The sequence below is a fragment of the Poecile atricapillus genome, chromosome 4 (genome assembly GCF_030490865.1).
Source record: "Poecile atricapillus isolate bPoeAtr1 chromosome 4, bPoeAtr1.hap1, whole genome shotgun sequence".
Classification (NCBI taxonomy): Eukaryota; Metazoa; Chordata; class Aves; order Passeriformes; family Paridae; genus Poecile; species Poecile atricapillus.
The window spans coordinates 9,416,212-9,488,300 of record NC_081252.1 but is presented as its reverse complement, the minus strand read 5'-3'; the positions used below and the strand labels follow the sequence as shown (position 1 = coordinate 9,488,300).

General features: G+C 40.8%; 1 long non-coding RNA gene across 1 annotated transcript; it reads right to left on the bottom strand.

Annotated features, from left to right (window-relative positions):
• Positions 1-32,174: 32,174 nt before the first annotated feature.
• LOC131578910 (uncharacterized) lies at positions 32,175-37,095 on the bottom strand. Its single transcript, XR_009277606.1, has 3 exons — positions 37,012-37,095; positions 33,343-33,476; positions 32,175-32,832 (listed from the first exon to the last, which is right to left on the bottom strand). It is a non-coding gene; the product is annotated as an uncharacterized LOC131578910 (long non-coding RNA).
• Positions 37,096-72,089: the final 34,994 nt, after the last annotated feature.

The following is a 72,089-nucleotide window of genomic DNA, read 5'->3' as shown; positions in this document are numbered from 1 at the left end:
GAGGAGGGGTTTTGTCTGAAGATGGAGTTTATCAAACGGGGTTTGCTCTCACATCCCTCTGTCTTCATGTTTTTGTTGTAGCTGTCTTTTTCCCTCGGGGTTTTCCATTGACTGAATTGTCTAAACACTTTGACCATGATTGCCAAATTATACTTTCCTTCAGAGATCATAGTCCAGATAAAGGAGTTGAGTGGCTGCCTGCAGAGAGGAGAGATACGCAGCACACTGAGTTCCTAGCGCTTTCATTTATCAGTGAGAGTATCTTAATTATTAACCCCGTGACAAAGAGGGGTTTCTCCTGTGGCCCTGGGGACAGATGGAGGGATTGGCAGGAGGGAGGCTGCACCCTCCCTTTGTCACAGCACAGGCAGGGCCGGGGTGCTTTTGACAGCTGAGGGTGCACATGGCACATCCCTGGATTTGGGGGCAGCTTCCCATCAGCCTGGCACCTTGTAAGGGGAGGAAAGGGCAAGGAAGCGTGGCTGCTTGGCCTTTCCTTCTCTCACTCTGCTTTCAGTGCCAAAGAACTGTTTCCACCTACATCTCTAAAGGTGACTTTCATCAAAAGAGAAAAAAAAAAAAAAAAAAAAAGTGGCAGCTTTACAGGTATGTAAACACCTTGTTTTACAAACAGCAGAATAAAAGCCTGACTTGACCCGACAGCTTCTCTTTAACAAAAATATTCCCTGCCTATAATGAATCTCCTGTCACTGATTCCTGGTTCCAGAAACAAACCATGCTGTTCCAAGAATGTGTTGCACAAGTGAATTCATAACAAAGTAATCACGGAGAAAGCAGGTTCCTTATAGCAAAGCTGTTATAAAGCATCGCAGACATGGGTATTTTAATCTCCCAAAGTGTCTCTGTCAGTACTTCCCTTCCTCAGAGCAATTTGGACCAGAATGACAGCAACAATAATTGGAGGATGAGTCACTGGCTGTATTGTAGGTGAGACATCATCATGGAGGGAAGGCCAAGAGACAAACCTTTAAAAACAGGCTTGTTTTTATGCTGCTGCTGTCTCTCAGCCTGGCAGTCCTGGGAAGGGCAGCACAGGTGCCCCCAGACTCAGGGCTCATCACAGCTGTCACTTTATTCTGAAGTTACCAGTTTCACCTCCAGACTGTCACTGATCCCTGTCGCACAAGATCTTGGACTGAATATAGAAATGTCCACGAGAAAATTCAGTCCCTGAAAGCCAGATTTGCTCTGTGTTTGAACCAGCAGAAGAGAGGCAGTGAGGAAACCCAAATTCCTAAATTTGCTCTTGAGATCAGGATCCAGCTCTAGACAAAAATGACCATCAGGGTTTAGAAGAGCAGGAGTGTGACACCAAGTTTAGAGCTTGAATCAGGGAAGCTGGTTTAATTTTCATTCTTTGCAAATGTTAGCACTGACAGAGCAATATCTGAAGTCAGAAAGCTTTGAAATGAGATTTCGGGGAGAAAATGAGGGAGGCAAAGATGCAAAAGAAAGGGCAACAAGAAGGGCAGAGGAAGGGCAGAACTGCCTTTTGCAGCTGCTGCTTGGGCTTGGGTGACAACTGTGGGTTCAGAAGTCCTGGCAAAATTACTTTTGCTATCCATGACATTTGAGCTGCTTATTTTGGCACACTGAGGCAGGAGAAGAGGCTGGAAGGAGTGGGGGTCCTGCCTTCATCCCTGCTGAACCATGCCTGAAGCTGGCCCTGGGGATGGAGGATGAGTATGGTGTCATGCAGACCAGCTTGTCCTCTAAACCATGCACGTGTCACTGCTCTGATTTATTAGCCCACGTTCATTAAGCGATTTGCTGATTAAAGCAGAGAGGAAGATAGCCTGTGTTTCCTACCACTCGTCCCTGTGCAGAAAGATAACATCACTTACTTTTTCGTCTCGGAAAAAAACCCAAAACCTTGAAATTCACATTTTTCCCAGGGTGGGAATGTGGAAAGGGAATGTTATCCTTCAGAGGAGGCGCAGGGAGCTGCATGTACCTGGCACGTTTAGGGATGCACTCACCAGCTCCGGGGGCTGGGGCCCGGGAGGCAGCAAGTGAAGGGTAACATGATCCATCTTTTGTGCGAGGTGAAGGAGTTGCGGAGCCGGGCAGAGGCACGGGAGGGCTGAGCCAGCCAGGAGCGTGCACCGACTAGCACCGAGGCAGGGAAAACAGCTCTTGGAACCGCTTCCATAAATTTTCTTTTCCTTGAAGCATCCGACAGAAAAAGAGAGAGGGGAAGAGAGGGAAAGGGGGAGGGAGGCAGATGGAAGTGTGAACCGTAAAACCTTGCAAAAGCAGGGCTGGGCACTCACTCCACGCTCCGGCACAGCGGCTGAAAGGCTGGAGAGGCTCGGCCGCCCCTTCCGGAGCTGGCCCATGGCTCGGGGCTGGTCCTGGAGAGGTCTGAGTGAAGGAGCAGATAAATGAATGGAGCCCGAGGAGAGGGCCAGCAGGCAGGGAGACGTGGGGAGCAGGGTGGGCAGGAACCAGGAATCCCCCAGCAGCAAAGCCCAGCACCTCGGAGCGAGGCTGACACCGAATTCCCGGCCCTGGGCACGGCTTTGTCCCCTCTCCGGGACTCTGAGCATCCCCCCAAGGGTCCGGCAAAACACATCCAGCTCCCATCAGTGCCAGGCGTGTTCCGAGCAGCCGTACAGGGGGCTGAGAAATGACTCCCCTGCTGGGGTCCTGAAACTTGCTAAAGTGCTCTCTGCAAAAGAGACTTCTGTCCTCTCACACCTTCCCCTTAATGCCAGGTTTCTGCACTGAGGAAGTATTTCTTAGTGCTAAGGAAAACGTGAATGGGAAGAAAGTCAATATAAACACAGCCTCAATCATCAGCTATTTCCTTTTTTAGTTCTCAGCCCTTTAAACAACAATGAAATATAAGCAGAAGTTACTCCTTTCCAACCTCTATTAGTAATGGCTGGACCATTAACTGTTTCCCTCTCCATCACCGTGACAACTTGTGGTTAGTTCCCTGGCAGCTCCCAGGCCAGTTCAAACACAGGTTGCCTGTTTCAGAAGAGTGTGTACTGAGCACAGGGGGCAAAGTGACTTCCCCAGCATCACAAAAAAAAAAAAAAAAAAGCCTGATCAAAACCCCTTTTGAAGCAATGAAACAGTTGCACTGACTTCATCTGGGGATTTGGAGAAGACCCTGAGCCAGAGTGTGGAGCAGCAAAACCACAGCTGGTGATGCCCTCAGCATGTCTCCTGAATTAAATCATCCTTTTCTTTCACTTTGGAGGGGGAAAGGGACAGCAGGAGTCATGAAGGCAAAGAATAAGACTGGCTAAACATATAAAAGTGTTAAAGTGCTCTATAATGTTTCTAAGAAGTGCTCAGTGAAAATATTTCCTATCTAATAAATGTATGACTAAGAATAATATTGAGACAGCCGTAACTCCTTCCAGCAAAGGCTTTGAATGCAAAACAGATCAGAATGCTCCTGGACAGGGAAAAGCAATTGGTTCTTACTGTAGTCACCAGGGTGACTTCTCAGCTCACTCCTTGCTGTCATTCCAGATGGGAAAGTGGGACAGAAGGACATGTTGTTACTGCTACCACAGCAGTAAAGATAAGTAAAGACTTATCTGTGCTTGCTTTCAGAGCCTTCCAAAGCAACCCATTCCTTTATTTTCTGCACTGACTCTGGTGGCTGTCGGGAAACCACAGAGATCCCTGCAATGGGAATTGTCACCAAAAGCCAAAGATACCTTGATAGGTATCCAAAATATAACATTTTTAGGGATGAATGTCTCTAGAAACGCAAGGGTATGGACAGAACTGAATGAGGCAGTGACTTTGTGACATAATGGGGAGAGGATTTGGTAGGATCCTGGCAGCTGGGACTCCAGACCAGTCGTACTGTTGGGTCACCCTGGGAAAGTCACTTTCTTCAAGTCTGTGCAAAACAAGAACTGTCTTCTGCTTTTCAGACCGAAACGGCAGGATGAATTATTATGGTTGCTCTTCTGGTCCTCTCCAGTTATTTTTCTCAGTCAGCTCAGCTCTTTTATCAGGGTAGCAGTCCTCTGACACCTGAGAGGCTGGACAAGCTTAATCAGGGGTCATTTATGAAACGGGATTAAATTTTACTTGTAGTTTAACAAGAATCCAACTGTGTTATCCCCTGAATTGTTGAAATGTCAGTCTCTTAAAAACTTACATGGCCAAAACAAACCTTAGGCTGTTGCTAAGGAAAATAATACAATATTATAATAATTCTTACAGCCATGTGTTGTAACAATTCTCTGATGGAGACATTGTTTGCTTTTCAGATTTTTCTCAGGTTTGTATGGATGGTATTTGATTTGATTGCTTTTCACCACATATCATGACACCATTCTTTCCTTAATTTTCAAAAACACGGGGAAGGATATTTTTCTGAGGCTGCAGAAAATCCTGGAAGTGAGGCGTGCCCATAGAACAGGGACAGCTAAGAACTTACCAAGATCTTTGGGAAAAGTTTGAATTCCTTCACTCCTACAGCTCTCTCACACTCTCACCCTGTAAGACAGGAAATCTGTAGGATAAATAGACTGCTTCTGCATATAACTGGAGGACCACTTTTATCAAAGACTTAAAAAAATTGGGCATTTGATATTACACTGTGGCACTGTAGGAAATGCAGAGAACTTGTTGACTTCTGTTGCTTCTCCATCTCTGGAGATGAGCAGGAGATGCAGTTTCTCATCGGCTGGGGAAGTTCCTATCTTTAATTACATTTCTGTTGGGACTATTTTTTTCTAATTTTGTACTCCTTCTTGAAAGTTTTGGCATGTGGGTTAGACAGTTCTTTAGATTTTTGTCAGATGTTATTACCTTCTCTGTGAAGTATGTATATGGCTTTGTGCTCTGCATAACCCAGGCTTGTGTAAAGATAAAATATTTAAAAATACACAGTTGGGTTCTCTTTACCTTGGCCTTCTCGAGTGTAGAAAAGAACCACTCGTGCTTGTGTCGAGGGAAAGTGTTTCTTTATGGGTTAGTGAAATAAGCTATTCAAAACCACTAAATCCTTCCAAAATACCCTTTCAGAGCTGTCAGAGTGAGAGACCTCGAACCACAGTGTCAACAGCACACTGTTCATGCTGCCAGAGTTGGAGGGAAGCAGGAGTTTGACACTGAGCCCATTTAGAAATGACACAACATTCTATTAGTCAATTAATGGATACCATTAATTGATGGATCGTCTCAGGAGGGAACCTTCTTTTTCTTGTCCTTTCCGAAGTGCTCACCCTTCCAGCAGCAGGTCAGCACGCCTTGTGTGCCTTTAGCCCAAAGCAAATATTACGCAAATACAAATGGAAAAATGCTTGAATTTTATTTCCTGCGTTTTGCTCCTGGTTGAAAGACAGCAAAGCGGGTTCTGGAGGCTCTGACACAAAGCCAAAAATATCTATTTGCAAACATAAGAATTGCAAGTAATTCCCCCTATATTTCAAATACTGTTTTTCAGATTTCGGGTGATATTGTCCTTAAACAAATCTGATTTCTACACCCAAGTTGAATTGCCTTTGACACTTAACATGTTGAAACCCACCTCTTGGCTGTCCAGCACTGCATGTGGCAGTGTCAGAAATCAAACAGCAAGAGTATCTTCAAAGACAGAAAATATCTAAGACTGACATCTCAGAACAAAGTCTTGAGCTTTGGCTGTGATGGGAACGTGATAGTTTATTTTTAAACAGAGACACATATACACACGCCTAAGAAGGTCTTTAAGTTGGAAATCACTCGTATTTGTGCACTTCAAGAACTCCAGAAGAAGTTCCACAGCATTGAAAACCCCACCTTGCTCCTACCTGGGACCAGATTTTTTTCTTGGTGTGTGACAAGGCAGGTTTTCAGGCTTTATTTCCTTGCTTATGTAACTCAGTCTTACAAATTTAAAGTTTACACTGCTTTTTTTTTATTCTTTGCTAGATTTAGGTTTTGAAGAAAAGCTTGACAGGTGATGATTATATATTCTATTATTGACCTTTTGATCACCTGAGCAATATATATAGTTCTTTTTAAACTACACAGCTCATTGCATCTATTTTGCATACAATAGCCCATTTCACAAAATAGTTCAGCACCTTGGGTAAGCAGCAGCTTTTCCCAATTAGTCATTTCAGAATTGTAACATTAATTAAAGGCAAAGGCAGAAGCCTGGTTTGGTTCTGTGCAGCCATGCAGATTTGCAGCTTACATTGCAGGATTTCAGTCATGGAAACCCCCAGAAAAGGGAGGTGGTTGGGATGGGAAGGAGAGCAATACTTGTGTCATCAGTGGCTTTCCTCTGTGCTTTCAGAGGAAAAATTATTTTTATCCATGTCAGTACCTATTTTCTTTATTAATTTTCCCTATGCTTTAAATCTCTCTGAAAATCTTTGGTATGTTATTGTGGGAAGGGATGAAGTGGATGCTTTCAAAATTCTAAGAACTATGTGGTACATGGAACATGGAACCACAGTGCACTGACTTCTGCATCCAAGGCTGGGCTTGATGATCTCTTTTCCAACCTTAATGATTCTGTGATTCTACGACTTGCTTTAATCCATGGCATAGAAAATTGGAATTGAAAAGACACGCTCAGGTCTTCCCAGTGCTGCTGATTTTTTAGTGTCACTGCTGCATGAGGCACGGTGCTGCCAAAAGAAACATTTTTCCATGGATAATTTTCATTCTCTTGACTTCAGCGCAATCCAAAGGGATCGGTGGAATAGTGTTTTGTTATTTATTGGTGCCACAAACATGAAATGTGCCACTACAGAGGAGAACAAACCAAACTGAACAGATGAGTGCCTGCACACAAGCAAAATGAGCTTCCCCTAAGTCTATAAAATCTATAACAGACTTTTGAGACTTAATAGTTAAGTTGATGGAGGACAGCCAAGACTACCAGTGCCGTGAATTAGGGGAAAAGCTGCAAGTAGAGCTCGAGGCCTATGAAATCCATGTACCATTTAGAGGGCAGAAGTAAAGGCTGTGATGAAAGCTATGCTGCCAGCAAAACAGGCCCCTGTTTAGTGCATAGCCTTTAGAAAGCAGCTTGGTGCAGGCAGATAAAAACCCACCTCTATCCTAGCCTAGAAAGTGAGACAGAAAAATGACGCTGCCTTGAACCTTGTGGCCTTCTGTCAGAAGGTGAAAAAAATTTCTTTCTGCCATTTTTCAGAATTTCCATCCTCTTCCTAGCAGAACATCTCTTTCATGCTTGTTCAACTTGGCTTATCCAATAGCTCCTTTTCATGCTGAGGAGCATGTGTTAAGATCCCCAGAGGATTTCTGCCTGTTTTTTTAGCCTGAGCCTGTAACTTTTCTTTCCATTAATATTCCTTGGATGTACCTGTTGTGCCCCTGCTTTAGATGTGTCAGTGAGCACTGCTGGGTTTAAACCACAGTGGTTTCAACACACACTGGTGATTTGAGCCTCAGCAAAGAGTGTTCCCTTAGGTGGAAATCTTTAGGTGAAAAATCATTCTGAAGAGAAGCATTAAGATTTCCCTGTGCCAAACGGTGATTATGAGAGACTCAGGAGATGCAATAATGACAGCAACTTCAGTGCTCTGCACTGATTTCCTGGAGACCCTAGAAAGGGTGTGTGAAATCTCCCATCTGCCACTGCTGGTGGTGAAATAAGCAGCCAGAAGAGAGGGAAGAATGTGGAAGAAATATGAGCTCTGATGTGGGCTCGGGGCAAAGCAGCAGAGCCAGGCCAGCATGGGCAACCTGTGCCCGTGGTTCTCGCTCACAGCAGCTCCTTGTTGTGATTAACAGGGAATGGCTCTGTTGCAGAGTGGTCTGTGAGGACTGGGGAAGCAACATGAGACAGCTTGGTTTCTGCAGAGCAGCCTGATATATTCCATATGCTGCAGGAGCAGTTTTTTACTTCATCCCTCTTTATCTAGGCAGCTTCGGTGGAGAAACATCGCAAGCGAGGAAACAGGAGGCAGAGAGAAAAGTCAGCAACCATCGTCTGGTTTCTACCAGGGCTGAACACTATTTGCTTTGGCTTCCAGACGTGGCAATTTAGCAACAGGAAATGTCAGCTCATTAGAGCCATCGCATGGCATCGCATGATGATAGCAGCGGTTCCCGCTGGCGAGGCTCCAGCCGTCACACTCCGCGGGGAAACGGCACGGTTTGATGGGAAGGGCTCGATTTCGCTCTCAAGGCAGGACAGTTTAGTGGGCTAGTTGACTTGGCAGGCTGTTAACAGAATTAATTTGATTGCCTTGGCAGCGCTAGGAGGATGCATGAAGGAAACCTTCAGGCTCCGTTGCCAGTATTTAATACCAAATGATTATCATATACCATTGAACTGGTGCTGGATGAAGCGGGTGTGAGGGCTTGCAACAACTTTACCAAAAATAGTAAGTGCCATTTGAAGTTGGCAAACGCCTGCTCGAGAGAAAACAAGCTTTCCAGTTAAAGCCAGTCAGAACTTCACCCCGCAGGCCTGTTACTTGTCATGTTCCTGGGCTGTGTCATTTTTCATCCGCGCTCCGGCTGTGAAAGTACTGCTTTGTATTATCCGCCACTGAATTATATTAAAAGCCACAGCTGTCTGCTGTTGATGGAGGCTGTTTCCACTGGAGGATGGATACCTGCACTAATGACAGCTGGATTTGCTGTTGGACAACTTGTAGTCTTGGCATCCAGCTTGTTATTTCGCCTGAAAATGCACTGGGAGGGGTGTTGCACGCGGAGCTGTGCTTTTTACGTACGTAAACCTCTCATATTTTTTTGGAATGAAAGAAAAAACCACTTGGCACATGATTCATTTGTATAAATACCTTTTCTTTAGGTACTTAATGCAATGCAAAGGGTGATGGAGAAGAAGCTGTAGGATTTAGCTGGCCCTTCAGAGCCAGGTCTCTCACTCCAAGTGACTAATGGTAAAACGAGCATTCTTCATCCAAAGAGCTGAAAACATTTAAAAGCATTCAGAAGAAACCGGTTGCCTCTCCAAATTTAAAGCTGGAACTCAGTTTCCACAATCAGGCCGATATTGGCTCCACATCCAAACTCAACACAAAATGGAATATCTATCTGGAAGCTGGCACACGACCCATGTCTGAGGAAGGGGTTTTCTGATAGATTTGGGATGGAGTGCGATAAAAGGGTCCTGATTTTGGACACTGAAAGGGTCCCATTGCTCCTCCCTCTCCCTTTCTCTCACTGTATGACACACACACATAGCTGCTAGATTGTCTGTTGCAAGTGATGGCAAAAAAAAACAAAGAGGGAGAAAGGGAGAGGGGGGGAAAAAAGTGTTTAAAGCATCAATATTTTCTGAAATTATCAAAAATTTTTAATTAAAGCACCAATCTTCTACAGAATCTGTTAACAACTTTATTTGAGGTATAGCAAAGACAAAAGCCTGGAAGAGAAATTTCAAAAATTTTTGCTATCTATGGAAAGCGATTTAACTGGAGTCATAGACAAGTTTACAACAGACTTTAAAACTTCCTTGTTGCTTATTGGTTGTTGATTGGGTTTTCTTCAACAATAATTAATTCCATGATTTCCTACCTTTTATGATCTCCACTGGACCTGAACAGTTGCATTTATATTTCAGTGTTCACATTTTCTTCCTGCAGTGTATGCAGGTGTAGGTACATAGCTCTACATGCACATGGGAGCATGGAAAGCTCAGAAATTCCTAATGGAAAATATCACCAAGCTAATATTTTAATGGAAATTTCTGCAGACTAAATAGATTTTTCATACAGATAGATCAGCTGTCCTGAACAACAGCGAAGACAGTTCTTTACCCAAGACCAGTTTATGACTGCTGCAGCCCATAACAGGTGGCTTGTCTGCATGAGATCATACATCAGGGACATCCAAAAGTTTCCTGGTACCTCACACTCAATCCAAGTGATCTGCTTTTATAATTCATTATGTGATTAAAGGAACAGTAGCATGAGCAGCACTTTGCTCACCTGCTCTTCCTTCTGCAGGGGTCAGTGGGATGGGGAAATAGATGGAAAATGAGAATATCTGGATTTTGGGGAGGTGTGCTCTGCCAGCCCCCCCCAGCAGCCACCAGGCAGCCTTGATGTCCACTGTGTCCTCAGATGAACAGGGCAGAGTTCCCTGTTGGTGCAAAAGGAATGGGAAGAGAAATCTGATCTCTGCAGCAGTGGCTTTTTGTGCTGGTTTCCAGTGGCTCTAAGAGAAAGGGACCATGACCTGATCAAACAGCTGTGACCCTGAATGCCTGGGGAGGTGGGAAGAAAGGAGGGATAACAGCTCTGGCAGCTGGAACAAAATGGGAGGGAAGGGGCATGAAAGGGCTGAGGGTTGCTGCTGGCAGCTGCTCCAGGTGGTTGGGCACAGATTCCCCCCCGAGTTCAAACAGGGCACTGAAGCCTGTCCCAGAGATCAGCTCCCCAGGGAGCAGCTGGCATCGTCCTCATCCTGATGGCTTTGGGCTGGACACCTTCAGGTGGGATGGGATGGGATGGGATGGGATAGGATGGGATGGGATGGGATGGGATGGGATGGGATGGGATGGGATGGGATGGGATGGGATGGGATGGGATGGGATGGGATGGGATGGGATGGGATGGGATGGGATGGGATGGGATGGGATGGGATGGGAGATAGAAAAGGGTTGGTAGGAAATAGAATGTACCCTGTGAGGAAGGTCAGCCAGAGGAGGGGGATGGGCAGCAAGCTCTGAAGAGAAAAAACATCACAGAAAAGGAGGCAGAAGGAATTAAACCTAAAAGTGGTCCAGTTTTCCTGCAGTTTAATGAGGACACATTGAGGGTAACTGTGCACCAATAACTACAGTGAATAATGCCATTCTCATGATTCTGCTTAAAGAACTTAAGATTTCATTTAAAACATCTATCTATCTATCTATCTATCTATCTATCTATCTATCTATCTATCTATCTATCTATCTATCTATCTATCTATCTATCTGCCTATTCTATTTATTAATAAGCAGCATTCTGGTTCCCAATGGAATTTCACAGCCAGATGTTTTCTTCTGAATATCTTTGGTAGGTGGAACTTGAATCTCTCAGGATGTGCCCAAAGCTCAGAACACAACAAGCCTGGTAACTCAACAATGACAATATTAACCACGAGTTGATCCTAAGATGGCTTGGAAACATCCAGTTTCAGAGCCTGCACCTGGCCTTGGTGATGCCTGCAGTTCCTTTGTGGTTTTGCATTCATATTTCCCTAGTTTCTTTGTGCTGCTTTCTCACACTCACATGAGAACCCCACATGAGCAGGGGAGCAGGCTGAATAATTAATGGTGTAAAGGAAACAGTGACTGTGAGGGAAGCTCTCTCAGCAGCACAAAGGGGGGAAAAACTGAGTTGTAATCAAAGAAATTACAGTTCATGTAAAGAGGTGGAAATGTTCAGAAAAATACAACTGGTTTAGGACTGTCTTTTACATTCTTGTTTCATCTGTTGGCTATGGTGTGGCTCTGTGACTTTAAATTAAATTAGGTGTTTCAGAGAAACACTGGATTTACTATGTGGGCACAGTGCACAGAGTATCACTGGCTGTTAAGGCTTGTCTTCTACAACTTGAAAATGTATAGACCAGGAGTGTGTCATTTTATCCTCATTAACACAATTAGGTCTGACAAGAGTTACTGGGTTTGCTCATTATTGATATTCAACATGTTGATTCAACACAAGTGCATTGCTATCTTTCACAATGTAACAAGAAGTTAAATATCCATCAGTTTGGAAAATAAGTACCAGGTTTGTTGGAAAGTCCACATTCACTTGGAACTCACACACTTTCAGTCTTTGGTGTTTTCAGCAGGGACTTGATGTACTTGTAACCTGAGTTCTGACCATTGTCAGTGTGAAAAGCCAACAGGGACACGTTGTTCCATGTATTTTCAAATGTATTCCAAAGGCAAGCAGTGTTGCCAGGGAAATACACATTTTTCACTGTGGCCACAACTGCCCTAAGGTGTTCCTTTGTGTTCAGCCTGGCGGAATCTTCTCAGGAGGATTTTTTTGGATATGTGATGGCAAAAAAGTTTTATCAGAGGTAATAGAACTGCTTGGAAAACAGGACAACAGTGAGAGGTTTGAGGCAAAAGGAACATACCCTTTCCAAGAGCATCCCTGAAACCACTGAAACCTCTCCGACACTAAACCACAGTCCTTAATGGCCTGAGCATAATAACAACAACAGCAATAATAATAACAATAATTATAATAATTAATAATTCAAGGGAGCTGTACTAATAATAATTTTGCAGCTGATCTGTGCTTGTTTCCTTTTGTGGTGCTGGCTGGAGGCAGCACACAGCTGGAGTGCCCTGCACGGTGCAGGGTCTTTCCGGCCTGCACCATTATTTCCAGATCAGCAGCTTTCTTTTGACTTGCCCTAAACTCTGCCCTATTCAGAGGAATAATGCCTGCAGGGGAGATACCTCCAGTCGAGCTCTTAGTCCCTTTGTGATGGTTTTCCCAGATCCTTTTTCATTACTTCTTTTGTTTGTTTGTTTGGGTTGTTGGGGTTTTTTTTGGGGGGGGGGCGGGAGTTGGTATTTTTTGGGTTTGGGTTTTGTTTTTTTTTTGTTGCGGGAGAGTTTGTTTGGGTTTTTGTTGTTGTTGTTGTTTTTTGGTGGGTTTTTTTTTAGGACCATAAGGGTAGCAGAGAGATTTGTGTGAGAGTCTTGATTAAAGCCCAGCTGCTCCATACAATCTGGATATCAAAACATAAGGACATTTTTAAGTAAGTTCTGCTATCTTCAGTAGTGATGCAGCATTATTCCTCTTTCCAGGTGTTAAAAAGCCGCCAGCACTGACAGCTTCTCACAGCACAGGAGTATTTCATGGGGAAGGAACATGTGCTTGCACATGTGTTGCCCTTTGCCACATGGAGGCCTTAAAAGTTCATTAGAAAACATGGATGTTGCTGGTGTCACAAAGGCACTGCCACAGTACAGCATTTCGTGTGGTTTTGCATTGTTTCACCCAAAACAGGGCTAAAGTGAACATAGAAAATTAGGTCTTCCTTTCTGAGGTTATTTGGGGTGATTTTGGAAGTCTCTCTTAGGGCCTTTACCAGGCTTGTGAGGACAAATCATTGAATTGCCTTGTTTTGCCTTGTTAGCTGCCCCACAATGAAGGGACTGGCCCTATGTAGACACCTGGAGAGGGAGGAATGGGCTTCCTTTTCCGTTTTCTTTGGTTTTTTTAGATAAAGGGTTTTTCCCAAAAGAGAAATTTGCATTCTAGAGGCAATACTGTGCTTTTTCTAAGCTTACCTTCTCTGCCACTTTGGACATGACAGCTACTGAATGACTCACCAGCCAAATCAGCCACCAGCAGCAAATCCATCATGGGGCTTCCTGGGAGTTGCCTCATTACCACTCATTACCACTGAGAGCCAATATTTTTATGTTTTCCTGACACTTTTTCAGCCACATCCAAGCCGGTTTTACGCGCAAAGCTTTAGGTTGAGACATTTTTTTCCCCACCGAATTTGTTTAAAAAGCGGGGAAAAGAATCTTTAAGCCCCATCTATTAAGGGTTTTCTCCACAGAGAGAAGATCACGTTGCAAAGCATCCAAAGGAACACGGTGTACTTCAACAGATTACGTTGTGTTCACTGCCATCAAGAGCTCTCTGGCTCCCCAGCTGTCCCAGACACGTTACCAAATTTTGAGTTGCAGTGAAATCATTGTGTTTGTTGGATTATCTGCTGGAGCAAATAACCCGAGAACCCACAAACTCAGCTCAGGAGTCATCCTGTAACCTGAGGCAAGTTCCTTACCACCTCTTCACCTCCAACTCCCCAGATAAACTGAAGAAAAATCAAAGAAAATCAATATCCTTCCCCACCCTTCCCTTTTGCCAAATCCTTTCAAATATTCAGGCAAAAGGTGGTAGGCAAGTGAAAACTGCCCTGCACTGGGAAATATTTCCATTTCTGGTTTGCAGAGGAAAGCAACAATTTTACCCCCTCACTTTGAAGAGCGGGAGAGAAGTGATGATGCTTGAACTAGAAAGAGATTTGTTTTATTTTCTTAATTGCAGTTCTTTTGAAAAATGATCCTCAGCCTGCCGGTGAGGCGTTAATTAGTGTGAGGATGTGGTGCACCATATAATAAAGGCTGCTGTTGAGGAATGTGAATGAAGTAGGGATTGTTCCTGAGGTGCTGATGTGTAAACAAGATTGCTGCAGAGGTGGGCCACAGGTAAGCTTGACTTTGCGTTTTTTTACAAGCTGCTGCCTTGCTCTTTGTGTTCATTTGTAGACATTTTCCACAGTGGGAAGGTGAGGAAGAGAAAAATCTCTCCCTTGTGACCACCACTCCTGAGTTGTCAGACACAGCAGTCATTAGGATAAGGAGATGCTCAGGGCAACAGAGCTAAAAAATCGCTACATCATGAACAATCACCATTTTAAAAGGCTAATTAAGATCCTCTAATTTTATTTGACACTCTGATTGTCTGATTGTACGTGGTAGTGGGTAACTTTGGTCCCAGGTTGACAAAAACTTCATCGGTCAGTAGACACACATTGACATTTTAGTTCTGCATCTTACATTTCTGCAGATTTCATCTTGATCATTTTTGTTTTTCAGACAGAAACAGTGCCCCATTCAGGGAGAAGAATGGATTATCTCTCTGGTCCACAAGTATTTAAGATTTTCTTAGTCTATTACAGAGGCTTCTGGCTTCACATTTAAGACTTTTCCCTGTGGACTTATGGAGGGGAACTTTGCTGCCATATATTGATAATATTGATGATAACATTGATAATAGGGTGGCACTTGTGGCCTACCCCCTCAATGACTCTCTCCTGCAGCCAGTCTTGACTTACAATTCAATGGGAAAATGTGCTGGTGACATGCTTAAGAAATCCTGGAAGAAAATGCATCCCTTGTTCCCAAACTGTGCAGTGTTTGATATGGCTGTCACTGTCTGGAGTTCAATACTCACAGATGGACTGGGGAGGGTGAATCTGAGGCAGAGTATGCAAACAGCAGTGACTTGCTTGCAGGCAAGTTCAGCCATATTCTCCTGGGGAATTCAGTGCTCACTAAAGAATTTTTCTGCCTTTGCTTTTGTATTATACAAGAGGACAAGCCCCAGGCATGTTGGGTTTGTGGATCCAGCGTAGGAACCTGCTCTTCAGCAGGTGTGTTTTGTTCAGATGCTGGAAAGGGAATCCTCCAGGTGTGAGGAGGTTGCTATCCCAAGTTACCTGAGAAGTGTTGAGTATTCCATGAACCTTTCCCAGTGCATGAGCTCAGTCTCACCAACCCCCCACCAGATGTGTCCTCTTCTTTAGAACACAAATCTGACAATGAGCAGTGAAAGAGGAATATCTTCTCTACTAGAAGAAAACTAGGCAAAAAATATATTGGAATGGCTGGGATTGCTTACACTCATTACTCAGAGCCAGAGGAAGGAGCTGAGGGTCAAAGGAAGGACAATGGGTCCAATCCAGGGTGTGTGGAGGCAACTTTGGGTTGTCAGCTGGCCAAGGTTAGTGTCACCGTGCTGTCAGCACTCCTCTTCCAGTCCACTGGGAAGCGTCCAGAGGAGCACAGCTGGGTGAGGAACATTCCAGAGCCCCAGCAAACAGCAATGCTCCTGCAGCTGCGGTCACTGGGAGAGGCCCTGCAGCTTCCCTGCAGGTGCTTTACGGTCCCCAGCTGTTGTGGGGACACCCCCTGGCCCCCTGAGGAACATCTGGCTGGGAATACCGAGCTGGAGCAGACCAGTCTGGTGCCATTTGGGGCTTTGTGACCTAGAATACAAGGTAGTCAGAGGGTTTTCCAGCAGAGAAGAGATGCTTTTCCAGTGTGATATACCAGCAGATGAGGGAAAAGGGAGATGATCAACCAAGCCTCTTGAGAGAAGAATATTTCACCTGGAAAAAGCAGTTGTGAAAAATGTATCGTTGCATTGTGACCAAAATGTTTTCTCAGAGAAAACATTGTGGTTTCTTCTTTGGGAGGAGGAAAAGGAAGAATATAATTTTGACATACTGAGGTGCTCTGCAGTGGCTTGTGTCTTCTGGAGGTTGCTTTTTTTCTTTCTAGAAATATTTCTGAATTCCTGTGCCATTGCATTTTTAACTCCATGATCCAAAGGGAGAATAACTGGGAATTTCTATATATATGTAAAAAACCACAAAACATGCTAGATAGCAATATTATTTACTGATTTCTCTATATCTCTCTATATAAATTTTCTATAACCCTGCTGGCTAAAAGTTTCATAAGGTAATAATTTTTTCAACTGCACTGTTTATATGGTGTGGAGATATGCTTTTTTGGCAGTCCCAATATTCCAGGCTTGTCATATATTTCATGTGGAAAAGCAGAATTTTCCCAGATGAGAAATAGCGGAATTTTGTGATTTTATTTTTATATTTACCTTGATAGGGCCAAAGCAAAATCTTATTGATTGTAAACCACTGGGGAACCATTTGATCAGCATTGAGCAGAGTACAGAACTACTTTTTTTTTCCCCCAGTCTTCAAAGAATTATTATCTATTTTAGAAAATTAATAAAAGTCTTCAAAAGAGACCTTGGGTAAGAGAGCCTTTTGTTTCCAAAGTTTTCTCCACTTCCCACACACATTCAGCCCACTTCTGGATCTATATTTAAGGCAGAGAGAGCTCCAGGCTGTTTGTACAATGAAAATGGTGGGAGGCAATCTTTCATTCACTCACACAATTGTGCCCTTAGAATATAAGCTATGAACACAACTAATATGATAATTAAATAATTTGAAAAGGTACCAGATAAAATAAACAGTTCCACATCAGCTCAGCAATAAGAGCAATCTGACTTTCACAAAGTGCATTCTATCTCAAAGGCTCCCAGAGCTGCCATTACTTTGCACATGTCCAGCCAGAGATCAGAGCCTGGTGAGAGGTGACAGGGAGCACAGCCAGCGTGCCATGCACTGAAACCTGCTCAGGAAGGGGAGCTGAAGGCCAGATTTGGAGTAGGAAGTGCATGACTGTGGTTATGCATGGAAAAGGTTGCCCAGAGAAGCTGTGAATGAAAGATTTCATGAGAAAACTCTGTTGTGATCAGCCAACACAACATCCACACATCGCCTCTCCAGTGGCTCGGGTTGTAACAGCCCAGGAGTTCTGAGAAGCAGCACTGATAATCAGAGAACCAGAGACTGGGTTGGGTTGGAACTTTGAAAAATCATGTAATTCCACCCCCCTGCCATGGGCAGGGACACCTTCCCCTAGACCAGGTTGATCAAAACCTCATCCAAGTGTATTTTGAACACTTCCAGGGATGGCACATCCACACCTTCTGTGGGAAGTTTGCATTGGTGCCTCACCACCCTCACAGGGAAGCATTCCAGAAACTTCCCAGAACCAGCTCTGGCAAACAACACCGTACTATTCCTGCTCCCTTAGCTGGGGTTTTTCTGGATCTCCCAGGCACCAGATACGCACGCAAACCAACATTTCCACTGGTGTGGGTTTTTTTTTGAAGTAACTCTGGTGGAGAACAAATCACTTCTGCCTGTTGCATCCACAACAGTGTGGGTGAAGATGAGCACAGCAGCGTAACTGAGTCTCCTCATTACCCTGCTGTAACTGTATCTTAGAGGTAGACAATAGCCCCAGGCCTAGATTTTCTAAAAATTTATGTGTATCAAAAGGGATCTTGTACAGGCAGAAAGCAGCAAGTTGATTTTTCCAAGAGTAGCTTTGCCATTTTAAGCAGTTGTTGGCTTAATAAGTGAAATAGCTCAGGGCTGTGTGCATGCCACAATGATTGCATTCTGTAAGAAAACACTGTGCCTGTGGGTCTCCAAGGTTCAGAGCCAAGACTAGTCATACTTGTGGTCTTTAAGTCACAACCCCAAGCTATTCTCACCACCGTAGATAAGGGATAGCTGATCATAAGAATAACACCGATTCCAAAATAACTAACCACAGCAAAATTAAAATGACCTAGTAGAGCAATACAAAGAGAGTGTGATTGACAAGATAGTTGTTCTTTGAAATGTACTGCAGGCACTAAATAGCATCTTATGCCCATAAGGTATTTTCTATCTTAAAGTCAAGAATAATGATCTGGCATCTGTCCTTCCTGAGTGAAGATTCAGTTCTCAAGGCTCCGGCAGCTCCCTCCCAAAAGCCTCTGGAAATGATTACAGGGGTGTGCTCACGGCTCGTAATTATACCATGGGGTGCTTCTCCTCTTGTTTTCCAAGAGGACTTCTCTAATATAAGCAGCTGTGCAGGGAAGTTCTGTCTCTTACACTTGTGCTTAGATGGATTTAAGTCACATTTGTATATCCTTGGAGTGGGCAGCCAGGCAAGGAAATGCAACATCAGCAGGGCCAATTCCTAGTTTATCTTTGCCCCCATTAAAATCCAAGTGGCATTTCTGCTCATTTCTACCAAAGCAGCTGCGGGGCACTGTTATCACTGCCTTGTAATCACTCTAATATTTCCATTTCCTCTGTTTGTGGCACGTTGCAAATATAACCATGTAGGACTGTGGACTCTGACGTTCCATGAACCTGATACCAGCAGGGAAAAGTTCCCCAGGTCTGCAGCAGCAAGATTTGCCCATAGCACTTTGGCAGCCCATCCCAGCACCTGAACTGCTCGACCATTCTCACCTCACTGGAGCAACAAGAATCAAGAAATGCTAATAAGCCAACAGAGATTTGCCTCTTTTCTTTTCTTTTCTCTTTTTTTTTTTTTTTCCTTCCCAGTACAGACTGGAATGCAGTCTGGTGAACAGAAAGCTCTTGGAACATGTCAGATGGATTTGAGGGAAGCAAAATGCTCCTTCTTTCAAAATTGGTATGTTTTCTGATGTTGTCATGGAGCTTTGTGTTGGTTTGTTTTGTTGTGTTTTTAAAGTGAAAAGGAGAATTGTAACTTCCTTTACACCAGTGCATTAGCATAATACGTTCCTGCCTTCAGGTACTGTATGTCATTGTTGTGAGTACATTTTGACATCTCTCACACTTCCAGCACTCCAAAGATCCATGACAGAGCTGAATGAAAACTTTTTTCTTTTTTTTTGGACTTGGCAGGAGCAGTAAGAACACATAAAACCTGCCAGCTGTCAAGGATGTAAATGGTGATTTTGTTTCACTTTTTTAATGAATTAAAGCAGGATTGAAATCTGTCCAAAGACAGCATGTTGGGCCTTGCAAGGAAAGAAAAAAAATGAAAGGGAGGGATTTTTTTTTTTTCTCTTTTGGCACTTATGCTCATGGAGTGTTTATTCTTGGTAGCACAGTATAGGACAGAGCTACTCTCCTGGGAGAGCCTTGTCTGTGGCAGGAACTGGTTTTAAGAGAGAAAGCATTTGAGGGATTGAAAAAAAATCTTAATTCTGCCTTATTTCAATAGAGGCACCCCAAACTGCAGCACTCGTCACTGCTTTGGAGAAGGGCGGCAGCAAATCAGTGGCAGAAGTCATTTTATGTTCCATTTAAAGGATGAAGCCAAACTAAAATCTGATGTATTTTTCTTATAAATCATGGTTTTTCTGCCATCTTTTTAGGGTGGGGACAGGTGTGCCTTTAATCTGTCAGGCTGGCATTTGAAGCATCATGTACTCTGAGGGGACTGTGGTTACTCCCTCTGGTCCCTCCTGTCCATGCACGTGTGTTTTCCTCTTCAGAGGTGAAGATATGGTGAAGAATTTTCCAGGTGCTTTGCTTTTTAAGCCCTAATTTCTGCTTTTCAGGTGATCTCCCATTCCAGAACCAGCCAATTTCAGGTTACGTTTCCAAGCTGTGAAGGGGTTATCAGTTATGAAAGCTATCTCAGCACCTTGAAAATTGAATTGCAGATGTCTTAAATAGCACTGGCAGAGAGAAATGAAGCCTGTTCTTTAGGAAAATGGAGTGCCTCACTTCAAAACAAGTTCATATTGACTGATGTTCCTGGACCAAAGACCATCCTGGAAGCACAGCTCAGCTCTGGATTTGGGTCAAGCCAGGCACAAGCTCATCTCCAGTAACGTGGGCTGAGCTGGTCCTGTGTACAGCATGGAAGAGATTCCATGTGCCTGGCAAGAGGTGCATGGAGCACATTGGGTCTTGCAGGGATTTACAAACAGGATTCAACTTGGGCTTTGTGAACAGACCTATTAATCCAATGTGGCTTCTCAGGCAAGCCAGCCTCAGGCTGTGCTTCAGCCAGGTGATTTAGACGAAGTAGTAGGGAAGATATTTGTTCAGACAAAACAAAAGCGAGTACTAGCTTCTTCCAAAAAAAGTCAAGATGGACCCAAATTTCTGAAGAAAATGTATAACTCCCTTTTCCTCCCCTCGCCTTTCCTCCAGCCTCCTAAACCTCTGGCACCTACCCACTTCAGCTGGAACAGAATGACTCTTCTCAGGTTTCCAGCCTCTCTTCAAGTAGGAAGTATAGAAAATCTCACAGGAAAGCCTTTTCTTATGAGCTTTCCAGGCAGATTTTTCTGAATAAAGACAGTCTGACACATTTCAGCTATTTATTAAGTCTTCCATTCCCCAGCTTGAATATAAGTATTGAGGCACAACATGTAATTACAGGATGACATTCTGCTAAACCCTACAACCACTTCAGTAAACTTTGTAGGATTGTAGGAAATATAGTGACAGTTTGGACCCTTCTGTCCTCTTTTTATCAAGAGAAATCATCATTTACAGCAGCATATCATGTAATTCCAGCACTTACTTATCAGAGTGGGAAAGGGTGACCTGATGAAATGGGGCAGCTCAGCATTAAACATGACATTGCAAAATTTTCCTCACTTTGGGGCAGTTGTGCATGTTCTGCAAAGACACAGAGGAGGTTCCCTCCCCCACGTCTGGATCCTGCTGTTACTCAGCATCTTCTTCCTCTGTCTCTGAAATGGGGAAAGCTTAATCAGAGAAATTTCCAACTTCCTCCTCCTTGCTGGAAATGAAAGCACAGGAGATGAAAGGAAAGGAATCCCTGCTGCCTTTCCAGGTCACGCTTTGCTCTCCGTCATGTGGGTCTGGGCTCTCTTCCCCACACTGTGAGACCTCCCCTAGCAGGCTCATCTACCTCCACCAGTGGCCCCAAAGCCAAGGGAGTTGGGTCCCCAGCATGAACAGCCATTGATAAAGGGATGAACAAGGCAATTTAACCACTTCAATCTCACTATGGGTGGACACAGGGGGAAAGAGAGGAATGGCTGAGGGGGGGGAAGAGCCAACTGACCACCCCTGACCCTCCTGCCCCCCAAGGCTCAGCACATTTCATGCCACCAACACACAACCCTGAGGTAAATCTTGTGCAGGAGAGAAGTCAACAGCGATTATTTACTCTCTTGATGAAGTGGTAATTTGTGCTGTATTATGAAAAGTTTTAGGTTTCCTGATGTATGGGAGGCCAAGAGCCCCCAAATTAGGATGCTTGGGTTGGCACCTTCAATGGAAGAAAGGTGCCTGGTGTTTAGCCTCACTTTCTTTGATGGGGCCGCAGCGCTTAACCACGCTTAATCCTTTTTAATGAACACTTTGCTGATGCAAATCAGCCCACAGATGTCTATTTAAAGGAAAACACTGAAAAATCTGTTGTGAGACTCTCTGTAATACAGAGTTGGCCAAACTAAAGAGTGCCACATAAAGGTGAGCAAAAAATAATGTAAGTTAAAAACTCACTTCGGGGAAGATGGTTCAGAGGAGAATGTTTTCCCAAGTGGTGAATTTTTCATATCATAGTCATGAAAAGAAAAATAATTCAGTTCTACTCTTGTCTCCAGAAATAGTTCAGAAGAGAGAAATAGAAGCACTGTTTTCAAACAGGACTTTCCTGTCCTTTAAACCTACTTTCTTTCGAAAGGCAGGAAAGAGCACAAAGTAACAGTGGCTGTTTTGCCAGTTGGAAAACATTTAGAAAGTGTGAGAATGTGAAGGGGGAAGAAAAATCACATCCTTAAGCTTTGTCACTGTTTGTCAGCTGGAAAAATATTGGAAAGCAGAAAAATGTTTCTTTTTTCATACATCCTTAGTTTGGAGAATGGTTTCATAGGAAAGCCATTGTCTGTCTCCCAGGAAAGATATTCCAGTGAGAAAAATCAAGAGTTTTTCAGCACTCTCTAACCACGTGCCTTGTTTTCATTTCTACCCACTGACTGATAAACTGGCCATTTGTCAGGCTGGATATTTACTCCTCCAATGTGTTATTACAAAATATGTGGCCAGGTAGATCCTTCTGAGCATTATCATTTTCCATTTTTTTTTCTGTAAGTGGATTTTTAAAAAGAATTCTAAATATGCACTCACATACAAACAGGAGGTGGTCAACTCTTTCTTGGGACCCTGTTCATTCAGGAAACATTTCAAACATTTTCAAGAGCAGGATAATGAGGAGCACATACGAATTTACAGCTTGAGTCATTACTCAATTACTTTTCAAGTTCAATTTGCCATATCTAATTATTCTTATTTTACTATATTTAATACAGTTTTTGGAGGGTGTAATCAATCAAAAGTGTCACATTGCATAAAAATTTGACGTCCCTGAAGTGGTGACCTTCCAGCTTTGCTTGATCACCCTTCCCACCCTCACTGGTAGTTGTTTTAATCAAACAGCATTTGGGGTAGTCGAGACAGCCAAGTGATCCAAACTCACCCTTTTGCCCAAGCCATCATTTGCAAATCACTGCACAAGGTGCATGCTTTCCTCTCTTACTCTACCAGAGGCTATTGCTTAAAAGATCCAGTTCCTGTAAAAACAATCACAGGTCAAGGCTGAGAGAGTGATGGAAAGGCCCATTTCAGTCATGTGTTTTTTGGCACGGAACCACGGCGAGTGCATAATCTGTATAAATGTTAGCTTTCTAAATAAACAGAACCTCTGGTTGCACAAAGGCACAGAATAAAGTTGAAACTTGTTTCTTTCATTAAGCAGCCTTTCAAAACTGGGGCTTGTTTTGTTCTAGACACCCATCAATCCTGACAGGTCGCAATAAACAAACAGCAACAATGGCAATGGAGCCAACCGAGCTGCCCTGCACACTTTACTTTGTTTCCTTTCCTCAAGTATGGAAGTATTTTGTCCACTATCCAAATATAGAGATGTTGCAATGGAAATGGGAGTTTTTGGGGCTTGTATCATGCAGTGGTGGGTATCAGTAGAGCGGTGCCACCAAGCAACCCCATGGGCAAAGCTTGAATTCCATCCATGATTCCTGGGGGATGGTGGTGGGGTAAACTTCCCACTCTGGACCTGTGAGAGTTTCATGGGAAAACTCAGCTGCTGGCAGTAGTCACCCCTCAATACCCTGTCCAGACTTGACCCATTTCCAAGCTGCAATATTCTAAGCAGGAATTCTTTTGCTTAGTGTTGCTATTGCAATTTCACCATGCTGTCACAGATGTAAACAAGAATTTGGGGTTTTTTTCAATCTAAAAAGGGCAGCAGGAGCAATCTGTTTATGCACTTTAAATAGCCTGGAAAGTAAAGAGGAAAAAAGAATTTTGATCCACCTCAAGCAATTATATATATTAATAAAAAGCTCTCTAAATATTTAGTGCACTGAAGTATTTTTGAAAGAGATTGAGAAGTAGTGTTTTGAATACACTCTGCTATAAATGCCCTAAAAATCCATCATTCCCCAGCCATCTGTTTAGGAAGGCAAAGCTCTGCAGATGAAAAGGCCCAGAGGTAGACATCATTTGTCCATGTTAAAATGCTGTTTGCCTGTGGGCTCTGTTCCACCTCCTCCCACCGTCTTCTGGATGCTCATAGGTGCCCTTGTGCCAGGCAGGCCAACATCTATAGGACAAAGTTTTGCATCTTACTTTCTAAAATTTAAATCAGCATAAATTTAATCAGCATATCCTTTCACTGGACAATATGTAACATGCTACCTTTCTGGGAAAACAGAATGTGGAAAACAAGTACATATTTTGACTGAGAATGAACACTTCACATCACAGATAATGCAGGGATTACAGAAGATGTGATTTCTGTGCACTGACAATACAGACATGCTGTTTCTGGAGAAGGAGGAATTTGGGGTTTAATGTAGGTGGGGTTTAAGTCACTCAGCAGTTTGTCTGAGGCAAAAGTACAATACATGGCTTTTATTTAAAAAAAAAAAAGAAGGCACTATGATGATTTACTGCCTGTCACACAGCACTAAAACAACACATGGTTACAGAGGTCATTTTAAAATTAGGTTCTTCTCTGACTGGTCTGCACAGTGGTGGCAGGACCATGAATCTTATCTCAGGAGTGTATATTCATTTTCTTCCCATTGAGTAAAGGCATCAGATAAAAAAAACAGCAAAACAAAAAAGCAAAACCAAAAAAAACCACCCAAAAAAAAACCGAAACAGAACCAAACACCAAAAACTCAAACAAACCAAACAAAATTAACCCACCTTGTTCGCTCAAAAATCTTTCCAAATGGCTACAGTAAATTTCCCAGCACTTGAGCATGATTGACATGTGGGAGTCATGTTCTGGCACAAATATATCCTGATGAAGTTATGCCTTCAGTGGTCACAAAAGGTCATCCTTTATGTCTTTGCTCCTTTGTAAATAAGGTCTTAGGTAGCTCCCCTCCCACTTCATGTCTACACAAGATTTCATCCTTTATTAACAATTTGGTGGCTTTCATTGTGTGGTGGCTCTTTTGTTGTTGTTGTTGACTGCCACCTCAGCTTTGCCAAAGTGTGTCTTGATTTGCAACTGTGAAAGGAGGTCTCAGGCTGGGGCAGAGTGTGACCCATCACCTCTCCTTGTCACACCCAAGATGTGCAGAAAGGAAGGGATCAGGATTAGCAGATCCAGCCTGTTGCTCTGCTCCCATTCAGAGCTCAGAGACAGCAAATTTGTGGTGTGCACTGATCACTGATTTTAGCACTACCAAGCCCAAAATCCCCTCTCAGTTCTCCCTGATAGAAGCAGCAATCAAAGAGCTCGCCTGTCTCACCCAGTAAAGAGGACAGAAGAGATGCAAAATCTTCCCTTTCCTACAAAATGGGAGTTTTGCCTGCTTCCAGAGGTAGAGAAATGCAACACTGGGTTCCCACAAAGTGCCTTAAGCCTGCTAAGAAAAGTAAAACAAAGCACAGTGAACTACACCTTTGCTGAGCAGCTAAGACAGCAGAGTTGAGCATTTTATAGCTCAAGTCTGTGTCATTCACTTGGCAAACAAAGCTTTCATGTATTAATTAAAATCCCTGAAAACTGTATTGTATGCAAGATCTCACTGTTTGAGTGTCTTTTAAGGGGCCACCTGATCTTGGTATCAATTAGACTGCTGAATAACCTACTGTCTTGATAGTGTGTCTTCACTCTTCCTCGTTTTGAAAAAGAAATTTTCTGAAATGCCAAAAATCTCTAAAGGCATTTCTGACATTTCAGAAAATATGCTGAGGCTCTTGTCAGCATGGAAAAATGCCTGAATACCATCAATAAAACATTATTAAACATAATTTTCTCTGAATTATGTAATATTTTCCATTTTTTGAAGTACAAAAGATATGTAGATGAAAACACCCGATTCTATAGATGACTTGAAAGTTCAGAATTGCCCTGGAGACCTTTGTGTCAGCCAAAGCAGATGCTGTAATAAAATTACACATACAAATACTTTAACAGGTTGTTCCTAAAACTAGAATCCTGTTTATTGGAAACTCCCTACCTTTGGCAATTCTCTTTAGTTGCTATAATAAATACTCTGCTTTCTGCAAAGCATAAGAGAAGCTCTGAAAGTGTTTGTGAGCTTTTTGCATTGTCTTCCAACAGCCCCTAAACCAAACAGTGCTCATAAATCTGTCCTTTATCCTTGTTTAGTTATTAAATGTTTCTGTTGGATCTGCTTCCCAGACATTTGAACTTTTCAGCTGGCACTTTAGTAATTTGTGACAACTCAAAAGTGAGCTACATCCACTTTGTTAAGGGGTTTCAACAACCTTTAAACTCTCATGATCTGTTGGCATTGCGACTCTCTGGAAACCCCCAAAATCTGACTTAAAACAGCCGAACTTTTCTTATGCAACACATTAGCATTTTCCAGCTTTTTGGATGCCTTGACTCTGCCTTGATCTTGTTTAGAAGCGGAATTATATATGGAGAATATGTATTATGTTTCATCTATGAACCTTACAGACAAATATAGAGATAAAGAGTCATTGCATACAATATGAAATACACTCAAAGTATATGCACATACATTGGAAGGGGGGGAAAGTGTGGAATAAAAATGACAAGACAAGTGGCCAAGCACACTTGAGAAACCACAATTTAAAACTGATTTGAAATGTATTCTTTAATTTTCTTGGGCTTTTGTAGGTCACACTGATATTTACACCAATTTGAAAGAGGAGCTGTGTATTTTCAGGTTAAAATCTCCGCTTGTCTATAATGTTTTCCTTCATGCCATTATTCCTCCCTGACAGGTGAGGGGAGGTTTTGACACTGTTAATATAACACAGGGTGTTAATCTTATAATCGCCCTGTCAGCACTTCGTGTCAGGGTGTTAATGGCCACCTTTCAGCCACTCAGGCTCTCCTGCCAATAAAAACACTGCCGGTTCCCATCCAACCAGCAGCTCTGCAGCACTCTGCCCTTTCCCCTAAGAATAAATACAAAATTTCACTAGCCATGTGCCTGTAGAAGATGCTCCTCTCTGTTTATTTCCTCTTCCTTCTCTGCACCCGTTGGCACACAAAGCAACTTTGACACTGAGGACTTTTAATGCACTTTGCAGGCTTCATGTTATTTTAAAATATGCCAATTAGTTTGTTTTTTTTTAAATAAACAAAACACCTTGGACAGGATGAAATGAGTTGGTTTGGTTTTTTTTTAACACTGAGAAGCACAATTATTTGTCACAGCACTTCGCTATGTAAATGTAGCCCAATGCTGTATTTCTGTAATTTCTCAGTGGCTGTGACGAGTCTGTATTTTTCTCTCTGCACAGGAGAGGGGCTTTTCCAGCTTCCTGGCAGAAGGACTTGCACAATTCCAGATGACTTACTTTATATGCCTAGAGGAGCTTTATTACACAAAGGGAGGCAAAGAGAGGAAGAGGGAGAGAGCACACACTCAGAATAATAAACAAAGAAGAATAAACATTCCGTAGGGATTCCAGATGCTGCTCCATCCCTCTGCAAGGCCTGTCTGCCTCCCCACACCTTAATGAATATTAAATACGAGTTAACATTCAGCAAGGCATGGGGAGGCCAGAGCTGTGGTGAAACCTCACAGTGCAGCCAGTTTGCTGCTCTCACTATCTGATGTTTGGATTTTTACTTAATTTCTTATAGATTTCCTTTAATCAACGCAACGTGGCTGATTGGCCCGGGCTGGTTCCAGCATCATGTGCTGTCCATCTGGATTTTATACTCCTTGCGTTTTCCCAGCTGAAAAGAAACAGACACACTTCCCAACTCATTAGAACCCAGTCCCCAAAAAAGTAATAATTTGTTCCTAGACAAAAAATTTGCCTCTCATGTGGGATTTTAATGCAGACCAAAAAAAAAAAAAAAAATTTTAAAAAAAGAGCAAAACATAAACAATCATTAGTTTCCATGTCATACCCAGCCAAAGATACAGTCAAAATTATTTTTGTATTAAAAAATCAGGATTTACTTAGTCTTTGCTCGTTGTATTTTATAGTAAGCACAAATGCTGGAACTCCTATTATCTTGGATGCACAGAGACGTTCATTATATCACTACATAAAAAATTGTGGGTTTTTTCCCCAGTCTTTCCATAGCATTTCACATGCTTTGCAACAGCAAAACAAATGTGAAAGGTCAGACACTCAGAACAGAAGAAGATACCCCTTATCTTGTTGCAATCAGGCATTAATATAGGAAATAAATATCATTTTTGCAAAGAAAATGATATTGAATTGGATGATTGGATTATTTAGAACTGGTTTCTAAATGTAAGGGGGTGTAAGAGGATATTATCATTGACTCCAAGAAAAGTCCAATCAGCCAAGCAGCCTTCACCTCATCCAAGCCAACACAGCCCTTGCCAGTTCTTTTAACAACTTATTTAACATTTGGTTATTAATGCAGTCTGGTTGTCCCGGAACCTGTCTTGGTTCTGCAAAGTTACTCATTGCTGATATTCTAAATAACTGTGGAATTGCACCTAAATCAAAGAGAAGGTTTAAAGAGCACTTTATTATGCATTTTATACTTTAAAATGCATGCACTACCCGGGGGACATAGAAAGTATTTAAAAGAGGCAGTCTGTCTCTAATAAAAATGATTGACTAGTTTATGCCACACTGATTCCCTTTTTATTTTACCTGTTACCAGGAACTCAAAAATACCTGTCCTCGGTGGAAGGGAGGAATGTCACCATCAGCAACCAGACCACTGGGTCAGCGGTTTGGCTGGTGGACAGAGATTCAAACCTGCACGTGGATGGAATGGTGTGTGAAAGCAATGTGAGTGAGGGGAAAGAAAGGGAAAGAAAAGCCCTTCCACCTGCAAATCCCAGAGGATCCTAAACTGGTCACTGCCTGCCAGGCAATTTCACATCCCAGTCATTAGCTGTGCAGGAATTTCAGAGTTTCATGTGCTGGTGAGGCTGAGTGAGTCACTGTAGTTCAAAACAAAGAGGTCCAAGATTCCTGTCCAAACAGCTGTGCTTCATATTTGAATTTTAGCCTTGTGCACTGTAAAAAAACCTCAGGCCCAGTGCTCCCTAAGGAAGTCTTGCTTAAGTTTTGCTCTCACTTGGTGGAGCATAGAGAAAGCAAAAGGTCCAGATTTCAGCTGACCTTGGAACACTGAGGGTAGATGGTCAAGTCCCCCTTATATATCTGTGTATATTTAACTGCTGTGAACAGTAATGGGACAAACATCTGCAGAGTGAGGAGCAGCTACAACCCTAAAGAAAGCAAATTAGAAGGAGCCAAGAACAATCAAACTGGGCTACATTTTAGAATTTTGCCAATGCAATAGCTGTTCCAGAATTACTTTATAGGTTAAGCCAACTTCTCCATCTGCATTGGGATTTCATCTTCCCACCAGAACTTAGCTACCTACCAGCTTTTTGGTGCTTTAGCTTCAATAAGCAAAGCAAGAACTCCAAGAACTCTTAACGCAAAATGGAAGCAGCTGCAGGGTGGTAAAGGAAACCTCTTGGGAATGTTGTGACAGGCACAGTGCTTACAGACTGCAGAGATGTGAGAAGGAAGGAATGCTCTTCAGTTTTGTGATCTCTTCTGCCTGGTGGGAAAGTGGTTTTGGAAGAGCGAGAAATTCATATGAACTTGATTTGGTATTTCTGAGGACAGAAGTTCTTTATTGACAGCCAGGGTGGTGCTAACATCAATGTTCCCCCTTGCATTTCATTGCTGGTGTACACAGAATACTTCTTGGGAAGAGACAACTTCCCTTCTTGTCTTTAAAACATTGGCTGTTCCTGAGCTTTTGACTAGGAGTTATTTTGGATTAATTTTTTGGAGATGCTAAGATTCTGTCAGTAAAATTTGGACTGAGACCACTGAAGCAATTTTCACAAGCTTGGATATAGACTTGGATATAGCTGGATAAGACTGGATATAGCAGTCACCTGGTCTTACTTTTCAGTTGCCACCAGCCTGCCTTTGCTAAATGGAGGGCTGGAGCCTTCAGCATCAGCTGAGAGAGTCAGCCACAGGATGATTAATAGAGAGTGCACAGTCAATTCCCTCATGACTCTACAAAAACTGTAGGCAGACCTTCAGCAGTCCATCAATAATATTTTGAGCCATCCAGGCTCCTCAGATTCCCCAAAGTGATTGTCAGGTCAGTGTGAGAAACACAGGGGCCAGAGCGGAATACGTGCACTTGACTGAGTTACTGCTGTGAGTCCTGTGAGCTGCAGGAATCTATTCCATGAAAGACTTTCCAGGAAGGCAGGAGAAAGCTGTCTTCTGTTTCTCTGACAGAAAGGTGATGGTAAAGAGGAAGATAATTCAACCCAATAAAGACCTACAGAAATAGAAATAAACAAAAGGAAAATTGGCTGTTTCTTAGAGACCCTGTGACTGGTCACATACTTCCAAAACCATATGAAAGCTGCTGCATTTATGTATGAGCTTAACAGAGAGGAAGAACCCACCATAAAAGAGGCAACAGAGCAACTGTGTGACCTCAATAAAGCCAGCCAAGTGTCTGCTTTATCTCCAGTAGTGTGGCAGGAGATATGAGCAGGTTTACAGGCTACGTATTGTCTCCCTGGGAAAATGGGGATCCTAACTACTGTTATATTTGGAAAAGATATGCAGATGCTTCTTAGTCACTTAAATTTCCCTGATTTTATCAAGTTATCTGCTCCAGACCTTAGGTGGAAATGCTGGTCACAGCTAGTTCTGTTTCAGTATCTAGGTAGCCATAGGAAGCGAATCAAAGAGCAAGCACCAGAAGTGTGGCCTCCGTATTTCAGGCAGGTACTGGCTGGCATTGCTTGTGATACAGCCTCCCTCTGGTAGGAAACATGTATAAAAGTAAATTATTTGATTGCAAAAAACCTTTGTGGAGATAATTTAAAACAAAGCAGTACCCAGCATCCAGGATGCTGAAAGTTCTCAAAGGAACAGCAGTTCAGTAGGCATAAATGGACACACACAGTCCTTGGTGCTGTTCCTAAAGGCTTTTAAAATTCATTTGCTTCTTTAGGAGAATATTGTCTTCTGAGCTACTATAACTTGGAGAAGGGGGAACTAGTTCCAACTTTGTCAAGCTCTGTAAAAATGAAAAGGTCAGTCATTCCCTCTTCTTCCTACTCATCTTCCCACTCTTCTTCCTGACATTCTGTCATTCTTCTGTTGTACTGGTTTGGTCATGCTCATGAAACAAATCATAACAAGGTAATACTCATCATTTTTGAGCTATTTGGAATGATTTCTGCTGTTTGGTTTCCCCACATAAACACTTTGTTATGTGGAACTGATCATTTTAAGTCATGTTGAAGTTTGAAACTTGTTGAATGCATGGTTGTGATGATGCTGTTAATTCCAACATTAATAAATGTGTGTGCATGTAGAGAAGCAGAAATGTCTTTGTTTATCCACTGTCAATGAGAACAGAACTTAACTCACCTGAATTTTTGTGAATTCTCATATTTAATTCATTCAATTATATGATCACACAGCTTTTAAAAAATATTCACTCTCTTCTGGCTCTAGCTATCACCATCTGTTATTCCTCTAAAATTGGCTTTTATATGCTGAATAAATGACCTTCTGTTTTCCTTATTCATATGCCATGTTATGAAAAATCTATAAACACAAGGCTTCTCACTAATTATTAAATTTCCACCATTTATTATATGGAAATATTAATTTTATTTATTCCAACAGCTTTTTTTCCCTCTTAATTCAAGATAGTCCACACCTTTGAACAGCAGCTGCCTGGACAGATAAGCAATAGATTAAACTTCCTTTTGGTAGAACAGGAAGAATATCTTTAAATTATTTAAAGTGCTGTCACTTCAGAGAAATTGATTTTCCCATTATGAGCTTGCTCAGTGTCTCAAACAATGTCACAAGCAATTTTGATCAGAACAACTGCATGATCTGAATAATAAAACAGAACTCGCACAGAGTGCAATATCACAGCAGTTACTAGAACACCCTTTCAAAGTCACTGATGCATCCTGAATTGTATCAGTGATAAACTGGTCTTTTGAAGGAGTCCAAAACTTTACCCAGTGCAGAGAAGCTGGTCAGTGTGGAGAAAAGAGTGACCATGGAAAACTTGCAGAGAAATAGGTTCCTGCCTGGTTTCCTTCCATCTTTACGAACAAGACTAGTTTCCAAATGCAGCTGAACTGAGATTTCAGGCCTGGTTTTACTCTGTGTGACCAACAGAAGGGAAACTCTCTCAGCACTGGAAAAATAATGATGGTCCTGTTATTCTAAAGGATATAACCACTGGCCCGGGAAGAGTAGCAGTTTCAGAGTGACCAGCAGTATGTGTATACTGGCACTTTGCTTTTCCTGTTTACTATATTTACATAAATATTCACTGAGTGTTGATTTGTAAAACTTCAGCTGGCACTTCCTCTTCACCCTAAAATTTTATCAGCTTCAGTGAGTGCATTACAGGATGCCAGTTCAGGCTTTAGGTCCGGAATCATGCATTGCGTATTTTTTTCTATCTGAATGAAAGCCTGCTAGCACACTTCCCGATCCAATACCAGGCCTCTGGTGAATATTTATATTGGAAGTCAAAATCTAAAAAGACAAGGCTGTTTTGGAAATTCTGGTCTTAGTGACACAACGATTCATCACTTCTGTGCAGTTTTGGAGCTCTCAAAACAAATATCGCACAATGAAGTCTGAATCAAAGCAAGTAGCCAAAGTTAGTGGTGGTGTTTTCCTTCCTACAGTTTCTGCCAGTCTCAGTGAAGGATGTTTATTACAGACTTTTACAAATTATATGTTAACATAAACCCAAATTAAGTCCTTGTCTGGAACAAACTCTTGTACTACTAGTATGAAGTTGTCTAAAAATACAGCTTGGAAAAGGGTATGACTTGAAATAAATAGAGTAACTTCAAGGGTAATTTGGGTTGCTATGCCTTCAACACACAACTGAGAAATCTGTGATTGCTGAGCAGATTGGGTTTCTGGCTGTTCTTTAATGTGTTTATATTTTCTGAAACAGCCCTTGGAAATACTGTTAGGACTGTGTTGAGGATTAAGTTTATTAGTGCTGCTTGTTTCTTGGTAGGAGATGGATAAGGCCATTATGAGTCCATCATTTTATAACGCTTACAAATCACACGCCCAGAAAAGTGCCTCTAGTACCAGATAAACAGAAGATCAGTCCCACCCTCTGGAACAACTTCCATATTTACTGTTGCTTGAAAGTCCTCCTGAAGCATCTTCTCTGACCTTTCAGTCACCCTAAGGAAAAACATGAGCATGTGAATGCAAAACATGATATATCCCTGACAATTTCCATGCTCTGTCTCTCCTCACAGCTAAGACATTGAAGAAATTTAGAAAAATAAAACAAAGTAATTTACATTTTACTGAAGGGAATAGGTTATGGAACTATGTCAAACAGAACACTGCAGCAGAATAAAGCCTGCCAGTAAATTTAACTCTTTCTAGAGTTTTATTGCTCACTGTAATTAGTAACATCTTTAGTTAGAACACCATTTGGATATCATTAAAATAAATGCAAACGATCTTGGCCCATCCTTAAGGATCTTTTTCAGACAAACTCTTTTTGTCACTCAGCTCACTAATGCATCATTTTTATCATAGAGTATCACATTACATACATTCAACAGCTTAGCAATGTCCAATGTCCTGTGGAGGTGAAAATAAAATTGCACAGATTCATCACTGCTCCGAAAATGGCTCGAAACAAATGCTTGTGAACTGTATCTTCACTTAGCAAAGACTTACCAGCCAGTGTGTTCTCAACAGCCAGTCTCTAAGCTCATGCTGTGAACCTGAACCTTCTGGAACCCAAGGCATCCTCAGATGGAGCTTTGCCTTCACTTGGGTACTTGGGTTGCAACATCTCTATGTTTTTATTGCTGTGGAGCAACAAGAGGGACTCAAACTGAAATTAAGTCTGACCCTGAATAATTTAAAGCATTAATTCAAATTAATCTATTTTGTCACTGAAATGGGCTACAAGCATTCACCAGGATGAACACCTTCTCAAATTGCCCCTCTAGACCCACCAATGGACATCTGACTGCATGTTCACTAAGGCTATTGGCTAATTACCTCTTCCAAAGCCAAGAACTTCAGCTGTTGGGTTCTTTTCATATCACTTCTGCAGAAGTTCTAATTCACCTTAAATTAATTTCATCCTTAATGCAGCCAAAAAACTAAATTACTTTCTTTCACAGACATTGCCAAATGATCTTCCAAAGCACACAAATACTCTCTGAATTATAGTTAAGGTCACTTAGCAAACAATACATTTCAGCATGTTACAAATGCATACCCAAAGGATCATTTCTGTTATTGAACACACCAGTTCAATTTTTGATTAAAAAATTGTATGTTCATAAAACAGTTTTGAAGATAACAACAAATGAGCAAAACAAAATGTTGACAAAAGACAGTATTTTTTCCCCCTGTTTACATGGAGAAAGGAATTTGAGTAAAGAATTTTTGCTTCTTCCTCCGTAGAATAACACCAGGAAATCTCTGTGGCAGGATCTTTGTGATCTTTTTCAGTTTGTTTCCTCCATAAATATTTCCTCCCATAGAAGGTAAGTGGGAGAAAAAACAAGTTGGATTAACTCCCTCAAGCATCCTCTGAGCAGGACTGTTACTTGTTTTTAGGGGTTGGACTTCTTGTTTTGTTTTGACTTTTTAAGTTCAATGCATAAGTGAGAAGACCAAGCAGATTTACTGAGCAGTCTGTGCCCTCGGGAAACACAGATCTGCATGAACTTCTCAGTCACTTCCAGGCTTTGTCAGTAGGGCTGAAAAGTCACGGTTCCACCATCACTGTCTTAAAAATTTTAAACTGGGTAAAGTGAAGATTTACTTACAAAAATAAGTCCTGAAATGGCAGAAATATTTGATGTTTTTGCCCTATATACTGAGACAGTTTACTTCATGGTATGCATGAAGAAATATATTTGTAGGTCTCTGGCTGGATATTCTGTCTCTATATGTATGTGACTGTGTTTGAATACTTATGGCATTGATTTACTGGATTGCCACAGAAATCCTGGCAGTTTCTCAGGTACCAACATTCTCAGGTCCACACTCAGGTGAATGCTTTGAATATTGGCCTGAGATTTCTTTTAGCCAGTTTAGAGATGTTTAATTCACAGCAGAGAAACCTAAATAGAGTTAAATGCCTCACTCTCAGGAATAGAGCTGACGTCTTGCTGGTTTTCCCTGGAAGACCTCAGCCTGCTGCTCTCCAGTGACATTACTCTGGGCTGATTTAGCTCTTCCCCTCCATTCATTAAGGAAGAGATTTTTGCTTGGAGCAAAAATCCCTGCTAGCTGGCTGGATGCCTCTAAGTGAGGGGTGGTGCTAGCCAGAAATGTGCTCTCTGCAGATTTAGCCCTGCACTACTTCCATATTGAGCTGACCTCCTCAAATATCAACTGATGACATTGTAGTTAATTAAAATTGGCTTTCACTTAACATTCTTTAAGGTCATTTTAAGTTATGAGGATACAGGTACAAATAACAACTGGCTCAGTTCAGGAAAGTGTTGGTTTCCACTGAAAACAAAGTTAAATAACTATTATCCACACCCAACACATTTTCTTCTTTGTGTGCAGTAAATATTCTACATTTTTACTTATGTGTGTTTGTTCTGTCACTCTAGTAAAATAATACTGTTGCCATTTTGATATTTTTGTATATCAATATAGTATTTTGATATATTATTTGATATATGATATATTATCATATATATTATTTTAAGAGAACAGAAACTACTTGTTATATAGGACAAAACTCAAAGTTTTATTTGAAAATGGCTGTATTTGAAGTGGCTTAAAGTCTAGAATGTGTTTTGGATATGAAAATATTTAATAATTATTTCATAATTTCCAGCTGAAAGAAACACTTTTATTGTGCAAAGATTAAACACAATCCATGCCACACTTAAATTTCTTCAAATAACTTGGAAAATTGTGTGCATCAGCATCACATCCGTACTTCGAATTGCCTTATAGATGATGCACTTGAAAATTATTTTAACTTGTGAATAGCTTGAATTTTTCTGGAACCTGAGCTGATCTTAAAATTCCTAGACTCTGATAATGTAATCATGTGTATCCATCACAATCTTATCCATTAAACGAAATAAAAAAAAAAATAGCTTGTGTTCTTCGGAGCTTATCTTTCTTTTAATAAAGGATCTTTTGAGGGTGCAAAGACATTCAATGGGGTCCCTTGAAACAGGCAGTAAAAGCCCAAGGTCTAAATATTTACTCCTTTTACTTTTCTTCATGTAAGAAAAAATGTGCCAGGGTGATGCTTTGCTTATGTTTGACAAGCGCTCTGATGGCAGAATTAGCTTCCAGAAGCCAAATACCTTCTTGAAATATTTTTTGGCATTTTTCTCTGATCAGTAATTACATACCTGCCGATAACAGGAGGAAATGTTTTGTGTCTGAAGATAGCTGAGGTCTCAGATTCTTACAGTTTCCATAATCATTTCCTTCCTGTACTTGACTCTATTCTGTTCCAAACCAAGGTTTTTAGCAATGAAAGGATATGTCAGCTTCTGGACAAATGCCACCTGACCGTGTATGGCATAATCTTATGAATGGAACAGAACGATGAGTATTTGGGCAGTCATTGAAGCATTGATTATGCAATGCAAAATATGAGATTTTCAACTCTTTTTAATTCCTCAGAAACAACCCAGCTAAAAAGCAGCCCAGCATAAAAACTTCTTCCCAGATTGTGTTTCTAATTTTTAAAAAATAATAGTAATTCAGACTACTAGGGTTTTTTCTGCAAAATTAAAGACAGGATATAATATTCAGTCTAATATTTAGTATAGATAACTCTGAGCTTTTTTATGTTTTTTTTCCTGCACTTTTCCTAGAATGTAATAAAAGTTTTGGGGCATTGCTTAGTGTGTAATTTGGACTCCTAAAAAGTGCTTTGTTTTCCATAAATACCAACCCTCTGAAGGTTCTTAGTGTACTCCTGAGCATCAGCCTTCTCTGCCAGCTCCTCTGTGCCTCTCTTTTCCAGGAATGTAACTTTTCAAGCATTTGTGTTTTCATATCTTCACTTTAATCTCCTGTGCTTTAGTTGTAAAAGTACAACAACATTGCCACTTCCACCAAACACTTTTGGAATCACAGGCAAAGAAAATACGAGTGGAAAGGTTGAATCCCCAACTGGTGATCTTTTCTTTCTGCCTTCTGGCAAGAAATCCTCTTACTCAAACTGAGAAAGTGCCTGCTTACACAACAGGGTTCATGAGCAGACTTCTTAAAAACACTACTGTTTGCCAAATATGTCAAACATAATTTTATTTTCATCTAATTTTCACTTGATTTTTTTTTTTCTACATGGCCTACCAAAAAAAAAATCCCACACAATCAAAGAAACAACCACAAACTAACCTCTTTTATTCTGTTTTGGGGCTGAGGGGCAGAGATGTCAGGGATTTTTTCCAGCATTGGAAAGAAGGCACTTAAGAAGGTTGGCACTTAATAAGGCTGGTGTTAAGGGTGGGATTCCAGAAGCAGTCAGTACTGGCCTAATGTATCTGTGTGTATAAAAAAATTGTTTATTGACTTATGGCAAAAAAACAAAGGTCTTTTCTGGAAATCTCTCAGTTTTTATTTATATTCCATTACTTTTTTTCTTTCAGCCATGAGGGACATGACCTGGTACCCTTAGCTACCCCAATACACCCCTCTTAGGGAGGCAGCAGGCCCTCAGATGAGTTTAACAGAGTGGTTTTCTGGCCATGAAACACAGGTGTTTAAATAACATCCTTAGATGAATCCTCAGCACAGTTAGGTTCTTGTATTTCTGGATATTGATGATAAATAGGATGGACACAGGTCCACCCCACACACACCTGGCCTTTGGGAGAGACAGTTTTAAACTGTCAGATTAATTGGTCAGAAAATAAAGTTGGTGTAAATATCTACCTATTTTCTCATCTGTGCTACATCACATTAACCAGCAGCAGAAAAGATGTAGCCTTTAATTTCTGAGCTTCTGCCACAGACAGCACAGCAGTCAGCAGGGTAAGGGTAAAACTGACTGGCTGGAATAACACCAGTGTCACTACAATAAAATATTGACTCATCCCCACTGTCTCCTTATCCCTCCTTCCTCTCCATGCCATGCATACAAATAACAAATTGGTGGGATTTCAGAGAAAAGAATAACACTTGCATCTCCAGAGCAGAGAGGGGGAAATCTTTAAAGTGTAGTAGACAAAATGCTTGATGAATGTTGACCTCGGTGAACAATCTAGAAGTTCAACAAGGGATGTTACCTGCAGCTGCTGCCAAAATGTATCAAGAAAGGGTCTACAATTTGCTGAGATGCATCTGTTATGCAAAATACAGAATTTATGTAAATACCGAAATGCAGTATTAAGCCAGGCATATATTAAAACTTAAGGGCAGCATGAAAGTTTAAAAGTTTCCATTCTGAACTTTGGAAACCATTCTTTTGAATATCTACCCCAGATGTCAGTTTATCTCAAGAGTACCCATAATACTACAAAGCGTGAGCACAATTTCTGAAAAAAATTCTCAATTTGCTTCGGATAGTGGCATCCTTGGAGGAAAGAAAGAATTTAATTAAATCCTATACAACATTTCTATTCATAAACTTGTCCAAGCAAAACAAGCCATAAATCAATTATGGTTTATTTATTAACTCTTGCAATATGGGTGGTAAACACATATTAAAAAAAAAAAAAAAAAAAAAAAAAAAAAAAGAACTTGCAAACCAAAGCATTATAGCTGGAGATTAATGAAATTTCTTGATGAATACTAAATTGACTGAAAAATGAAACCTTGGACTTACTAAAACCCTTTGCAAACTCTGATCAGCTTCAGTGAGTAGCTTTGTTCCCAAAACGGGTGAGCAAACTACTTTGCTTTGAAGTGGAAATAAGTAAATAAATAAAAGTTTTAATTTCTTAAACCAGCATTACTTTTTTGAAAGAGTATTTCAATTTTTAAAAGGGGAGACCTCTTGAAGCCAAAATGGAAATGCAATGCTCTTGACACAAGGACAAAAAAAAGCATTTCATGTTTCCCTGAAGGAAAACATCTTTATCCATGCTGCTCCAGCTCTGCTGTACTCTCCAGGAGCACTCATAACATCAGCTACATCGTTAAACAAACAATTATTCAAGAACTTCCACACACAGATGTGTTTTCTCCCTTACTTACGATTTTTGGCTCCTAAACATGTACGGATGTAGTCTTGACTCTCATTGAACTTTGGAAAAGAAATCCATTCCATGTAAAAATCCATTTAGTGCAAATCATCCTAGTGAATTGCCATGGATGCAATATGGAGATGGTTTATGATTTTTTTTTATTTTTTTTTTTTTTTTTTTTATGATTCAATTCATTATCATAAGTTGGAAAAAATGAAATTTCCACACCAGCTGGGTCATTTATTTTGAACATCTGGATGACAATAAACAGAAAATTTAATCCCTAAGAATTTTAATCTAATCACTATCTACATTTATCTATCCCTTACTAGAATCTAAAGGCAATCTCTCTTGACCTGCAATAAATAACACATATTATATCCCATTTTCCATTTTATTTCCTATTTGACAATCACTTTAGAAATTTCAGCTGCCAATGTTCCTGCAATTATTAAGCACACCCTAATAAAAAATGTAGTTCTGGGAAGAATATGTGATAATAATGTTTAATAATTTCATTTGGTTCTTGTTTTAAGTGCAAACAGGTCCCAGTGTTAAGCACAGATCACTTGACAAACTTCCATAATGCAGACATCATTATATCACAGTGCACTTTGGAAAACCGCCAGGCAGTGATGCATTTAGGACCTCAAAATTAAAAAGTCAATTAATTCAGAAAATGTGACTGCAGAATAAATCTTCTGAGTGTGACATTAGGACCCCTCTAGAGCAAAGGGACTTTAGATTGCAGTTGCTCACATCCAAAAGTCCATGCACCTCTCTTTTGGAGATAGATGCTTTTTAGTCCTTCCAATTCGTTAATGTATGCATCTATGGAACTAAAACATGCAAAGAATGTTTTCAAATTATGAATTAGATAAGGGGAAGACGTTAATATTTAACTGGGATTTAATTTCAATGGTTTCTTAAGCAATTAAATCTCATTAGGAAAACTGTAATTGCTAATAGGTGAAGTAAATTTAGAAAATATAGAAACTGGCTTGATTTTTATTAAAGACAAAGATGGAATGCTATTATTTTCTTCTGCAAGCATGATCTTCATCTGTGAAAATGATTCTTTCGAAGTCAAAGCCCTTTAGTTAGTGCTTCATGCTGGAAGACAATCACACATCAAAATGTCAAGGTTCTATTCAAATAAAAGTTTCTAAACAAATAATTCTCAAACAACATCTACATGTTAACACTGGACTGATAATAGGATATGGATATTTTACCATTAAAAACAGTCCTTGAACTCAACACTGGGCAACATATTAAGCACTGTAGTTATGCTGGAGAGAACAGACTGATAAGAAAATAAGGAGTGATGAGATTTTTTGATAGAGACAGAATGTAGAATGATTATTATACTGCATTTTTGAAGTACAAGACAATGGAAATTAAAAAAAAAAAAAAAGAAAGAAAAAAAATTGAGTCCTGCTACAGTCAGTCAAATATAAGACAAAGAAAAATGCTTCGGAAAGTCTTCAGCTGCAGAAAAACAACCTATCTCCATGGGAATTGCATGCATGTCCTATCTTTTATATTCTTAGATAAGATAAATTAGTTCTTAGGAAACTGAGGGAGGAAAAGCATTTAGATATTTATGACAGAGATAGAGTATAAAAGAGAGCTCAAGAACACAAGAGCCACTGAGGCAGAGTAAAGACACCTGGAAAATGAACCACCACAAAGAGGTGTTCAGAGCACTCCAAGCTTCAACATCAAGTTGAGACCAAAAAGATAAGAAAGGAGTTCTGTATTACTCAATGGGAACTCACAAGTCACTCTTCAAATCTGGGGCAAATTCCCAGACATCTGGAGCGTGAGGGCCACTTGTGCATAGCTGAATGCTAAAATAGAGCCAAAGGCCATCTCCTGGCAGCTCAGAAGCAAGGAGTGCCACTGGGAGCAATGTGCTTGAGAATTCTGCTCCTGAGGGTTAGATGGAGGGAAATCTGGGGGCTGTGGAAGGAACAGATGAGGAATGTGGCCTGGAGGAGCACTGGGCTTGAGGGTCACAGATGTCTGTCACAAGAAGAGAGCCGAGAACCAGACACATCACATAAGGTAATGCAAGTGGCTGGGGTTTAGTCCACAAGTAAGAAATACTAAGGTGACCAAACCAGATACTGGTGAGTTCTCTGAGAGATGAGAAGTCTGTCATCATCCTCACTAAGTGCTGTTTCCATGAACATCTCACAACAGGCTCCTTCCAAGTCTTCCTTCCTGTGCCTGCATTTTTCTGTCGCCACTGCCTCCAAAGAGGGAAGCCTGCGGATGCAGATCCGACTCTCCTCACGTGCACGTGAGCAGCCAGCTGGGTAAGTGAGGGGTGTTTGCTCACACATGTCACAGAGCTGCACGTATTTTTCAAAGTGTACAGCATGCTCTGACAACCCAGGCTTTCACACAGAGTGGTTTAGTGAGGCTTCTCACACCCTCCCACTCCATGACCCCAGCCTTCCATGAAAGCAAAGGCAACATTCGGAACTAAGCTCACTAAAAACGATTTGGTTCATTGCTACACTTCAAGAATGTGCAAAAAAACCCATGCTGCTGCCTTGTGACACAACACAGCACGTCCCAGAGGTTGGTTTTAATGTATTTACTCTTCCAGAGCACCACGGCTTTTAGTAAACGGGCAACATCTGATGCAGTTCTGGTCTCATCACAACATGTTTAACATCTGGGAGAGCTGCCACTTGTGAAGCCAACCAGAGTTCCACTGACAGACAAAGTGAGCATTATACTGAAATGCCATTCCTCAGCTGTTTGCAGAATTAATTTCCCTGTAGAATTTTCTAATTAGTTGGCTCTTTCCAGCCTGTTCCCCACAGAGGAAGCAGAAAGGAAGCAAAAGGCTAGCACCTGCTCCCAAAGCTCTGGCTGGAAAAAAAAAAAAATAAAAAAAAAATCAAGGATGACATATACAGTAAGTATTTCTATCCATGCAGCTGTGGGGATGAAGTAACTCTGTTTGAAAGCTTAATGGAGATTCTTCTGTGGGGAAGAATTTCCAGTGGCTCACATTCCAGACAGTTAACCACATTACCGAAGGGAAGAAAAAGAGATTTGTTCAAGCATTAAAAACTGTCTTAAAAAAAAAATACCAAATATTTTTAAAAAAATCCCCAATCTGTAGAAAAGCAGACAGATGAATTGAGATCTGAGGATGATTCTACAGTCGCTCACTTCATTACCTATGGGTTATTTTCAATCATCCTTTTTTTTTCAATGATTTTGAATTAAAAGCTCCTATTATGTTGGAATGCAGTGTATATTATCTTAGAAGGAACAACTAACACAACAGAGTTTGTTCCTAACTGAAGTGAGTCATTGGAACAAAAGAAATAACATGGTTCTTGCTTTGAATTTACCTGTAGTGGGTCAATGTAACAAAGAAAACATAAAAGGTATTTCATGAAAAATAAAAATTAGAAAAAAACAGTCCAAGAATGATAATTTGCATTTTTGACTACTCAGCCACTTTGCCAAAACAATTTTTCAATATTGAATATTAAAGAAGAAGAAGGTCAACAAAAGTTAGAATGTGTGAAGGAAAAAAGCTCCCTTATGGAAATTAGGATAAGCCATTAGCACTTCATTAAACAGTTCTCACTGTGTTTCCACAGTGACATTACAAAAAGGTAGACCTTGCAAAGAACTAGGGTTTTAAAATAAGATCACAGAAAAATCCATTTAAATTAATTGGGTGCATGTTTGGATCAGCACAGTGTGTGATGTTGGCCCAGAGATGAGCAAGTTACCCATTAATAAAGCAGATGGTGTATTAAATGTACTGGTTTGTCTAATTTTTGTATAATTCCAAAGTTCTTGAAAGTTGTTTTTTAATAAATTCAACATATATGTCTCAGTGCATGTATATATTTGGAGTAGGGATACGTGGGACTGAAAGACTTCTTAATTAATAATTCATTAATTTCATAGAATCAAGACATGTTACATTTTAATAAACTCATAATTTTCCAGGACAATTTTAGATAAACAAATGCAACAGGGAGTGTAGGTAGGAGGAAAGGTTCTGCTAAAACCAAAGGAAGAGAAGACAAAAAGTTGTCAGCCAGAGACAAATGCCCAGACCTTGTTCCCCACTCAGAGAGATAATTTTGAAAAAGTAACAAATAAAAAGTGGAATCATAAGGCAAAGCTATTCCTGCTTTTCACTGGCAATGCTTGGCAATAGTCTCTGGTGTTCTGGTTGTCTATGGAAAATCCATGTATGAATGAATGGCATTCGTCCCTGTCATATGAGGTGGTGCTGACATATCAATTCCAAATGTCTACAATTATTTCAAGTGGACTTTCCCCCAAAGACTACATTGGAGAGGATAATTTCAAACTGCAGAAAACCCAAGTAAACAACACTCATTTCTTTTCCTCGGAAGTGGTGCAGCTAAATTCATCCATGGCTTTGAAAATCACCCGTGATACTTTAGTCTGGCCCATTAACTGCACCTGTTCTCTTTTCTCTTCTTTTCTGGGGTGGAACAGGGCTGGGTGGGAATTATTTCCCTCTCAATAGCAAGTGTCTGGCTTCTAAAGGATGCATAAGGTATTTTATTTCATTACTGTCAAAGCATTTCAAATGAAATAATAATCCAAAACCCTTCATCTCATTATTTTCTCCCTTCAAAATTAAAAGTAAATAGTGGGAGGGAAAGCATGTGCTTGGAAAGACAAATGGGTGATAACTCACAGAGAAACATAATGTGAAAGAATACATCTATTTTCCACAAATGATGATCTAAACTAATCCATTCTATAGGTTTCTCTATATTACTCACTTTGATAAAAGTGAAATTTTTCAAAAGGAAAGCATATCACTGAAATAACTTTGACTTATTTCTGTTGAGAGTAGATTTTTCCATAAATATAAGCACATATAAGCTGCTACAGGCAGCTTCTCTCCAAGACTTTAATCATAAAACTGACTTAAATTTAATTTACCTGTGGCTCACTGAAACAGGTTTTATTTTTTCCCTTAACAAGTAAAGTGACAGTGAATAGCAATTTGAGTATAAACAAGACTTTTGTTCTCAGACTACTACAGGTCATAATATTTGACTTTAGCTAAATCTGAAGTCAAAAAAACATGCTAAGAAAACCTTGGTTTGCTGGCGGAAATAACCCCTGCTTATTTCCCACACTCTGAAATTAAAAAAATATTAAAACTAAATATAGTTGAGTCAGTGACCTTTAAAAAGTCTGTTGGGGGATTTTATATTGGTTGTGCTCTGTTTTGCTTTTGATTAGTTTTGACTAGTTTATCTGCAAATCTAAAACACATGAAGAACCGAGTCTGCAGAGCGGAAAGGAGCTGTTTTCTCTGGGAAGCCTCTAACCTGTTGTAAAGAATCATTCTGTATTGTGGTGCAGCTGACTCAACTCTTATTTCTCCCAGCTACCAAGAAAAGGAAAAAAAAAAAATTTTGTACCTTTCCAAAAATTTAGAAAAACATTGGATAAATGGCTGAAGAGGAATGTTTGACTCAAACCCCAGAACACTGATTCAGGAACCACCTTTTTACTGGCTGCCTTGTGAATGCCAACATTGGTTGGTGTTACCTGCTTTTTTAGGACACTGAAACCACACCAATGCTGAGAGGCAAAGGCAGAAAATGTTGGTTTGCCTTTAGCTGTGACAAATATCTAACAGTGGCGAGCATGGGACGAGAATCCATAAGTAGTTTACACGGTGTGATGGCAGCTGGGTGACATCTTTCATAAATTTGGGCTTACAGCTCCCTGTCCTTCTCCCAGACACATAGCGAGTCCTTCTCGCTCCCACTCTTCCTTGCTTGCTCCCTCTTTTGCCAGTTGTTCCCCCACCCAGGTGGCTCACCCTGCTTTCCTTGGCTGTGTTCATCTGGGCTAGGGCTGCCAAACAGCCGGAGTGTGGCCAGATCCCAAATCCCAGTGCAGACTCACTGACCACCCCTATTTCCAGCGCCAGGCACGGCAGCCCCGGAGCGGCTCGCAGGTTGCAACATGTGTATTAATATGGCTCTGCCTTCTCATATCCTTATCTCTAACAGCAAATCTGTGTAGCTCAGGATATGAACTGCAAATGAGAGATGAGGAACTGGTTAGTGCTTATCGGGAACGATGGAATTTGAGATTCGGAGATGAAGGGGGGTTGTTAGCTGTGTTTTTTTAATGAGAGGACTGGCTGATGTTTATCAGTTGACCCTTGTTTCAGGTAACGGAGCAGTTGGCAGGGAGCTATTCATACTGATTAGATTGAGTGAGTTGGTATTCAGATTAACTTCTGATTTCCCTCATATTATTTGTACAAACTCTTTATTGCTCTGGATAATTCTCCCCTTCCTGGTTTAGGAAGTGGAACTGACATCCTCCTGGAGCACTGCTACCAGCTCACCAGATTTTATTATGTGGGACGACATGATGGTCATAGATTAACTCAACCTCTTACTATTTTCCTGTATTAAAATTAGACCTCTGTGACATTTGCTTTGCTCTAACCAAACAGGAGTAATGCACAGCTTTATCATCTAGGAAAGATTTATGGTACTGAGACCAATCAGGATATTACTTTTAATCAACCTTTCTGTGGCTAAGGCAACTGCTGTCTTCTTTCAGGATCGAATATTTGTGTTACCTGAGTGGCTTTCAGTCCTTGCTTTTTCTGAGAGTCCCTAAAACTCTTCTGCTGTGGCTGGAAGGAGTTATGATGTCCTTCCCTTCCCTCTCCCCTGCTAAGCTCATTGCAGTATCTTTGGGTTTCCTTCCTCTCTTGTAACCTCTTATTTGTCACAACCCTGCCACAACAGATCCTTGAAATGATCCATCAGAGATGCAGATTCATGACCAGTTTTTCAGAAGTTCCCTTATTGGATTTACAAGCCTGACCCCAACAGACCTTGCAATCACAGGTGAGAGTTCCAGGTAGAACAAGTAATAACTTCACACATATGTACGTGAAGATTTCCACTACACTGGCAAACACAATTTTATTGACATTTCCTTTTCCAACCTGGCTATCAAACCTCATATTTCACATATCTGTAGAGAAAACCAGGTTTGTTTTCCATGAATGGGCCACATTATGGGGTTTCTTTATGTTATTCCATCGCCTACAGGCTTTTATCCAAACCAAGCAACTAAAATAAAACATGGCTTCCTTCCCTGAGATGGTTTCATAGCCCAGCTCTCCAGCTTTCTCCCGTACCACAAACATGCAACACAATTGTGCAACAGCCGAGGAAGGAATGGTGAGATCAGAGCCGTGACTGCAGACATCCTGACATGGGGATCTGGCAGTTATTCAACACAAACACAATTAGAGGACTTACCCTTGCGTGAAGTATTTGCTTTCTTGATAGTCACCAGCCTTAACCTCTAGGAATGCTTACGAATCAGATAACGTTCCTTGAGGAGGGCGAGCCTTTTCAAGCTCCTCTGTCCTGCTTTAGCCAGCACAGACACAAAGAAGAAAGACATTCCGCCGCGTCCTACAACTTCTCCCAGGGAAAGCCTTTTAAGAAGCAGAGAAGAGTTGTGGTCTCAAAATCCCTGCCAAGGATTTGAGAACACAGTATCACACAGCGCTTGCTCCTCTTTCTACTATCAGCAGGAAAAAATAATACCACAAGAGACAAACTTTGAAATTCTCACCAAACATGAAATTAAGGGGGATTTCCTGAGTCCTGCTCCTTGGCTTTGCATTGCAGTTGACTTGTCTGGCAGTGGTGATACCACAGAAGGATAGCAGAGATCTCCATGTCTTGGAAGGCTCATATGTGTGTATCTGCATAGATATTTGTGAGCTGGACACAGAAAAAAAGTTCATTATTTTAGAAAATATAACCTAGTGTACATGGGTGTTATACAACTTACAAATTCTTAAGTGTGACAACAGAAATATTTCAGTAGTATAATTCCAATCAGTGTAAATCCTGGGCTTTTCACAGAGGAGCAGCGTCTTTAAAATGGCAAAAGAAGCTGACCTCTAACAAAACATCTGCTCAAAAATTTTCAAATGTCAGTCTGACACAGCAATTACAAGGGAAAGTCTTGTTCCAAAATGCCCAATAATTTAAATTATTCTCATCTCAAACTGCACCAGTGACACATGAGAACTGGACCAAAGAAGGGTGCAACACAGCAGTGCAGAGGGGAAGACCAGTGGGATTTCCAGATGATGCAATGGGACGTGACACGACTACCACAGCTATGCAAGATACACAGAGGCTTAACTGGTATAACATAAAACAAATTAATAATAAGAGAAAGTGGTAAAGATAACTCCAACCCAGAAACACTGAAGTGAGAGGCTCTGACCTGTGTGACCTGCCTGAGCAAACCCAGCACCTCCCTGCAGGACCACTTATCCAACACCAACTTTGAAACTGCATCCTGGAGCAGCAACCCCAGCAGCTGTAGGAGGAGCAATTGTGCAGTGTTGTGCCTTCCCAAGTGACCAGATCCACTTTTCCATTGTTGGCAGCTTCCACAAATATCAACAGCCTGAAAAACAGTGGAGACCACCAAAATATCAGATATCTGCAGTCAGAATGAGACACTCCCAAAAATATTTCTAACACTCTGAAATTCACACACACACACACCTTCCCAAATATCCAGGGGAAAAATTTTGCATGGGACCAAAGGAAAAATAACAATAATGCTTCAGACAGATATCAAGGGTCACAGAGTTCCCAGCTAAGGAGCTGATTTAGGCTATTTTGGTGCACATGAAACAACCTGGCCATGCTCAAGGGGCAGAATACCTGAGCATGGTATTAAAGTACTGTTAGTAAAGCAGTTGCATCAAGAGAGCAAAAAAAGCAACTAAAACACATTTCTGGAGTAGCACTGTTGACATCTGCAGACCCACCCAAGCCAGGCACTCATCCCAAAATAAAAAATTGGCAACCAGCTATGAATGGTTGCTGGTCTTGACTTTTTGTAACTCCACTAACGAAGCACAATATAAATCTGCAGCTCTGTATCCGGACAATAATTGGAATACATCAAGAAAATGCTTGCAGTCATTCCAGATGAAAATAAACCAAAAAAACAAAAGGGGGGGAAAAAAGGAGAGATTTCAAAATCTAACAGGGCTTATAAACAAGGATGTTACCTTCCCCTTTCTTATCCAGAACCTCCCTTAATTGAAAGGATCAGTATCTAAAGCAACTGGTGCTGCCCTGCACATGAATCCCCTTTGCACCTCTTCCTTTTTATTTCTTCAGTGCTTTTATTAACATTAGTGACTTATCTAAGTATTAGAATGCTTGGCTGCTTGGAAGCTTATCAACAGCAAATTTTATGGGCTGTTTAGTGATGGAAACAGGAGGAGATGGAGCTCTCCCCCCCCAGCTACTTCGATATGGAAGTCTTCAAGAAGCCATGGAATGTGCTCTCTGGTATTTTTGGTATCTTTAAAGTGTCAAGAGTGCAGAATTTCTCTTGTCAGTTGTCACAGTGTGACTCACAATTAGAGACATCTGCTCTGCATTCACCTCCCCAGGGGCACCGCTCGTTTTTCACCAGCTTCCTGTTGTTGACAGCACAGTTCCTCCCTGTATCACTCTCCACCAGCACCCATACTCCTCACAGACATTGCAGCAGGCTTAAGCAGATTTCCCTTGGGAAAGCCTTTCCCCTTGTTTTGCTAGTGATTGGAAAAAATATAGAACGTTGAGAATGCTCTGAAGGCAGAAGCTGTGTTTCTAAAGGAACAGAACAAATTCCATTCTTTCTTCTTTTTTTTTTTTTCCAGAAGGACCCCATTGTTTTTAGATATCTTTCAAAAATCTCCACATTTTTGCATTTTTGTTACATCCACTTTTTATTTCAAGCACAAGAGCAGCTTTAAAATGAGACATTCTTTGTGCTGAGTCCTTGTCAATAATTGGTATAAATGGGTGAACTATACTAACAAAATATTATTCAATTAATTTTTCAAATACTAGAAATAATTTCAAATATTAAATTTCAGATGAGGAACACACTGCCTTCCCTTCCTATTCCACCCAATTCAAAACAGTTGTGCTGCTGGTTTTTCACACCAAATCCTTAAGCTGAGGTAGACTAACCATCCCAAACACAGATCTGTGCTTTGTGCCTGGTTAATGCCTGGACAATGCAGAAATACCAAATACCACCTGGGCTGGGTATGGCTGCCTGAAGCACAGATCTATTGTGTGTTCTACTTATTTTGCCCCTGTGGACTGGAAATTTTATTTCTTAGGCTCTGACCAGTAGTAACAGATTTGAAATTCTACTTTCCCCAGGAACCCAGCTTTCTTGAAAGGACCTCCAGTCCTGCAGGAGCATAAGATCTTAGATATTGTCAGTTATTGTTGTCTTTCTTCCCTCATCTTGGAAATTTCCATTCTGTTGAATTCTGTCAAATTCTGTTGGTCCAATGCTTTCCTGTTATGTCCCCTGCACAAGGAGCAGCCCAACAGAAAATTCAAATATTCAACACAATACAAAGGCATTTTCCACAAAGATTATTAATTTTATGCACATAACACTTTTTTCTGAGCCTTTAGGGCAGCTCCTGGGCCCGGTTCCTGGTGAGAACCACTAATGTCCATGGTGTTCCCACACTCCAAATAAACTGGTAAATCATCTGTTTTTTTCCACATCCTATCAATAAATGTTGCATAACTTTTTTTTTTTTTTTTTGTGATTTGCTGGGGTCTTTCCAGAATTTGTGTTTGACTTCTCCCAGGAACAGACTCTTCCTTATATATTCACAGTCCACCAAGCACAAGTTTAGCAGAGTCCAGATCATGATGCATCTGCACTCATTCAGTCACAACACGTCAGTGAGATGCACAGAAGCCTTTTATTTGCCTTCTAAATCAGGACAGTGTAACAGCTGAAATATTTCTCACTGACCCTGGTCTTCAACACAAAACTAAACTTCTCTATGCTATTTCAACATTTACTCCACCAGGATTATATTTAAGGCCAACACAATTTGGGCTCTGGACCCAGACTGCTTAAATTATTCAAAAAAATATGAATCCACGCCAGTTAAATCAAGAAAATATGTTCTAGAAAAGATAAAACACATCCTCTGTTTAAAAACACATTTCCAAAAAGCAACTCTAAATTCATAAAACTGTTATGAAATCCACAGTTCCTCCAAGCATGAGGTGAACTCTCTGCAAGCTAGAATACTAACTCATATTTGTTGGGTAATCTAGCAAACCTAGATGGGGAGAAACTGGAAAGGGAAAAATGGATTCTTTCAGTGTTGCCTCAGATTGTTCATCCATTACACAGCCCAGGCACGTATCAGCATTGAAGGCTTTTAATGTTCTGCAGCTGAATTCTCACTTAAAACCTGCATTTGCTAAAGGCATGAAAACCTGGATTTAAAACAGTCTCTATTGGATCAATTGTGGAGCTGCCACTAAAAGGCCTTAAAATGCATTTGCCACTCAATAATTATTGTTCCAATAGACTGTAGCAAATTATTTTTACAGATTACAAACCCACTGGTTCGGCCACCTACTAAACACAATCTTCTTGGACTGAAGGGCTCTTTCTGATAACTGTTAAGTTGTTCTAAAAAGTTGATGCAAGTCAAGGTTGGGTATTTTCCACTTACGAGGTTCGGAGAACTGCATGTGACAGCCTGTTCATCACACTTCATCCCTCTGACCTGTATTTCTGTTTCCTGCTCATTCTACCTGTAGCTTCAGTCCATTTTTTTACAGTAGTGTCCCAGCATTTTAATGATGGAACCATCAGCAAAGCTACACAGCTAAATAACTTATTCTTAGCAAATAAAGCTATGTGTTTGCACCCAGGTCATACCTGCCAGAAATTGCATGATTTAAAAAGGTATATCCAGCCATAAGATTAATATGCACTTTGAAATTAAATTTAAATGAAATTTAATGGAAATGTACTCAGTGCTTTGCAGAAGAGCAAACTGGTAGCAAGGTGGACTGAAAAATCAAAATTATACTGAGGCACAGTATAATTCTTTTCAAGCAAAACTGTTTAATGTAAAAAAATTATTGTGACTGGGAGAATCTGGTTTTGCACTGAAAACCTCAAACGTTGCATCACAGATAGACCTGAGGCCTTGCCTTTTAATTATTAATTTCATAAAAGATCCCAAGAGCAATAGAAAGGTCATGAGAGCTGCTCCAATCCATGGGCAGTAAAGTGGGAGAATGTTCTGCTGCCCTTTAGCCTTTGAGTGTGCTGCAGGACAGGGCGGTTTGGTGCTAAACGACAAATTGAGTTAGAAATATTTAAGTCATAAACCATAGTAAATCTTTTAGCACTTGAAACACCATGAGACACTCCAAGCTGAGAGCAAATGAAGTGTTAGTCTATGCATGTTTAAAAATGCACAGAGGCTGTGTTTACTGAATTATCCATTTCTTAACTGTGTCTCCTTTAGGAAGCTGACATCCAACATTTTCCCACCAAAAGAAACCATTTATGAAAAGTGCCTCTATCATGGTTTAAGAAAAGAAAATAATATGTATCTCTCTGAAAGCAAAATTATGTAGGTTGCAAAGTCAAGGACAGCTAAATTAGGAAGTGGCAGATTTATGTGTGCCTGCATAACCTCTACTTGGCCCTCTTGTAGGTCCTGTGCCCCGAGTGAGACAGAGGTCCTGTGGAAAAAATAGTATGTGATTATGCAATTAAAGACTATATCTTAACACAAAAAGCATCTGAATTAAGCTTCTGCTGGCAGCTGTGAATAAAACATTTCCTAACTTTTAAATTTGCAACCTTAGCACAGGATTTGTGTCAGGTGGTATCTTCACATGGCTTTTATACATAGGTACAAATTAATTCTAGCCAAATGACCAAGATTTTACTGCCACACAACAGTTTTCTCTTTACCTGAGTTGAAGAAAGAAGAATATCAGGAGGATCCTGTAAAGTGATACTCTTCCTGGAAGGGGAAGAATAGCTGTGGCCTTCAAGTGGAGTCAGCAGAAACTTTAGACAAAATGGGCTCATCTTCCCTTGCTTACTGAACAGTGTTGTGATCAATTTCAACAGGGGCACACTGAAATAAAGATTATTGCTGCCCAGATCAGGATCTTACAACATGTTTTGCTTTTGTTATCAGAGTCCTCTAGAATGAGAGTGAGATATATGGTTTCTTCCTAACTGGTTTCGAAAGTCTGTTCAGAATTCCCAAGGAAGACTCATACAGACAGGAACCTTCCTACCAAAAGCCTTCTGACCAACAGGACTGCACACTCCTGGGAAGAAGAAGTCTGAATGAATTGCCACCACTTCTTCATGCCAAGTCCCTCAGGGCCTGTCCTGTTCTGACACGACCCTTTCACAAGAGGGGAGAGCAAACTTTTTGCTTCCCCGCTAAAAGCATACAGCAGAATCCAGCATAAACTTTGAGCTGAGCTTGAGTCAATGTAGTTCTTGTTATTTTAATCTCTCCTTTCTTTGCTTTATGGATTTAGTCAGGGAAATCAAATATTGAAAAAGCATGTTAAGTGCAATGCAAGCTGAGACTGTAAAAGTGCCAAACTGATTAATGAAGTTACTATAAAATTTGCCACACTCTTCAAGTAAATGATGGTATAAAGTCATCACCCTACAGAAGAACTGAAAATGTCACATATTTCTGAGTCATCATAGTTGCAGAAAGTCATCACCTTTCACTACCTGACTTTTAAACTTCTAGAACTTCAGACCTCCTTCAGTACATATGACATTTTTGGATTAAAAGTTAGCACAGAACCTGTGTATTCTGAGAGTCATATGAACAAAAAAAAAAAAAAAACAAAAACAAAAAATAAAAGCCTCTTGAATCTGGATCTTAAATGTCTAGCCAGGAATAAATACTTCCTTACAGATTTTCAAATACTTGAGAAAAAAAAAATAAAAAGGGAAAAAGAAAGGCTGCTCAGGTTTGGAAATATTTCTATAACAAAAACTGCTCCAAAACATCATGTGCTCCAAAACACTGTGGCAAACAGTATAGGTGCAATTAGGACACTGTTGTCTTGACAACATCATGCAAGAAATGAAAGAAGCATTACCGTTTCATGAAAGAAAGATGCAGTGTTATTCTTTTAACTCAGAATATTCCACTCAAGGATCTCAAAAGCATCGCTCAAAATGAATGAGCCAAATAGCTACCAAAGGGAGCCAGACTTCACTTTGAAACTACAGCATAAAATCCAAAGTGAAGTTCCCTTCTCTGAAAGAACAATATCAAGCAATACTACATCAGGACAAACCACTAAAGGTTGCAGGAGTTGTGCTGGATGTTTTGGGGTTAGCCCTCCTGCAGTGCTCATTTTCATGGATAACTATCACTATGGAAAATGTGGATGCTGGGGTCTCTCACCCTTAACCCAGGGTGCCAATCAACCCTTCTGATGGATTCCAGAAGGCCTCACTTTTGCTCATATCCTCTTGTGCTGCTAAAATTGAGAAGGGATTTAAGAAAAGTCCAGGAGTAACAGCTGGACTTCCCAGAACAGCAGATCCAGTGTCAGGGCTGTTACCAAAGTGATCCTTACAGGACAGGAAAATGTCCCGTCCATGAGGAACAGATGGAAGAGAAGCAGTGAGGGCTGGACCTCATTGGAGTTTATCACAAAATATTCCACAGTGCCTGGTGCAAGCAGGAAGCCCTGGAAGCCTTTGGGCCCAGATGTAGAAGCTACAAGGAGCCCAGGGGCCACTTCTGGGTGCAGAGTGGAAGGTGGAACACGGTGCCAAGAGTGGTCCCACCTGAGAAGCCATTTAGCTGTGTCACTGAGGGGCTGCACCACAGAGAACAGACCTGTTGAGAAGGAAACACCACTCAAAGAGCAAGAACTTTTCTCTGCTAGGGAACAACTTGGGAAAAGGTAGAACCATCAGCTCCAGGGTGTGCATCGTGCCCCTCAGGCACCTTGACAGAGAAGTCCTCAACTTGGAGAATGCCTTCACTTCAAAAGATCCCACTTGAATGTGAGGATACGCACTGGCAACAGCGGGCTCCTTTGAGGTACATTTTCCCTCCCAGCAATATTTACCTAAGAAATTTCATGCACAGAAAAGAACGAGTGAAAGGGAATATTCAGATACATGACAGGAACAGTCTTTATTGCGATTGCTTTTTCAGCCAGCACTTTGTTTTCTTTTAGTGGAAGCCTGACAGTCATAAAAAGCCATTGTAAGTGCAGCCCACTGAGAAGCAAACCACAGCCCTGCCTGCAGTGTCGAGGGTCGGGATCATTATGTTGTTAGTGTGCCACCCGGAATCCAGGCAATGCATCCGCTTACTCTATTAAATTAAAGCATTTCCTGCAGCAATTGAGGAAGGATAAAGAAAATAGGTGCTATTGTAAGAGAGTTGTGGGGTTGGCCTTTTTCTCAGCAAGCCATTAGGGCATGGCAGCTTCTAGCTTGGAATCGCAGGATCTCTCATCTCCCAGCCATTACCACCAGGTCATAAACGTGAAGGGCTGGAGCCAGCAGTATTGCTGTCGATATACAAGCTGCAAATGGGACAAAGATGGGTCTCTTGTGGTTTTCACTGTTTCAGTTTCCCCAAGTGATGCATCCCCTGCACTGCAGGTTCCTATCTCCTTGGTTAGTCTGTTTTTAAGCCGCTGCTCTTCCTGTGGGACCCTGCTTCTCTCTGCATTTGATAAGGAGATTACTTGGAATGGAAGTAGACAGGCACAGGTGGTGGGACCACCTGCTACAATCTCTTCAGTGCTTTTGGACAGTATAATAGTGTTTGGATTTAACCTTCATATTTCCTTTCTTCTTTTTTTTTTTCTTTCAACTTAAAGTTAGCTTTCAATTCATTTATTCAGTGGTCTGAAAGGAGGAATTATGATGAAAAACACTATTCCCTTGGACCTGGAAAAGCAATTTGCTAGAATATTGTTCCCGGGACAACAAGCTCATCCTTTGTGTTATTTCAAAACCTCTGGCAGGAACAACAAAATTGCAACCCAAAAGCTCTTTTTAAGGTATTTCTCTTTCCCTTCACTGCCTAACAATTTCATGTGCCTTGTTGCCTGACTGCTCCTGCCAGCTCCCAAATTTTATGTGGCCATGCACAGCATTAAGAGAGTATCTCACTCCCTCATTTGGCTGCATTACAGCCTCAAAGGGTATCTACAGCAGTGATTTATTACAACAGAGGGTTTCTTCTGTGTATAAAATAGAAGGCTCAGTTTAGTCAGGCTCTTGTTTACACAAATAATATAAAAAAAACCCAACTAGTATTGATTCTAAAGAAGCCACATTTTCCATGAACTTGCTATTTTGGGACTGAGAGTCAGATAGTCTCAGCCTAGCCCAAGAGGGAAGAAGAAATCCATTAATTGCATGGCAATCTAAGAAAGACAGCTGAACACTGAATTTAAATGGGGCTTCATACAATTGGAGTCCCAATTAGAATCAGTAAGAAAGACCTGAACCCCCAGAACTACACTGACAATGAATATTTAGCAGACAAATAGGTTTGAGACAGATACTACAGTGTGCAGCAAGGGGAAAGAAATGTTTTCTCAACTTATTTCATATTTAGCCTTTTTTAATCAGACAAACACCTTTTCTATTTCTGACAGAAACATTTATGCTAGATTTTAACAACAACAAAAAAATCTACCTAGTTCACTTGCTTAAGGTAAGGTTAGGTTTTTCTTGCACATTGTAGAAAGCATGAGCAAACTGTGAGGTCATTTTATGGCATGTATCTCTGGGAGCACAACAAGAAGCATCAAACAGAAAACAAGCCTCTCAGGTGCACTTGTCCTGAGTGCTCTTTGGGGCTCAGCACTTAACAAAAAGGAACAGTTTTATAATGTCACTTGAGAATCTGGAGATGGAGACGTTATTCCTGAGCTGATATGCGATGTTAGGCAACTTGGTTTTCATCTGGGTGATTGTTTCTGTCTGCAAAAACTTGGGATAATTTTTATTTCCTTCTGTCAGCTTTAAAAGAAAAATGCCCATGAACATTATTATTCATCACTGAGTGCTGCTTCATTTGAATTTAGGTAGGATGCCTGTGGAGGTTATATTTTATAGCATCTTTAGTCAGATGCATGCAGCATTTCTTTTGTGATATGCATGTTGTCTTTCACTGGGATCCCATAATTTTCCCCCGAATTTACTCAACCCTCAGCTCTTAAGTTGACAGAAAACTGGACTGAGCAAGCCAGCAGTGACAGATCTAATTGAAAGCACTTACATCTTTAGAGTACACGAATGATGCAAAGATTTACCTGTGATTATGAAGGGAATGTGTGCAGACTCTGTTTCACAAAGAAACGCTGTGTATGCCCTTCTCCTCAAGAGTCTGTCTTTTGTGCCTTCAGTACCTACAGGAGTGATCAGGAATGCACAGAGTTTGCATTCCTGCAGATACATTATCTGAAAGTGTGGCTTTTTGTTTGCTTTCCTCCTGTTTTGTTCTGTTAGTCCTTCATTGTAAGAGAGACCTGTTTATACATTCCATTTTTCTTGGTCTTCTTGGCACCTTGCGGTCAAACACTACTCCAGATTGATCCCTGGCTTTACAAACCACTGGGAGTACAGCCCATGTAAGAACAGACAAAAGAGTGCTCTCGCCATCTGATGATTTCATTTCTAGCTCTCCAGCACCTTTTGTTATTTCAGGGTATTTTTTCCTGGTGGGAACAGGCACATTCAGCTGTTGTTTTCATGCTGAAAGCCTGTGTGGAAGCACTTCCCTGTTGTTTTGGTTTTTTTTTTTCCAGACATGTCTTTCAGCATGTTTCCAAAGGCTTGGAATCAGCACATTGTGTTGTGACATGTGCATACTTGACATTGCTTTGTTCTCTGACTTCCTTTTGCTTTGCAATCTTTAGGAAGTTATCTTACAATTAGCAAGGAATTTTGAGTCAGTGTTATTGCAGACCCAGCGTATTGTCCTCTGCCATCTGCAAAGAGGAAAGCCTGGAGGAGCAGGAGGGAAGAAAGTCATTTTGGTATTTTTAACTGCCTGAACCACGTAGGATTCAGTTCACTGCATAAAGAGTGACTGCAGATCTGACTGCTGCCTGAAAAAAGTTGCATTACACACTAGAAACACCTTCTTTATTAAATGAATTAAAGGGAAAGCAAGGGCATTACAGTAACTGTATGCAATTTGATACACACATCCTTTTTCTGTGTTTTGCCCTTGTTAGTGATTCTCTTATCATACAGCAAAAGCAACAAGCTATCTTTTACCTGAGAAGTTTACACAGAATTCTTTTTTTCTGTTTTCAAATGTGCACCTTTATGTAAAGGAACTCAGTTCATTTCTCCTGTAAATGAAGCTGATGAAAACAAACAAACAATTTTAATATGATTTCAGCGCTAAATACATTCATTTTCAGCTGACTAAAATGCAAAATTTTTTCACATTTTATGTTGTTCTCCTTTTTCTTCTTGTATTTTAGACCATCAGCCTCCTAGAGCACAGACAAGAAGCCTGGTTTTGAACTGCTTCCCTGTACAGGCAACATAGCCCAAGAAAGGGAGAAACGGCAGCACATTTTGGGCAGGAGGAGAAACCTTGACAGCTGTCTTGGAAAAACTTCCACAGCCCAGTCAGGCACCACCTGGCAATACTGAAAACACCTTTAAAATGGTAAACATGCTGAAATGCTTACCGTTGTGCCAGAAAAAAAAAAAAAAAAAAAAAGAGTAGGAGTAGCAGTAAGAGACTGTGCCAGGAAGAAAGCAGGCGTACCCAGGTTGATGTAACATGGAGACCTTGGAGACCTTCTCCATTGGAATGATGTCTGCAGTCAGCTCCTTATTTCTGGACAGGAGTGAGGGACATACCATGCAGTCAGACAAGACTTCTTGTACACCACGGTGTCAGGCACGTGTGCTACACCTCTCTGAGCATCAGCTTACTCTGGATCTAAACACTCAGGTCTTAACTTTTTTTGCATTATTTCTTAATAGATGTATGATTTATAACAGGACTGTACAGTCAAGTGTTTGTCCATTATGGGAAAAGCATCTCCCTAAGTAATATTCTGAGTAGCTCTTTCTTTATATGCCATAGAACACACATTGTAATGTTTGGAACAAAGATTTTGGTGTCAGGAGGCCTCATCTTCCTGCTGAAGTGGAGAGATTTTTTTTTTCCTTAGAGCCAGTAAAAGTGTAATAAAACATCTGCTTCAGGCTTCAAGACCAGACCTGAGGAAACAGAGCTTTTTACAGATGCACAGAGGACCTCTAAGCATCAGCAAGGAGTCTCTGCTTTTCACTGTGCTGATTTCTCTCCACCAAATCCCCTAAAAGACACCACTCAAGTGCATCCACACAGTGGAGGGTAATACAGTGACACCCAAACAAACAGCAGCTGGATTAATTTCCCAGCTGGATTCTGCAGGGGCATGTGGGTGCAGGGCTCTGCTCGAGTTGTGAGAGCAGCTCTCCAATTTCCAGACAGCACCGCACAGACAATCCAGGATTTCCCAGAGACAGATCGGATATCTGAACACCACAGTCCTTGGCTCTGGATAGACAGGCTGGGTCCATCACAGGAAGTCCGGAATATTGAGCAATTATTCAACCACTGAGCAAGACAGGGCTGTTTAGATCCCAAATGGTAAAGCGTTGCTTAATTTTTTTCATTATGAGCTCTCGCTCTGAAATCTGTTTTTCAGATGACTGCATAACAGGGAGAGTGAATGTCAAAGTCTGTGCAAGACTGAGAGCTTGCAACATAACAATGAATAAAGCCTAAAATATATATTTGCCAAAAATACAGGAATCATCATTCATATAGCTATACCAGAAAGAAAGAAAATAATGCTGGAAGTTCTAACATGAGAAAATCAACAAGAAGGAAATGGCTAATCCTTGGGGAGGGAAAAAAAAGGCTTTTCTTAATGTTAGAAGTTTAGGGTTTCCCTTGTTTATGGCAAAAAATTCCCCACAATTCAATTTGCTAACTTCAGAATCTAAGGATTAAAATGTTTGCAACATAAAACCAACAAGAGCAAAGAGAAAATTATTCTTCCCTCGCAAATTTGTTTTTAGTCATTCAGTAAATGCTTTCTTTTACTACAATATAAATGGCATTGTGAGTGCTCTCTTATGACAACCACAAAAATTGGAAGTTTGTATAATGTCCTGGCCTGCATGGGGCACATCAGATGATTCCTCATATATTAAATAATTCCTTCTGTAATATATTTTCCATACATAGGCATCCAACTTGATATAGTAAATAATCATACATGGGCACAGATAGATTCAGGATATTCTTCTAAAAACTCTTTGTTTTATTTATTTCTTTTTTTTTTTTTTTACCAGAACACCTCAGAATAATTTATCATTTTTTGGCACCACTGTCATTTATTAGTGTTATCTAAGTTGTACTACTTTCCTTGTCACATCATAAGTTAACCTTCCCTAATCACCACCCTGGACATTAACCAGGCCCTCCCTGGGGAGGTGTTTAACCAGAGCCATGATTTTCCTGTTATTATGTACTCCAGGGTTCTGAAAGCTCTTGTGGATTTTACTCAGAGACTGAGAATAAATCCATGTGAGTCTAATGCTAGGAATTTAACACAATAAACGGGTACATGCCTACTTTAAACAAACTCCATAGCTGGTGGCATGGCAAGATCCTCAAAGAATCCCATTTTTTGCTCCACATCCTGCTTTTTTGGAAACTTAATAGGAATGGTTTGAAGTCCTCCTCCTTTCTCAAGCACCCAGCAGCTTTTTTCCCTGGACATCTACAGGAAGCAACAAAATGGCAGAGGTCCAGGGAAAAGGTAAACTCCTTCTGAAAGCATTGCAAGGAAGCACTTAGGCTACAGACACATTACTCATGAAAGACCATTAGTCCAATCCAAGAGCTCAAACAAGACCTTGAAGACCGAATGAACTGGTCAAAAAAGCCAACCAAACGAAACTCACAGTAATCCCTGGTTTTCACAGGCAGGGATACAGACCAAGCAGAGAGCTGACAATTCAACATCTACTCTCTTGAGGAATATTTTTCAGTCTTAGAAGGGAAAGTTGTTGCCAATACATCCAAACCCAAAAATTTCTTAGGCTAGGAGAGGAATCCAACAAGAGACCAGCTGTGCTGAGTTAAAGCACTCCACTTAAAACATCCCATCAATCACAGAGCAGGAGAGTGCTGACGTTATTTGTATGAAATGTAAGAGTGCTATTACTCACCTGCAATTAAAAAGAATAGTTTGATTTGGTTTCTTGCCGAGAGAATTATGTGAGTATTTTCCTTTTTGCCAGGTTATGAATTTTGCCAGCTTCCATAATCTGAAGGTAGCATTCCAGGTTCTGACTAAATTGTGAATGACACAAGTCAGATCATTTTGGAGGGGAAATCATTCTTTTTCTGAAACCTAAATGATAAACTTTCATATTTTTCATCCACATTCTCTGCAAGGGGCTGGCTTGCAGTGTCATGAAAGCACAGTTTTAATTGGTACAGTTTTTGGCACAGTTTGAGAAGAGTCCAAGATCTGCATGGAGACTTGATTACTCTACCCTCTCTGGATTTGGGCCCCCAAGGCATGGATTAAGATGAGACACTAATGGGGCAGCATGCAAAAGCTTGTATTACTGAGATAGATCTCCTTCATGGATAAAAAGAAATAGGAACTTTCCAACTTTCAATTCTAAGTGAGAACAAAGCTAGAGATAAGGAAAAGTGTCAGACAAGGATCTGGGCAAAGACTGGTAATGCAGTGAAAGCATCGGAGCCATCTAGAGGGGATTTTGGCTGGGTTGCATCTTCCAATGTTAGGAACCAGCAGTTCACAAGGCTCTGAGTGCAGGTTTATACCATGTCTGGCAAAGGGACAATTTAATGTGCATTAAATGCATGCATGCAATTAAAAAAACAAACAAAAAAAGACAGAAGACAAGCAAGGGCAAGTAACAAGAATTATAGTAAAGAGAGTTATTCTAGAGAGAGAAACTCTTTGGATAAACGTCCTTGGTTCTGTTGTTTGGGTTTTTTCCCCCCAGGTTCAAATCTACCATTTTATCCGTATTCTTTTTAGCTGATATTGAGACTCCCCATACCAAGTTGCCTCAGTTTTCATCAGAGTAAGCACACATAAAAACCTTGAGGTATTAAAAAAAGTTCTTCTCACTCCCAGAAACCTTTGCTTGAGGACTTCTCTCCCAAAAAATAAAATTAATAAAAAACAAAATTGGAATACTCACATTATAGAAAACAATTAGTGAGAGGAGTATCCATGCAGCTATCTTAAAGCTATTTTTTGATTCATGTCATGAGAACCATAAAGTTAGTTAACCAGGGCTGGGTGTCAGCTTCAGCTCTATCTTATTGCTGTATTAGACAGGTACCAAAGCATCCATATGTCTACTCCTTCACTTTGGCTTCTGAAAAAAAAAAAAAAATCAACTTTGTGAGCGTGAAGGGTCCCTGTTTGTGCTCTGGTGCTTCAGGAGATGCCACACAGCATTTATCTTACACAAGCAAATAGAGCCAAGAAACATAACTTGTAAGTTGCAAAAAAAACCCAGCCTTTTTAGTATCCAGTAGAGGAAAAGTAACCACTCACTCCTCCCTGAGGTATTCTCACTCCTAATTACAAGAAACAATCTAAATGTTTCACCCAAAGGGTTGATACTGCAAAGTAACAACTGAACACAGCCTTACAAGACACAAATATTTTGTCACGTAAAACTTTCCCTGCCAGTTCCCTCCCATGTGGCTTTTTCCTACTTCTCAAACCTCCTGAGGATGTTTGAGGGCTTAGATAACACAGAGTAACCTGTCTTCTTGTAGTGGAGAGACAGAATGATTTGAAACTGGCTTATCTCAGGGTCATATCCTGCCATTGATTTTTTTCAGCACTCCCTATTGATTGCAGAGGTGAGTTCCACATACAGATCAATACCAGGATATGGCCTTTATTTATTAGTACACTTCTGGTCCTTCCACTCTACCCTAATGCCTCAAAACACGTGGAATTAACTACAGCATTCAACATTACATTGGTCTTGTTGTCTTTAGAGGAGAGCTAAGCCTTCATTTGGTCAACAGAATAATTTGAAAGGATTGTTTGGTGACATCTGCCATTGATCCAGAAATAGATCATGTGACACATTCTTTAGGGGCAGGGCTGAAGGAAAGGAGCAGAGATATGTGGATAAGCACGTCCTTTGGCTTACCAGCACTTCCCACTTGCAGCAGCACTAAATTCCTAGAAGTTTCAGGCACTGCCTTGACAATGAAAAATTCTCTGCATTGAGTCAATGGTCTGATTTTCCTGACCTTGCCTGATCTTAAAGACATCACGTTCTAAAGAAATATATGGTGGGCACTTGGCTGAAAGTTCCCCTACTATTCATTTCTGAACTTCATCAGTATCTTTTACTTATCATGTCAGGCGTACAGAAACTGGAATTTTCAAGGAGTTCATCAAATATGCATTTTTTACTTCCAGGGGCTTGGAAGAGGAAGCTGACCTGGAAAAAATAGTATATATTCTCCAACTGCCAAGAGGAGGACAAATTAGCATACATTCTCCATCAGCTGCCAAGAGCGGGACTAATTTTAGTTTTTCAGTGGTTCTGACTCAGGGTCTTGGCCCAGTGCTGCAACTGGGCCCTACAGCTTTACCAGCTGTCTGCAGGGCTCAGGTTTGATACAGATTTCAAACTGCACAGGAACTGAAAGGTAAAGTGTCTTTAAAGAGAAAGTGCTTTTTCATTTCTCCCTCTTACCACAAGGTTTCTTGACAGGTGCAGGCATGGGTAAAAACTAGCTGTGGGACTAAACTGAATGTTCTGCCTCCTGAGAAATCAGATCTTCTACTCAGAGTTATCACATTTAACAGCCAAAAAGCAATGCTATATTTAAAAGCAGGATAAATAAAACACTTCCTTTCCAGGTGCTATGCCTACATTACCTTTCTGCAAAATAGCAGCAAGGTAACCATTTTCTGTGTTCAGAGAACTTTTTCTTTAAAACCAAAACCAAAACCAAAACCAAAACCAAACAATCTTGTCAGTACTTCTAGAATTACACTAGAGGCAGAGCAGAAGGTGAACAGCCCCAAATTTTTCATCTATCCTGGTACTGGGATGCAATAAACCAACAGCTATTTTTACAAGTACTACCTGTACCTGGGTATATTTGATTTAACCCAAGTGGGCAAAGGAACAAATGAGCAAGGAAAAGAAAGGGCAGAGGGAAAACAGAGCTTCAGCATTTCAGCATTTGTTGTACTGCCTTGGAGCCTTAGGAAAACATCAGTGTTTTCCTAAATACTCACTTCTCTTGCTCTCCTTTACATCACTGAAGGGTCTGGCCTGTGCTTTAAGAAAATACTGCTCCTTTTCAATTGTATAATAGTGACAAAGTCCAGGTGACCCTAACACAGAGTCTGAGTGGTTTATGTCAAGCCTGGAGACAGTGACTCACAGAGTCACAGATGATCAGTTGATAAATGCCACCGGTATCAGAAACTTGGCCATTAACATGAGTGATGTGAGAACCAAGAGGTTAAGTAAAAGCTACCTCCATAATGAGTATGTGATACAGAAAAGCAACATTTTGACCCAGGCTTGGATTTTTGGTTTAGTTTCTCTTTTCCCCTTAAGGTGGATTTGACTTTGTAACTTTTGCTTGCTTTGTAAGCACTTTTTTGAATGCAATGTACATTTTTTCATGGGTGGGAAAAGGCTACAAGAAATGTTAGAAAGAGGTTCAGATGAACCACCAAGAGGTCCAGTAGGATTTTTTTTTTCCCCCCAACATTCTGCTGCAACAATGCAATGTGTTTGCCACAAACTGCTGGGTTTTGGAATTGCCTTTGCTTCAAAGTGACTCAGGAGCTGTTTTTAACGTGTTTCCAGGAAAGAGCAAACTGCATTATTACACATCTTACAAGAAATGAGTTCCCTTATCTACAGTCAAACATAAGACCAAGGACATTGCTGAAGCAGAGTCCTCATGGAATCTTCCCAAGTTTTATTGCTTAAATGCATAAGCAGGCAGCACCTTAGATAACCACTCAGAGCAATCTTCTTAGCTGCAATTTAAGAAGTCAATATGCCATTCAAGTCATTGTGTCCCTTTTTTTTTCTAATCTTCAGTGATTTAATGCAAAAAACCCTACAATTTAGAAAAACTGTGGGCTGCCAACATGCAAAATCTCATGAATTATCAAAGTAGAGGCTAGTATTTCATAGTGGGGATAACTAGTTCTGAAGCATTTGTATGTAACGTATGTATGCTGTGTTTTTAGTGTGCCATGTATTCATTTACAGTCATATTTCTTTTCTTCATCAAATTATTTTAATAAGAAAGAAGAAAAAGCAGTTTAGGCTGCTAAAATTACAGATGGATTTATGAGAATGCAGTCCATTCACCAGAGGATTTAAATAAATATAGAGAAGGGGGTAAGAAGCTTTCCTGGTCTATGGAGGCTTCAGCCATAACAGAGAATGCCCTTTGCAAGTCTGAGTATTTAATATATTTCATTCTAGTAAACATATTCCATTCTCTCTCAAGAGGAAAGGCTAGAGTACAATTGCTCACATATTCATCAACAATAATGTGAACCATCAACAGAAATCCATTTTGCAGTAAAAAATATTTTTCAATATATTTCAGTTTTAAATTAAGTTGTTATTTACCTACAAATAGAGCGTAGAGAAGAAGGATCTCATTTTCTCTTTCTCTGTTCAAAATTACTTTTATTTATTTATACAGTGGGAAACACAAAAGATATCAAAATCAGAATGAAACATCACACATGATTAATTTCTCAACCTCTTCAATAAAAACTTCTTTTGGTGGAATTCCTAGTCAGTTCAGATTTTGGAGATTTTGCTTCTCTCTGGTGTGTGAATAAGCATGGAAAGCTTTAAATATCTGCTTAGAGATCATTTTTATTCTGTGACACCCATCTTAATCCTTGAATGCAGATTTATTAATTCATCCTTTCCCATCAGGAGCAAGACCAGACCCCAGGAGTGCACCTGGTAGTTCCCCAGATTTGCAGTCCTATCCTTATGGTCTCCACACTCTGTCTTGCTGGCCACACAACACACATCAGGGTTCTGGCAAGGTATGATTTCTCCTACGTGATCCTCCCTTTCACATCTCCCATGCCAGCTTTGCTCTGCTATCAAAACTGCTGAAAGCTGAAAGTTATTAACCCATCTGTTGGAAGAGATGCTCCAAACTTTACTGAACCAGCCCTGAACAACAAGGTCTGCCTGGACCAGGTCTGAGAAGGGAGATTCTCATGGCATAATTAAAGGAATTATATATTGTCCTTGGCCTTCTGAACCAGAGAGAAGCAAAATTTTTATCTCAAATTGTAAAACTGAGGACTGAAATAAATTTTACATTACAAAGTAGGAATTGCTAAGAATGAAAACTACTTTTTGCCTCATATTAGGCCATGATAAGGTGAAAAATGTTGACATTTTTTTTCTTTTTTATAGTATTGGTATTCAGATCAGCCAAAGCTTCCATACCTGACAGCAAAGTCATGTATTTCCATCTTACATTTCTTGAACTTCCTGGGCCTGGAAAATTGGGTAACATGCGGAACTCAGAAATTGTTCATTTGAAATGAAGAAGTAATATTTGGCTAGAAGTAAGGGGAGGCTCATTCTGTGGCTTAGGAATTCGACATCTGGTTGCAGAAAAGAGCCAACAAGCAAATCTTGCAACATTTGCAAGCAAGATGCAAGACTGTAAGATGATTACATCCCGGAATCTGTAGCATCCATCCATTTTAGATCATCTACCAGCATAACACTCCTGAAAAGCAGGCAGCATGTATTGCAGTTGTTAGTAAAAATTCAAATGGCTTAGCACACTCGTGGGAAATCAGAATTGCCTCCTTTGTGTCACGTAAGAAAAGCAGAACAGCAAAGGAGAGGCTCCTTATGAGGACCACAGCAAAGGACAGAATTTGACAAAAGTTTGAAAGGAGATGTTGGATCTGTTAGAGTGGCAGATTGGAGGTTATTTTGAAATGATGGGGTTATTATAGCTGTGTGAAATCCCCCCTCTTCACAAGGAAACAAACAAAGTTAGAAGGAAGAAACCAACAAACACAAAAGTACAATTGTCATTTGTGCTGACTCTTTGGCTCCTAATAAATGACTCAAGCTGTCGGCAACACCAGAGCACTCACCAGTTTGAAAGCCATGAAACTTTTCCAGAGGCTGTTTCGTTTATTTCTGTTGTAGTCAAATCCACTTAACAGAGCACTGTGATAAACACCACTCTCCCTTGAGTTGTCCTGATGGCCAAGAGACTGCATGCCAGGTGCTCTCAAAATGTTGTAAATAATTGTCTGTCTCATCCACTTAAGAAGCAGAGCTGCCATTCTGTGCAAGCCTTCTACATTTTCCTGATATACCTGCTGGCTGCCGCTCTTACTTTGTCATTTTCTTTAGTCAGGTATTAAATACAATCAGTGGGTTAATAAAATTTTAAGCATTTTGTATGATGTTCAGTCTGGCAGAAATGACTCAAAGAACAGTGTCTTAAGAAGGACCACAAGGGCTTGAAGTTTTAAAGGTCGGATCTTAACAGGACCGTCTCTCTGGAGTTAAGGTTAGGTGTGGGTTTAATATGCCAGGGTAGACCAGGCATGACATAAACTGTGGTTTCTGACTTGCATACATGGCAGTGTTTATCATTTTTTTCTCTCTTGGAGCGAGAGAGATATAGTGGAAAACATACTCAGTGTTGTGGCATTTTTGGATAATAAAAACAATCTGCTTATATGCTTTTACTGGGATTTGTCATAGAGCAAAAGGTGAAAAAATCAGATCCAGAAAGAGTCTCTAAGACAGCTTTAAGGTCATGGTTGGTGTCCATATGGAACAGATGTGTGTTCTACTCTGTGAGTTCTTGGTGTTCCTGGACTAAACTGAAATGTCCGGATTTTTGCTGAGGCTTCCTGGGGAATGAGGGGCGCTCTGCTGAGGCATTGTCATGTCTGTGCAGAGCAGCACTGACAGGCTCCTGCTCTGGCTTAGGTTCTGCACAGCACCAGATTTCTGTCACCCTGCACCAGATCCACAGCCCCTGGCCTTGGTTTAGAACTGGTGCTTACCTGTGATGGCTGCCTATATGTTTCCCTTTTCAACACAGCAGGTATGTGAGAGCTCCTGTAACAGACGCTGCTTGATGTGCCCATCCCTTCTTAATCAACACAAAGATTGCTGTGGGAAAGCGAAGTTTGCTTCATCCAAATACTCTATCTGAAGAAACAGTCGGATAAAATCAATAAAGAATTGATCTAAAGCTTGAGGCTTTAGTTAATAGTTATTAGAGCATGAGGCTCAAACACTATCAGAAATCTGGGTTTGAAAGTGTTGATTTGCCAGTGTCCTTAGGTTTGTTTTTATTTATTAATCCATCTCATGAATTTAAAGATGAGCTTCCAGCCCAAATGAGGACTCACATGTTGCAAACATTCAGTTTGACAGAAAATCTGTATTACAAAACCTCCTGCTTTTCAGTAAGCAGATAATGACCCGGTCAGAGAAAATACTGGCAGCAATTTTCAAAGGACTCTAAAAGACACTTAGGTTATGTCTAAGTGACCTTCAGTGATTCAGAGGACTCTGTGACCTCAGAGTGACTTTGACAAACACTTTTGCAAGCTGGAATGAGAGTTTCTGTGCATCTCTCCAGAAAAAGCATCTAAATTGGAATAAATGAGTAAACCCAGCACCATGGGCCTGCCAGGCTTTTTTCAGGAGCCCCATGCCATGGGGGAGACTTGATGGGTAGGGACACAGCTGGCAGGAGCAGTCCTTAACCACGAGGAGTGCTGACACCAGGGCTGGGCACAGGCAGACCAGGACATCAGACAGGGATGGTGGCCTTTTGCTGAGACAGCTCTCTGTCCCAGTCCAGCATGATTGCCCACTCGAATGGAAGCTTGACTCCAGGAGATCTGGGATTCCCACATATCCAACTCCCACACCCACCCACAGAGGTGCCTGTCTCCTGGGAGCAAGCCACTATAGCTCTCTGCTACCTGGGGCATCATTCAGATCCTCATGGGAGGGCTCCTGACCTGGGCTCTCCCTACACCCACCTTGTCCCCCAGGGAAGTGGACATCACTAATTTTTATCATCTGGACAAAGCTAATCCATAACATAGAGAATTAAGTAAGTGTTTTAACTTTCTTGTATGTTAAGTGGAGCTACTGTAGTTGTGAGTTACTGATCAACCTCTGTAGTTAACTCTGTATTTTCCCTTGCAGCCATTTAGCACAAAGTGGGCTCTTGCTTTTTGAAAGTCATGAGATGGCTGCCCATCAAAAACAACATCCAGCATGGGAAAAGAATGGCTGTCCCCTTTTGGTTAAAGACAAACTTCACTTCAAGTGGACAAAAAGGGAAAAAAAAAGACAGTCACAGTTTAATAGTTTTAGTGCCATAATAAACTTAAGTTATATTGCAGTGCTGTCTGCAGTGCCTGGCAAAAGCAAGCAACCCATCCACCAGGGTAGACCTCTGTCTCCATATAAATGCTTACTAAAAAGCTAAATCACCTCAGAGGAAGGATTTTACTGTCCTCCTGCTAAAGGAGCTTTATGAGCCATTTGTTCAGTTCAACCCTGTGTCTTGTCAAGAGCACCGGCTGTATACTGCACTTGTCAGCGTTTGTTCTCACATCCTATTCACTTGTATATTTTTATACATTGACAGCTTCTATCATCAGATTTAATGACCTCTTTTAGACAAAGAAGTAACTGACTACTGATATCTTCCTTTATTAGCAGTAACCCTAACAAACCAATTCCTCAGCAACCCTTTAGACAATTAAAAAGCATATTCATTTCGTGTAGAACAGACATGATGCAGAAACCATCTACGTGGCACCAGGACAGGTGCATAAGACACAGGGGCTACTCGTTTTTTTAAAAAAATAGTAAGTATTTTTATCTTAGACCCATTCATGTCTCTGCCTTCAATTAAAATTTGTGTTCTGCAAAGATTTCATGCTGAACAAATTCCTCTATGAGCCTGAATTACACCTGATGCTTAATCAGTTCCTTTGAAACATTTTATTCCATTTCATCCACAAAGAAATCATCTGAGGCTTGGTAAGACTTGTTTCCAATATTCCTTGTCTTCCTGTTATTGTTTTCCTCTTGAAATTCACACAGGGCAATGCAGACCCTGGGAATATCAATGTCTTTGCATCAGGACAAAGTCACCTTTGGACATGAAAGTCTCAGGAGTCAACGACACCCCATAAAATAAATGTACACGGTGTAGGTAAGATTATTGGTTCTGAAGGGGAAGATGCATCTTCCATCACTAGCAGAGAATCCAGCACCTGAAGGAATGGAAACTCTTATACCAGATGTAATTAAGCAGAATGTACCTCACAGAAGTGACTTGGTATTTTGGAACCATTAAAAGCAGAACAATCCATGCTCCTTTATAAATGTATTCCCATGGTGGCACAAATGAGTAGCACTGAAGCGTCACAGATTATGACAGAAGATTTAGGAGAAATCTCTTTGCACACTTAGATGTATGGGCCATTTCCTCAAATGTGGATTTTGAAGGAGAATTTCCCAAGGGGAATGCAAACAGGTCTACTTGTTTTCAACAAAATCTTTTTCTTTGTAGGGCGGGGAGCAGATAAAATGCTTGCAGAGAATGTTTTGCAAGAAAAGCATTTCTGCTGCCTATGCCGGTTCCCAGCCGGTGGAACACATCTTGGAACAGGTCTCTACTAGACACAAGGGTGGAACGAAGTTTGGCAAAACAAAGACGTCGTTCCAGAAACAAAGAGCGTCCTGTGAATAACTGATCCACTACAAAAGAAAAGGAAATCGAAGGGGAGGGAGTTTCTTCAGGCTGTATTGTAATGCTAATTCACGAGATTAACTCACCAAAAGAGGGACGGAATCAGCTACTGTACAGTGGAGATTTTAACACACACTTAAAATACAACAGCTTCACAGATTGGTGTGCAATGTTCTTTGGTATGTCACTCGTGGGGTCATGAAAAAAAACACATTGAAAAACCCTATAATGCCAGAAGTCAGTTTAATACCGCTGTAGATCGGATATTTCAGCTGATCATATTATGCCACCTAAGATGGACACAGATCTGGCGTGCACCAGGTTATTTTTTACCCTTTATACAGGCAGTGATTCAGATCTCAATTGTCTCACCTGTATTACATGTCCATGGAAACAAGGCAAGGGCTAAACCCCTCCAGGCAGCCTGCAAACAGCTGGTTCTCAGGAAAGCAGGACGACCTGCACCTAATCTGACAATCATCCTTCCTCCCAGTCCCTGGGCTTTAAACAACACTGAGGAGAAGGAACCAGGATGTGATAATGATTTGCTTGCACAGCCTAATGCTGCACACAGGCAAAATAGGTCACAATCCCTTTCAGCAAAGAAGGAAACATATTAATTGTTAGTTAATAAAACAACCTGACTTTATTCCTTTCTACTTAACCCAAAGAGACCAGCTGAGCTCCCTAAACAGCTTCTGCAAGTTTCAAGACAATAAAATGCACTGCTTTGTCTTTTAAAATACCTGAGACTTGAATTCAGCCCAAACTCTTACAAAGTAATACAGAAGCCTGAAGACTGCCCTGGGTAATAGGTGATCAACATGTGTTTCCTAAAACTCATGGCTATTAAGCACAATATAAGAAAATCTTTTTAATTTTCTGGTTTGGTCTGGTTTTATGTGGTTTTTTTGAGAATTGTCTGGGACTTGTTTTCATTGGGACACTGCATATATTTTTATTAAAAAGCTTCTGGCCACACAATTGTCTCCAGGTCACCATAAAACATCATCAGACACCTGTTCAGAGAGTATGCAGTTATTCCATCTGTGCCTCTCCTCCTGTACACAGCTCCTTCATACCATGCCAGTGCACTACATAAGCTCCCCAGGTCTCCAAGTACTTGAGTCTATTTGACCTAAATAAATAACTAATTCTGCCACCCCTAAGCAGACCACAACATTTTTCCATGCACTTCTTCTGCAGTATAATTCTCCATTCAGTGAGGGTGGCAGAACCCAGCCTGAGGAGGCTCAGCTGTGCAGAAATGACTGGGAAATCCAAGCCTTTCCATCTGCTCTCTGCTCTGAGCACCAGTTTGGTGGCTGGATTGAGAACTTCAGCAAGTGGTATTTGTCCACCTCACTAATATCTTGAAGCCCTAATTTAAACTCCATAAAACAAGCCAGGCTTCATGGAGCAGCAAAATGTTCTTTACTCACTTGTATAACAAAACAGACACACGATTAATTATATCAATTATAATCAAAATCCTACGCACTATTAATTTAAGATAGGAAATACAGCAATAAAATAAGATAATATCTGCTACTATAATTTCTTTCCCTGAGGACTTTGCTACTGTAGGCCCAAAGAAATAAATGACAGGCAAGGCAGTTACACCCTTTTTTATATTGCTACCTAGCATTCATTGTGGAAATGTAGAGTTTTTATCTTATCCCTGCTAATTCTGATTTTTTTTCTGCCAGAAATATTAACAAGATTTTATCACTAGCAAGTACAGTCTGTTGCATATGTGGTGGTATTGGTATGGTATAGAAAGCACATAGTTAAGAAAGTTCACAGATTAATCTACTCTGATGCCACATCTTCCATCAAAAAGCCTTCCTTTCCTCTGTCTGCTCATGTGCTTGTAAGAGCATCCTGGATTTGCTTCATGACTTTTTTCCAGGCTTATTTTTGCCACCACTTCACCAAATAGACTTGCCACTGCAACATTTTTTTTCAACATAAAGCGCTTAGGATATCTTGTGAAATAGTCTAAGGGCTTCCTCGTGCAAAGCATCATGAAAATTCTGGAGAAATCCTAATCCTATTAAGATCAATGATATTTTTGCCATGCACTTCAAGACTGCCAGGATTAAGATCCATGCTGATTTATGATGACGAGATGTTGTTTGGATGATAAGTATTCCTGAGAGGAGGTTTGGGAAAGCAGCCAATCAAAATTATTTGTTAGTCAAGCCTCAGTCATGGTTTTTCCCTAATTTGCATAAAACAACTCAAAATTTGAGTTTCTGTGGAAAAAATAAATCAGGTAAGCTTAGCTTAGTTTTTGGTTTCACTGAAAAAGTTACACTGAACTTTGGTATTTCACTGTTTGCTTAAAAAACATTCTTTCTGAATTCCTCTACACTTTTTTTTTTTTATTCCTCTGAAGAGTTTTAGGTCATTCTTGCTGGAGACGAGTAGATTTCATCAAGCTGTAGAATTACTTTGATGGTCTG